At 35.9% G+C, this 71,871-nt stretch overlaps 5 protein-coding genes across 11 annotated transcripts; 1 reads left to right on the plus strand and 4 right to left on the minus strand.

Annotated features, from left to right (window-relative positions):
• Positions 1–22,968: 22,968 nt before the first annotated feature.
• LOC121981674 (membrane-anchored ubiquitin-fold protein 3-like) lies at positions 22,969–26,564 on the minus strand. 2 transcript variants are annotated; one of them, XM_042534316.1, is made up of 3 exons: positions 25,918–26,564; positions 24,573–24,743; positions 22,969–23,244 (listed from the first exon to the last, which is right to left on the minus strand). In XM_042534316.1, the coding sequence occupies exons 1-3, from the start codon at positions 26,045–26,047 to the stop codon at positions 23,204–23,206; spliced, it is 342 nt and encodes a 113-aa protein (XP_042390250.1). In that variant the 5' UTR covers positions 26,048–26,564; the 3' UTR covers positions 22,969–23,203. The 2 variants fall into 2 exon arrangements, with proteins under 2 accessions (XP_042390250.1, XP_042390249.1); XM_042534315.1 differs by having other exon boundaries at positions 22,969–23,259; positions 25,918–26,562.
• Positions 26,565–27,151: 587 nt separating this feature from the next.
• Positions 27,152–29,970, minus strand: LOC121981673 (photosynthetic NDH subunit of lumenal location 4, chloroplastic-like). Of its 5 annotated transcripts, none has more exons than XM_042534313.1 (6): positions 29,515–29,970; positions 29,067–29,159; positions 28,135–28,195; positions 27,977–28,045; positions 27,505–27,601; positions 27,152–27,422 (listed from the first exon to the last, which is right to left on the minus strand). In XM_042534313.1, exons 1-5 carry the CDS (start codon positions 29,932–29,934, stop codon positions 27,534–27,536), a joined length of 711 nt encoding a protein of 236 aa, XP_042390247.1. In that variant the 5' UTR covers positions 29,935–29,970; the 3' UTR covers positions 27,152–27,422; positions 27,505–27,533. The 5 variants fall into 5 exon arrangements, 2 of the variants coding, with proteins under 2 accessions (XP_042390247.1, XP_042390248.1); XM_042534314.1 differs by lacking the exon at positions 27,505–27,601 and adding an exon at positions 27,602–27,676 and having other exon boundaries at positions 27,152–27,454; XR_006111906.1 differs by lacking the exon at positions 27,152–27,422 and having other exon boundaries at positions 29,072–29,159.
• A 190-nt stretch (positions 29,971–30,160) lies between these two features.
• On the plus strand, positions 30,161–41,190 carry LOC121981675 (tRNA modification GTPase MnmE-like). Of its 2 annotated transcripts, none has more exons than XM_042534317.1 (11): positions 30,161–30,321; positions 30,404–30,684; positions 31,484–31,622; positions 36,955–37,076; positions 37,219–37,422; positions 37,686–37,745; positions 39,261–39,399; positions 39,539–39,657; positions 40,305–40,529; positions 40,610–40,814; positions 40,894–41,190. In XM_042534317.1, the coding sequence occupies exons 1-10, from the start codon at positions 30,180–30,182 to the stop codon at positions 40,802–40,804; spliced, it is 1,626 nt and encodes a 541-aa protein (XP_042390251.1). In that variant the 5' UTR covers positions 30,161–30,179; the 3' UTR covers positions 40,805–40,814; positions 40,894–41,190. The 2 variants fall into 2 exon arrangements, with proteins under 2 accessions (XP_042390251.1, XP_042390252.1); XM_042534318.1 differs by having other exon boundaries at positions 39,261–39,333.
• Positions 41,191–41,216: 26 nt separating this feature from the next.
• On the minus strand, positions 41,217–41,657 carry LOC121979990 (chaperone protein DnaJ 2-like). The gene has a single exon (XM_042531961.1). It carries the CDS (start codon positions 41,655–41,657, stop codon positions 41,217–41,219), a length of 441 nt encoding a protein of 146 aa, XP_042387895.1.
• A 3,879-nt stretch (positions 41,658–45,536) lies between these two features.
• Positions 45,537–46,858, minus strand: LOC121981676 (FCS-Like Zinc finger 6-like). The gene is made up of 2 exons (XM_042534319.1): positions 46,387–46,858; positions 45,537–45,897 (listed from the first exon to the last, which is right to left on the minus strand). Exons 1-2 carry the CDS (start codon positions 46,749–46,751, stop codon positions 45,816–45,818), a joined length of 447 nt encoding a protein of 148 aa, XP_042390253.1. The 5' UTR covers positions 46,752–46,858; the 3' UTR covers positions 45,537–45,815.
• Between the last annotated feature and the right edge of the window lie 25,013 nt (positions 46,859–71,871).

Below are 71,871 nucleotides of genomic sequence, written 5' to 3' on the forward strand. Positions count from 1 at the left end.
AAGCTTTGGTTTTATAGCCGGCGGGTTGAAAACCCCGCCTACCAGTCGACTGCTAAAACATGCAGTCGACTGCCCTCTGTGGAAATTCGACCAGTGTCAGCCCAACGACTCTCTACCAGTCGACTGCTACAGTGCATCAGTCGACTGCTACAGTGCCCCCGTTGACTGCTACAATGCCCCCACATATTTTCTCCCGAGTACAATCTCTCATGCGTCCTCGCCCGACCAACATAGACCTAGCCTTCTAGCCTCCTCCATCAGCCTTGTGTCCCTCAGATGCCTCCCCATCCTTCACGTCTTGCCTTCTGAAGCTTCCATCTGCCTTGTCATTATTGTCGGGTTTTCCTTTGCCAAGAGGTCGTGCCTCCGGGACTTCATCCATTGCCAAATCACACTTGGACTTACATTGCCAAGACTACATGCTTGGACTTACACTGCCAAGATTCATCCTTGGACTTTCCTCCTTTGCCAAGATCACACTTGGACTTTCCTTGTATCATCCACACTCACAATGCATATCAAATACAATAAAAAACTCAAACCTTTGCCCAAACATCAAAACCTAGGGTCACTAGATTGCTCCAACAATCTTCCCCTTTTTGATATTTGGCAAACCGTTTAAGTTAGGGAAATAATATATCAATACATATGCAAATCAACACATGCATAAATCATGGAACCTAATCCTAGGCTCCCCCTTCACCTAAGCCCCTTGCATTATTTATGGAAACTAAACTTAGGCTCTCCCTTCACCTAAGCTCCCTCTTGAGTTAGGATTTCTTGCAAAGGTATGTAGGTTTCCCACTTAAACCTAAATTTCTCCCCATTTACAGTACATCAAAAAAGAGCTCCAACAATATCCCAATTATCGGACTCTTTGACCTCTAATGACCATAGACATCATGTATTAATTTCCCATAAGATTACATACATGTTCACCTCTCTTTTAGTCATTTTCTAGTGCTGAAAAACAATTTTAGACTGTATCAGTCGACTGCAAGAAGTACCAGTCGACTGCCACCATGAAAATGAGCTTACAGAGACATTCTGTGCTCGTGAACAGTGTTACCAGTCGACTGGTAACTGTACCAGTCGACTGGTACACTATTCATGAAAAAATCAGTCTTTTCTGGCCAACTTCAGAATTGCGCCAGAAATTCCACAGACCTCCAAAAATCCCAAAATTTTGTGGAGAGGTCTATTATATCAATATCTACTTGGGAAAAATATATATAAAAATATATCTATCACCAATCCCAAGATTGACACAAAACATAAAACTAGCTAAAAAGTTCAATTGAACCTTGACCTAAAGTCCTAGTTTTGGCTTCCTCTTGATGTATTTGCCCATACTAAACCATAATGCATCACTAGCATTAGTTTATATGGCATCTATATATCAAAAACTAATTTTCATGCAATATGAACCCAATTTATATTTCTATGCATGAAACTCAACTCAATTGTGCCAACCCACTATGTTAGAGACTTAAGTCCGTCTCCTAACCACTTGGCACATTTGATAACCCATCTACCATGGGTCCCAAAGGCTCTTCCTAACCTTAGGAATCTTAACCTTAGTCACCTCCCTTGGTGACTCATCCACTATAGCTAGGTCACTTCGATGCACCTCGGGTGACACTTGGCCTACTAAACTCACCTTCTTAACCTTAGACACCTTGTCTTTGATTAATTTCTTCTTGTCCTTAATCTTGGACACCTCATCCTTGCTATAATTATATGCTACCCTAGCATATTCCTTCTTATTGGCCTTGGATGACTCTCCCTTGTCCTTGGCAACACCTCCCATACCAATGTCATGTGCTACCTTAACATTTGACGTCCTTTTGGTCTTGGAAAAGATTTTTATGTTTTAAAGGAGTAACTCCCCCTAAAAACATGGTTAAACTTCTATTATTGCACCAACAATGACTTGGGGTTCCTAAATAATTAGGAAAGCCAAAACTTGAAGTTTTGAGGTTAAAAATTCAATGATGAAACTAACCTCAACCGAAACTTCACTTTGGTTTTTCTTAACCAAATCATACTTGTTTTCATCATGAAAACTCATGTAGACATTATTTAGAGTATACTTTATCAAGGAAAAATAGTTTTCTATGAAAATACTTCATATTTTCAAAGATTGACACAAATTTGAAAACTCTTGAAAATTTCAATGTTTTCTCCTAGTTTGTGTCTAACTTTCCAATGATGATTACTATCAAAAGATAGTCTTCACCAAGGTTTTTCAAAAGTATTTTGAAATCATTTTTAAAACCAATATCCAACCACGTTCTTTGAGCTCAATGCACATGACTTGTACATTAGCTTTCCCAATGATTGGAAGACACATAACTATGTGTTTTGATGAACCTAAAACTCAACAAGATGCACTAGATCAACATCTTGAGTTTAGTTCACCATCTTAACATCTCACTTGTATCTAACGTGTATTAAAACACATACAAGTCACCTTATAGTTCTTTGTGAGATGTATATTTGGTCTTGCCCTAAACTAAGGGATCATGCATCTCTATCTAGGCATTGTAAAATCATGATCATCCATCTAGGATGCCACTTGATATAATCCCTCTTGTTGGGATATTTACCATTTATAATAGATGCCATTTGTCCTTAAATAACAAGGGAATTAAAGTAATGCATGATGTTACATGGCATACATCAAAATAAGCAATTTTCAAAATGAAAAGCAAGCTATAGCTACATGATGTATGTATGACATGACATGGTATTTTTATATTTTCATAATAAAATATGAATGCTAAATATAAATATGATGTCATGACATATGATAGGCAAACAAAACATGGCAAGTTAGCATAAATAAAATTTACCTAGATTACCTATCTAAGTATTCTTAACCCTAGCTAACTCAAAATTTAACCCTAAATTGCCCATGATTTTCCATGAAAATGCCAAAACCCAATTTTGACATTTATTTTTCCTTTCTAAATTTGTGCCATTTTAACTTAAACAAATTTCTCAAAGTATGGTACATTTTACTCTTTCCAAGAGTAAATGAAATCAAATTAAAACTTAGATTTGCCTTTTACCTTTTAAGAAAATATCAAAACCCCAACTTGGCATTTCTTATCCTTTTCTAAATGTGTCAATTTAAATTAAGTTCAAAACCTCAAAGTTTGACACATTTCACTCTTCCAAAGAGTGAACATCTTACATTATGACCTAGATTTTTCTTTAATTACTCTAAGAAGATACCAAAATCCTAATTTGGTATTTCTTATGTTTTTCCACATTGCGCCAATTTAATTCAAACATAATTCCTTAAGATTTGCCACATGTTACTCTTTTCCAAGAGTGACAATTTGGATTAAGGTTTACATTTCCCTTAATTCCATAAGAAAATGTCGAATTCTAAATTTGGCATCACTTTTGCTTCTCTCTAGTGTGTCAATTTAAATTAGATTTAACTCCTCAAATTTTGACACATTTTACTCTTTCAAAGAGTAACACTTATCATCCTTTTCATTTTCAAAGGTTAACAATCACTTTGAAAATGCTCTCAAGTGTCAACTTTCCCAAGGTTGGGTTAACTACCTTTCCAATTGGAGTTGACACTCTCTAAACCCATCTAGGGTGTAGAGAATATGTTCCTAGGAACCCAATACCTATTGGTGCTCCTTGGATGCTCTAGGTACTCACTAGGGATGACTTCCCTAGATACCTTCCTAACGACCTTTCTTGGCTTCTTAGAAGCCTTGGTCACTTCCACTAGGTCACTTCTAGGGTTAACTCCCTTTGTAACCTTATTTGTGACTTTATTAGGCCTTTTTGGAGCCTTAGTCACATTGGTCTTGCCAAAAATACTCTTAGGGATTCCTTCCCTAGTATCTTTAACTTGACCTCTAAACCTAGGGTTGGTCCCATAACTATATGGAACCCTATGAAAGGAAGTCACATCCTTCTTGGCTTTAGGTTTGTATCCCAAACCTCTATAGCCATTGGATGGCTCTTGTCTAGCTTTTCTTAGGTTATGCTCATTTTGACCCCTAAGAATATTTTCCATTCTTGTTAAGGTCCTTTCTAAATTATCAAGTCTTGTCCTCAAGACTTGATTTTCTCCCCATAAATCTCTAGATTTTGGTTTTTCATTGAATCCTTGAGCATTTCTATTTTTAGGCATATATCTAAAATCCTTGGTGTTATTGCCTAAGTTGTTATTTACCTTCCTAACCTTAGGTGTGGTAAATCTAGCATAAGGAGGAATATATTTATCCTTAAGGTTATCATGCCTCCTATTCTCATGATAAATAGCATTAAGATGATAAGAGTTATTTCTAGCATGCTTTTTATCATATGTCAACGGAATGGATTCATTAAATGATACCTTGGTTTTTACCTTGGAAGCTCCCTTCTTCTCCCACTTCTTCAAGTGCGCCAATTTCTTGAGCTCTCCTCTCCTTGGGCACTTTGTGTGGTAGTGACCCCACTCACCACATGTAAAGCACCTAATGTGCTTCTTCTCCTTCTTCTTCTTCTTCCTACAACTCACATTAGTTTCTAAATTAACTTTAGTGAGTTTAGAGTTTACCTCCTTTACCTTCTTGAGCGAAGGACACCTACTCTTGTAGTGCCCCATCTTACCACACTCAAAACATTTGATGTGGTCCTTTGTGCTCTTCTTGGTAGTTGAACTAGAGGGTTGAACTTCCAAGATCTCCTCTTCCTCGGATTTCTCTTCTTCCTCTTCACTTGAAGATGTGGACTCTTCCACTTCTTCATCTCTTGAGGATGTGGAAGATCTCTCCTCTTCCACCTCTTCCTTCTCTTTCTCTTCCTCCTCTTCCTTTTCCTCCTCGAATGTTGACCTCTTGTCAACATCGGATTGGTCCTTCTCTTCTTGGACCAATGAGCCATTTTTATTAGGCTCTTCCACTTCTTGGATTTTTATAGGGTCTTTATGATAGGCAATGATCTTTTTCCAAAGATCACTTGCATTTGTGATTTCACCTACACTCAACAAAATATTAGAAGGTAGTAAATTATTCAAAATTCTCGTTACCTCCTTGTCTGCCTCCGATTGCTCTCGTTGCTCTTCGGTCCAATGCCGAGGTCGGAGGCGTTTACCCTTCTTGTCCGTAGGAGCTTCAAATGGGTCACTCAAGACAACCCATTGGTTCCAATCCATTTGGAACCATGTCTCTAACCGCTTCCTCCAATAATTGAAGTCTTCTTTGTCGTACGGAGGTGGAATTCGGATATCCCATCCGAGTGGTCCTTCGGACTCCATCTTCTTCTTCCTCTAGCTTCTTGCTCTCTTGGCGGTTAGTCCGTAGAAGAGCGCCCTCGCTCTGATACCAATTGTTGGGACCTTGACGTCCGCTAGAGGGGGGTGAATAGCGGCTCACCCAAATCGTTCGCTTCCTACGTTGTTAGCTTGCGCAGCGGAATAATACAAAAATAAACAAGCTAAACAAAATACAAGACAAGAAAGAATGCAAACCAAGCTACACGATCATTTACGTGGTTCGGAGATAAAGCTCCTACTCCACGGCGTGTCCGTAAGGTGGACGATCCCTATCCGTCGGTGGATTACTCCCCGGAAGACCTCCGGCTAGCTCAAACTCCTTGTGGGTGGAGAAACCTCACCACAAACTCACCAAGACCTCTTGGACACAAGGAAAACTCTTGAGCACTTGTAGACTACTAATTAGACCTTAACCAAGTCTAATTTCGTCAACTCAAACCAAGCTCCCAAGCTTTGGTTTTATAGCCCGCGGATTGAAAACTCAAAACATGCAGTAAACTGCCCTCTGTGGAAATTCGACCGTTACACCCCAACGGCTCGATTTCACACATTCTGCCACGCCATCAATCGGGCTTGATCGCACTGATCGCTAAAACATGCATGATCGCCAAGATCGCTACGAACGCCACAAGATCGCCACAAGAACCCTAATTCTTATATTTTACTCCGAGTACAATCTCTCAAGACTGCGTCCTCGCCCGACCAACCTAGACCTAGCCTTCTAGCCTCCTCCATCACCTTTGTCCCTCGGATGCCTCCCCATCCTTCACGTCTTGCCTTCTGGAGCTTCCATCGACCTTGTCATTGTTGTCGGGTCTTCCTTTGCCAAGAGGTCGCGCCTCCGGGACTTCATCCATTGCCAAGTTACACTTGGACTTACGTTGCCAAGACTACATGCTTGGACTTTCACCGCCAAGACTCATCCTTGGACTTTCCTCCTTTGCCAAGATCACACTTGGACTTCCTTGTTGTACCTGTATCCTGCACACTCACAATGCATATCAAATACAACAATAAAACTAACTTAAACCTTTGCCCAAACATCAAAACCTAGGGTCACTAGATTGCTCCAACAGGGAGGAGGTCATGGGAGCTACGCCGGACACCTCTTTACTCTCTCCCGGTTATGTGCACCGATCAGCAGGAGGTCATCCACTTCAACTTCGCTTTCTTGTAGAATCACGACTATCTTGTTCTTGCAATTGCCAGGGGATGATATAATGGATGATCAATTAATGTCAAATAAAGCACGCATTTAATGGCGTTTAATTGGTTTTGAAGGACATCTATTGCAAATGCTCTTTTCGTGAAAACCTCGTCTTTTTTTTTCCTGAAACTTGTCTCTTCTTATCGCTTCAAATCTTTATGGTTCTTGATGGTTTCTTGAGATTATCCTGTCATTTTGCCTTTCTTTCTTTAATTTCAATGACAAAGAGAATAGCCAGTCTGATGACTTGATATCGTTCTTAGCATCTTTAGAATTGTGACATCGCTGCGTTTCCTCTATAAAGAAATGCCGTTTTGTTTTGTGTAGGATATTCTCGGACGTTGCTGGGGATGTAACTATTTATGTGGATGGCCAATCATTCCTATTGCACAAGGTATACATTCTTAAACTGGCTCTGCAGACATATCTTGATATTGTTTTTCATAACTTCCTTTTCAATTTTTGCATATTGTTGTCCTAAGTTCCCTCTGGTTTCACGAAGTGGAAAAATCTGGAAAATGGTAGTTGAATCCAGGGAGCCAGACCTTATTCCAGTGGTGTCTAACATAGAACCTGCAAATTTAGGAGAATTAACTTGATCATAATTGTGAAAAAACAAGTGCTCATACAGAGTACATTTTTTACGTACTTAGATAGGAAGAAATATATTCCAAAGAATACCCACAAGGCAAATGTAAGTAGCCAGCAAAAGATGATAGACCTGTCAGATTAGAAAGATAATGTTGGATTTTACATTAAAAATACGAATTGGATTTTGGAGATCTTTATGATCTCTGTTATTTTACAGTGAGATCTGAACTCTTAACTGACTTGACGACTAGTTAAATTTGCTTGCTTACAGAGAAAAAGTCCGGCTAAGTCTTAGTCTCAGAGGCCTCAAGACTGCAACAAGGAAGGAAATAAAACAATTAGATGTAAAATTAATGTGGTAAAACAATTAATAAAAGATGGTTAACGCAAGATTTACCAACAACTGCAAGAACAACTATAAGATTTGGCACAATGATGAAGATGGTCATCATTTTCCTGCAAAATGGACCATTGCCAATGTTATTAAAGACAACAGTTTGATGTTCATTTCCCTCTTTGTTTAGTGTTCAGTTCTTACAATATGCCAATTGCCCTATCGACCAGGTGCATGCTCTTCTCTGCCTTTTGCTGCATGTTTGCAGCTTCGTCATTAAGAATTTGCGACCTGGAATTCAAATAGCTGGATCCTTCAAGGCTGCCATATTGATATTGTGCTGCAACACTTTCCATGTCGCCTATAGCTTTTGTCACGTTGTTTATGGTTTGGGAATCCTCTTGTGATGTTTTTACGATGATGTTCTTGATGGATCGCACTCTTGAATGAAACTTAGAGCTTCCACCAAGCACAATACCAGATGCTACTCTGCATATTAACTTTTTTACAACATTTGTTTTTGGATAAACATTCTCATCTCATAATAACAGGCTTACATGGCGAGGCATGCCAAGATGATCCCAAGTACCATTGCCCAGACATGGTGTCTCTTAGAACAAGGGAGTTCTTTCTTTTGCTTCCTTTTGACTTACTGTCCTTTAGAACATGGTGTCTATTAGCATTGGAATACTTCTGTTAACTGCTGCTATAATTTACTGTCCTTTTGACTTTATTCCAGTGGTTTCTTGACAAAGCATCAATTTTTAGAAGAGCTGCTGAGGATGACTTTCTAATATATGGGATTATGAAGGTATTTGTTTATCTATAATGAAGGTTTTGGAAAGTCATTTTCCTATATATTTTTTTGAAGCGAGTCTTTAAAGACAATAGAGGACCACACTCGTCTTCTGTCCATGTGATGATGCCATTCATGCTCAACACTAAAGGCATTTTTTTTGGTGAAATAAGCATCACTGCAATCTTCCATCGCCTCTATTGTCGGGGGTTGTTAATTTTAATATAATTAACGTGATGTGTTTGTCTTAATTATTTGGGCTTAACTATATGGATCTTATCTTTCCATTGAACTATATGCAATATTTTATCACTAGGAATATTGAAATTAATTGATATTAGCTCTGAGTGTACAACCTACATTAACTTTTTTGGATTTTTCAGGTTAAATTATTTATATCCTATCAAAACAAATTATGAGGAGATAAATAAATAAATTTTACATTCCAACTTTTGCCAAAATCTATACTGACAATTTTATTTCCACAAATGGAATTAGGGCAGTATATTTCACTATATGCCCACATCAGGCTACATCAAAAGTTCATAAGTACTTGTTTGTGTTCTTGATTCAATGGGGGTTTCAATGCATTAGTGAATACAGTTTTTTTCCATTAGATATTGTCCTTTCTGATACTTTGGCTTTCATATGCCTTCTCTACACCTGTCAACATCCACACTTCCAATCAAAACTTGACACTCTTAATTTGATAGCATGTAAACGTTTACAAAAAGCATTAGATGTTTTGTTTCACAAGAGTGAAAACTAGTTGCTTCTACTTAATATGTACATGGTTTATGCATATGGCTTAGGTGAAAAGGAGAAAAGAACCCACACAAATTGGGACGAATTTAGCTCTGACATAGCATGTACAGTAGCTTAGGGATGACCTTAAGCAATTCACACAACATAAAACACATGAATTAAACAACCCATATTAATTGACCTACATCCCATTAAAGAAAATTTATATGTTGACTTAAGCAATCCTTATGCAACCATTAATGAGTGTAGCATTCTCTCATTTCATAAGCTTATATGGTTGCTTTATTTGCCTAAAATAAGTTACAAACTGGATGCTATGCTTTTGTTACAAACCAGATACTAGTTGGAGACTAAATGATTGCCTAAGAAGAAAGGAATTAGAGATTAGGAGCTGCAGTGAGTAGAGTGGCTGGATAAGCTATCTTAAATGGTAACCTTAGGATTAAAGTATTGATTACATTTTTTTAACCTGCTCAACTTCCTCTAAATATCTAACACATTGATACTCGAATTTAACCTAACCTATTAAGATAAATGGGTAATCAAACCTAAAGGGTACCCATTACCATATTTAGCTATACCAATAAATTTCAAGTTCAACTAGAAGTAAGAGTGAGTGTCAATATCTCTGTGGGCACCTCAAGAATAGGGAACTCTTTGTTTTTATGATTTAACCCCTCTTCATTATTTTACTCACCTCTTTTGTTTTCACCTATATTCATGTTTTTCATTAATCAGATAGAGACCCTTAACTACATTATTTAGGCTACAAGCTCGACCTCTACCATCAAGTATGACCCTACTTTATTAGATGCTATCATGTTTCTTTATTAGAGAAAGTTTTTTTTGTAAGTGTGATATGTTAGGATCTTTATGTTCTTGAATTTAGGATATGTTCTTTATGTTCCAGTTGATCTAGTTTGTTATCTTTCACCCAACTGTCAAATTCAAGAAATATGATCACTGAAAAAGAAAAAGAGGAGGATTAAACTATCTAGTCATGTAGGTAATAGAACAGTGGAAATACTTGTCAAGTATTTGGAGTTCTTCCTGATATCTACGCTGAGAAGTTTCAAAGGAACCCAATGCCAATTCCACTAGATCCCTATCCTTTATGCTATAACGCCTATTTACAGGTTCAAAAAAATCAGGAGCATAATATGCAGAAAGTTGAAGATATCATTATTGCCACACATTATATTGGAATCTTACTCGTATGAAGTTTTGAGAACTTGCAAGTTGCCAAGAGTGAAGTTCTCAATGGTATTTTTATGCTCTAAACATTCCACATTGGACCAAATCGGAAAATTTAGAGCATAATCCACCTGAACAAAACTCCAAATTTATGAATGTTCAGACATGATTTTTCTTTGCAAGTAATATCCATTTGCCTCTTGTAAACGCATCTGGTACTGTTCGTGATTTCGGTTGGTGGTTAATGCTTCTTTCAAAAACATTCTTGACCAGGAGGCTAATTTGTCTAAACCTTGCTCGTAGGGAAATATTTTGATTTGTGATGCCTTGTACAATTCTAATACAGTGTTCACATCCTTCAGATATCCTTGCAATGTATTGTTAAAATAGTGCTCAGACTTGAGTCATGATTTGCTGCAGTTCCACTTAATTAACACTTTCACTGCATATCGACCCACCTTGTGTTTGCCTGCTTCATTGATTGTGTGGTGATGGTGAATTTTATAGCTTTTGCTCCTTATTGTATTATGTCTATTAGCCATGTGTATACAAAGGGCACAGTTGCATTCTTGCTTATGAGATTTGGAAGATGGCATCAGAGGTAGTACAATAAATAGTATATCTCTTAATTTGCTTGTTAACTATGAACATTTTCTTTGTTCTTCTATGCTTCCTTCACTGTTATATTCGTTATCTTCCACAGCAGCCTTTAAAAACTTAGTATTCTATTTTATTTGATACATGCACACATTTGTTTTAGTTATTTGACATATGGTGAATTTATGTGTTTTTACAGTTTACAAATCTCAAGTATTGATGAAGTGCGGTTCGAGTGGGCTGAATGCATGCTAGATTACATTTGAGACAGTTGTACCTTGATGTGTTAACAGAATGTTATACTTTGATTTTGATATCTATTAGCTAGCTTTTGATGTAAAAAGAATGTTTGGGTATTTTATGGATATTGTTGTAAGAAGATTATTTATATAATTTGTGAATATTTGTGCATTTTATGGATATTATTGAATGAAGAATATTTGTACAATTTGTGAATATTTGTGTATTTTTTTTTGTTATTGTCGGTTTTAAAATCAAATCCGTGCTGTTAAAAAAAATACATATTACATCGGTTTTCCACCGATGTAAAACCGGTGTTATAAAGTAATATTACATCGGTCATTTACCGCTGCCAAAATCGGTGTTATTAACATACAATATTATATCGGTTTTACACCGTGTATGAAACGGTGTCGTTAAGTGATACTACACCGGTTAATAACCGATTCGAAAACCGGTGTCGTTAAGTGATACTACACCGGTTTTAACCCGATGTCTAAAATGGCAGACTTTTAACATCGGCTTCATAGACATCGGTCGAAAATCAAATAGACACCGGTGGAAAACCGATGTCTATGAGCGATTTTGTTGTAGTGAGGATTGACCGGATACTTGGCACAAGGAAATCCAGATGGGTCAAGGGTGACCGGACATCTGGTGGAAGGAAGTCCAAGTGGATCATGGAGGACCAGACACTTGACGTGAGACGGTAAATCTAAATGGGTCAAGGAGGACCACACTTGGTGATCAAAAGTCCAGATGGGTCAAAAGTTGACCGAACACTTAGCGGTCGTAAGTCCAATAGGGAGTTGGCATGGAAGTAGAAAGTTCGGACGTAGTAAACTTCCGAAGGCCATAACTTTTGACTCGGATATTGGAATGAGGTGATCTTGGATGTGAAACGAAGCTTGTTTCAAGCTCTACACATTTTTCTGCTTGCCAATCGATTGGCCAATCGATTGGAGGGGTCAATCGATCAGCCAATCGATTGGTTGACTCGATTTTATGCAGAAACCTTCTTGATCGATTGGATAATCGATCAAAACTTCCCCAATTGATTGATCAATCAATTAGGAGAGTTTTTGAGCGAATAGTGAGCTTGTGAATCGATCAGTTGATCGATTGAAACCTCCAATCGATCAGCCGATGGATTGGGGAGCAAGAAATCAAGCGATAGAGGCTGAATCGATCAAGCAATCGATTCAGGCATTTTCCAGAGAGTATAGAGATGGTCTGAATCGATCAGCCGATCGATTCAAAACCTCCTAAATCAATTGAGAGTTATTTAATCAATTGGGATCCGACCGTTGCGTAGGTTATAGCTGTTGGCAAGCGTCTTCTTCGGAGCTTCTTCTCTAGCGCAAGAAAGCAACAATTCACGAGCTTCTCCACACCTTCACAACCAGTTCTTGAAGACTCTTGGAAATAAGTGTAGTTACACTTCTAAGGTTCAAGAGGTAACAACAAGCAACAAGTAAACAAGAAAAAAAAGTTTTCATTTGTATCTTTTGTATTTTCTTTTTGTGGGGGTTATATATTGTTGTGTGAGTTTGTACGAGGCTTCTCCGCCTTCGGCTGTGACCGAGAAGGAGTGTTTTGATTAGTGGAGTGTGTGTCGCATGTGGATCCTTAGATTAGCCACCTCTTCTTGAGATGGATACCAAGTAAATCCCTTGTGTTAGCGTTATAAGTTTGTTTCTTGTTCATTCTGCTGCACATCATCACAAAGAAGCAAGCAACGAGACGCGACGAGCTATTCACCCCCCTCTAGCACCAAAACGACCCTAACAAGTGGTATTAGAGTGAGGTCGCTCTTTACCGGAATCATTGCCAGAAGGGGCAAAAAGGCTAGACGGTAAAGAAGTTGGAGCAAAATTCATCAAGTCAAAGAATTCAAAAAGCTCAACTTCAAGATGAAATTCCAAGATGGACTTGGATTCGCTACAAGGGTGTCTCCACCATTCATATTGACAAACTTCGATTCTTGGAAATCAAGAATAAAAAATTTCCTTATGATGGAGATAGAGCAATGATTTGCTCTAATGGAAGGTTTCCAAGCTCCAACAAATAGCAAAAGCAAAATTCTCAAGAAGAGCAAGTGGAGCCAAGAGCAAATCCAAAGGTGCGAGGTGAATGACAAGGTAACCAAATTATTGGTTAGTTTATTGCCAAACACAATTCTATGCAAAATTAGAGAATTTGAAAATGCAAAAGAATTATGGAACAAATTGGCCAAGCTTCATGAAAAACCCTCCACTACACCAAATCAAGATAAATCCAAAGAGAGTAACTCATTGGAGCAAGACCAAGAGGAGGAGGATTTCAAGGTTGAGAGATGCTCAACATCGGAAGAAAAAATCCTAGAAGCTTCATCCTTAAAGGAGTACAACCAAAAGAGTAAGGAGGGAGCATACTCCTTGTTTTATGTACAAGAGGACGAAGAAGAAGAAGCCTTCATCTCCGGATCAAGAAGGGATGAAGATGAAGAAGCTTCCACCTCTAAAAGTCAAGTCAAATCAATTGGAGGAGCATTATTGTTGGATCAAGAGGAAGCTTCTTCATCCGAATCAAAAGGAGAAGATGTCACCCCTACAAGCAAAGACATAACAATTTCAATTGTTAATAATAAAAATCATATCATTTACTTTGAGTGTAGGGAACATGGGCCAAGTGGCACAAAAGGGTAAGGAGAAGCACAAGGAAATCGTCCCCACAACAAAGAAGAGCAAGGAACACATTGTGTGTTTCTTATGCAACTAAAAAGGACATTATCAAAATTAATGTCCTAAGGGGAAGAAATCAGTCAAGCCTAAGGGAGGAAGCACAAGTCAAGGGGGAGCTTCTAAGGTAAAACCCAATGTATCATTTATTGAGCTTATCCCTCTAAATCATGGTAAAAAGCATGTTAGTTCTAACCTATATCATTTTAATGTTATTTACCATAAACATAGGAGGCATGATAGAATTAATGAAAATCATGTGACTCTTCATGCTAAGACTACCATACCTAGGGTTAGGAAGGCAGATAAAAATTTAGACAATAACTCTAAGGATTTTAGTTATAAGCCTAAAAATAAAAATGCTCAAGGATAAAATGAAAAATAAAAATCTAGGGATTTATGGAAAGAAAATCAAGCCTGAAGGTCAATGCTTGATAAAATGGAAAATACCCTTAAAAAGATGAAAAATATCCTAAAAGGGCAAAATGAACATAACATAGGTCTAGGAGTGCAAAAGTCATCCAATAGACATAGAGGTTTGGGATACAAACCTAAGGCTAAGAAGGATGTAACTTCTTACCATAGGATTCCATATAGCTATGGAACCAACTCTAGGTCTAAGTGTCAAGTCAAGGATATAAGAAAAGTTATCCCTAGGAGTATCTTTGCAACTACAAATGTGACTAAGACTTCTAAGAAGTCTAAGAAAGTCACTAAGAAGGTCACAAGGGAAGCAATTCCTAGAGTTGACCTAGAGGAGATGACCAAGACTTCTAAGAAATTCACTAAGAATGTCACAAGGGAAGCAATCCCTAGAGTTGACCTAGAGGAGATGACCAAGACTTCTAAGAAACCTAGGAAGGTCATTAGGAAGGTAACTAGGGAGGTTATCCCTAGTAAGTACTTAGAACATCCAAGGAGCACCAAAAGATTTTGGGTTCCTAAGAGCATTTTCTCTACCCCTTAGATGGGTTAGAAAGTGTCAATTCTAATTGGAAGGGTAGTTAACCCAACCTTGCTAAAGTTAACACCCGGAGAATATTTTCAAGGTTCTTGTTAACCTTTGAAAATGAAGTGGATTATCATTTACTCTTTGAAAGAGTAAAATGTGCCAAAACTTGAGGAATTGGAATTCAATTTAAATTGACACAATTGGGAAAAACATAAGAAATACCAAGTTGGGACTTGAGTATTTTTTTAGGAAGTTAATGGGCAATCTAGGCCTTAATTTAAAATGAGTACTCTTTGGAAGAGTAAAATGTGCCAAAAATTTGAGAAATATGCTTAATTTTAAATTAACACAATTAATCAAGAGGTAAAGAAATACCAAGTTGGATTTTGGCGTTTTCTTGATGAAAAAGGTGGGCAATCTAGGATTTAATTTTAAGTTAGCTAAGGATTAAGGATATTTAGATAGATAATCTAGGTATTTTATTTAAGCTAAATTATCATGCTTTGTTTGCCCATCATATACCATGATATCATATTTTGTATTCATGCTTTATTATGAAAAACATAAAAATACCATGTCATGTCATACATACATCATGCAGTTATAACAAATTTTCTTTTGAAAATTATTCATTTTGATGTATGCCATAACTCATCATGCATTATTTTTAATTCCTTCCAATTAAAGATAATGACATTTACTAACAAGTAACATCCTAGGTGGATGTTCATAATCCAAAATGCCTAGATAGATATGCATGATCCTTAGTTTAGGGCAAAACCAAACTTTACATCTCACAAAGAGCTATAAGATGACTTGTATGTGTTTTAGTACACATTAGATACAAGTGAGATGTTAGGATGATGAACAAAACTCAAGATGTTGATTTAGTGCATTCTTTTTGAGTTTTAGGTTTATTAAAACACATAATTATGTATTTTCCAACCATTGGGAAAGCTAATGTACAAGTCATGTGCATTGAGCTCAAAGAACACGATTGGATATTGGTTTTGAAAATGATTTTAAATATACTTTGAAAAACCTTAGTGAAGACTATCTTTTGATAGTAATCATCATTGAAAAGTTAGACACAAACCAGAAGAAAACATTGAAGTTTTTATAAGTTTTCAAGTTTGTGTTAATATTTGAAAATAGGAAGTATTTTCATAGAAAATTATTTTCTCATGATAGTATATACCCTAAGTAATGTCTACATGAATTTTTCATGATTTTTAGAATTTCTAGGGTATTTCTGAATTTCGCTGAAATTGGATTTCAGGAAATCAGAAATCCAATCGATCAACCGATCAATTGAGGATGCATTTTCTACGACCAAAACGTCGCGGAATCGATCAGCCGATCGATTGACCCAGGCTGGATCGATCAGCCGATTGACTCAAGGGCAATTTTCGCGAATAGAAGCTCGCAGAATCAATCAGTGAATCGATTGAAATGGTTTCAATCAATTGAGATCCAACTTCAATCGATTGAAAATGCTGATTTTGAGTGGGAAAGACTGATTTCAGTATTTTAAACCATTTTTAGTCTAGGTAACCATTCCTAACCCCTTGACACACATTTGTATATATTTAGGAGGATTTTTTATGATGAAAACAAGGATGGATTGGTTAAAGGAGACTAAGTGGACGTTTAGGTTGAGGTTTGGTTTCAATATTGAAGTTTTGAACTTCAAAACTTATAATTTTGGGTTTCCTAAAGGTTTGGGGATTCCAAGTCATTGTTAGTGCAATGACAGAAGTTTGGAGCATGTCTTAGGGGGAGTCACTCGCTAAGGACATGGAAATTATTTTCTGAAACCATGAAAGGTGGTATATCCTTCGTTTGAAAAAATGCTCTAGGATGAGCATTGGATACAATGAAGGGTATGAGACCTTCATTGTGTTTGTGAAGATATTTAATGCTCAAGGGTGAGCATTAGAGATAATGAAGGCTATGAGACCTTCATTGTGGTGTTGTGAATAACGAGTGAAATTGTGAACAACGATGAGTAACTCTTCAGGGGAAGAGTTTCTTTTTTTGATGTGTGCTAACAGGGGGAGAATGTAGGGTTTAAGTTAGACCTTCATTACCTAAACAGAGAGTTTGCCCTCTAGGAAAGGGGGAGAATGAAGGAAACCCTCATTCATGCCTTGGCATAAAAGGAAGTTGAGGCTACAGGATTAGCCTAACTTAAAGATATTGTCAAACATCAAAAAGAGAGAGATTGTTGGTGCAATATCCCTAGGTCAAGGTTGACTAAGCTTGAGTTGGCTCAAGCTTGAATCTTGATGTTTGAGTTTCGATGTTTGACAATACATGGAGATTGCAGATGCAATCGTCCGTTTAGGGAGATTGTTGATATAATTTCCCTTTGATCAAGGTTGACCAGTTAGATATGAAGAAGAGTCAAGTAGGTGGATACTTGACTGGGAAAGTCTTAATTGGAGGTTAGGCAGTTGAAAGTCCTGATGAGTGAATCCAGACAGTTGGAAAATCTTGGTGAGTGAAGCCAGGTGAAAGACCTAGTGAGTGAAGCTAGGCAGTTGGAAAATCCTAGTGAATGAAACTAGGTGAAAGTCCTGGTGAGTGAAGCCAGGCCGGTGAAAGTCTCGGTGAGTGAAGTCGGGCAGTGGGAAAATCTTGGTGAGCGAAGCCAGGTGAAAATCCTAGTGAGTGAAGCTAGGTAAAAGTCCTAGTGAGTGATGTCAGGCACGTGGAAATCCAGGTGGGTCAAGGTTGACCGGACACCTGGTATTGAGAAGTCCAAATAGGTCAAACGATTGATTGGATACTTGGCATAAGGAAATCCAGATGAGTCAAGGGTGACCAGACATCTGGTGGAAGGAAGTCCAAGTGGGTCATGGAGGACCAGACACTTGGCACGAGATAGTAAATCTAAGTCGGTCAAGGAGGATCACACTTGGTGATCAAAAGTCCAAATTGGTCAAAAGTTGACCGAACACTTAACGGTCGTAAGTCCAATAGGGAGTTGACATGGAATTAGAAAGTTCGGACGTAGTAAACTTCCGAAGGCCATTACTTTTGGCTCGGATATCAGAATGAGGTGATCTTGGATGCTAAGCGAAGCTCATTTCAAGTTTTACACATTTTTCTGCTTGCCAATCGATTGACCAATCGATTAGAGGGGTCAATCGATCAGCCAATCGATTGGTTGACGCGATTTTTTGCAGAAACCTTCTTGATCGATTGGGTAATCGATCAAAACTTCCCCCAATCGATTGAGAGAGCTTTTGAGCGAACAGTGAGCTTCTGAATCGATCAGTTGATCGATTGAAACCTCCAATCGATCAGCCAATCAATTGGGGAGCTAGAAATCGAGCGATAGAGGCTGAATCGATCTAGCGATCGATTCAGGCATTTTCCAGAGAGCACAGAGGCGCTCTGAATCGATCAGCCGATCAATTCAAAACCTCCCCAATCAATTGAGAGATATTCAAGATCCGACCATTGCGTAGGTTATAGTCGTTGGCGAGCGTCTTCTTCGGGAGCTTCTTCTCCAGCGCAAGAAAGCAACGATTTGCGAGCTTCTCCACACCTTCACAGCCAGTTCTTAAAGGTTCTTAGAAATAAGTGTAGTTACACTTCTAAGGTTCAAGAGATAACAACAAGCAACAAGTAAGTAAGAAAAAAGAGTTTTCATTTGTATCTTTTGTATTTTCTTCTTGTGAGTGTTGTGTGAGTTTGTACAAGGCTTCTCTGCCTCCGGTTGCGATCGAGAAGGAGTGTTTTGATTAGTGGAGCGTGTGTCGCAAGTGAATCCTTGGATTAGCCACTTCTTATTGAGATGGATACCAAGTAAATATCTTGTGTTAGCGTTGTAAGTTTGTTTCTTGTTCATTTCATTGCACATCATCACTAAGAAGCAAGCAACGAGATGCGCGACAAGCTATTCACCCCTCCCCTCTAGCACGAAAACGACCCTAACATCTATATCAATCATACAAAATTATAAACTTAGATAACCAAGAGATTGTCCTTTATATTGCATCCTCGAGATAAAATATTTCATCATTTGGTCGAATTAGGTCCACTTCTCCACAAAAACTTTATCATCCCAAACTTTCCAACAAGATCCACCAAGAAGAATGTGATACATTTTTAGTTTTGGATCTATGAATACAATTTGACCTTCTGCAACAACTCCATCAATGCACCAATGAAATAACTTATATTTAGTATTATCAATGATATCTCTATGACTCACATCCTTCACTTTTGAAGGTATAACAATACAAAATTTCTTAAAATGATTCCACAAGTTGTCGATACAAAAGAAAACAAAATGCAAGTTACAAAACCATGGGAAAGAACAAAGGGTAGCCCGGTGCACGAAGCTCCCGCCATGCGGGATTCCGGAGAAGGATTCATTGTACGCAGTCTTACCCTGCTTTTTGCAAGAGACTATTTTCAGGATTTGAACTCGTGACCTCTTGGTCACATGACAATAATTTTACCGTTGCGCCAAAGCTCCCATTCTTATTGGAAAGAATAAAGAATAACATAAAATTTTAGATATGATAGTATATATGCATCTGCAAGCTAAATTTGTTGTTTTTGTTGTAGCTGCATAACTTGGAAGCTAAGATTGTATAGTACTTGTTAAGCACCTTCTCTTGAAAATAGCAATCAACAAGGATCCTCATAATCTCCTTGTCCTGAAGATTATAATCGAGAAAAAAAAATTAATGAAGGTGAAAACCGTTATTTGGGTAATTATTAAGAAATTTATAAGGTTGGGAAAAAAATAGATGAGATTCTGAGAAGACCACAAACCTATTTTCCTGTTAGATCAAGTCTCAGAAGCTTTTCAAAAGCACAAGGTAGTCTTTGCTGCTCATAATGATGCAAAAGATAACTCTACAAATGTTCGTGCTCATTCGCTGTGCAGCAGCAAGCTACATTAGCTTTTGTGCATCTACAACCTCGTTTATTCTAGCGGCCACATCCTTGATATCATTAGTATTCAAGATACCATCCCCGGAAATCCACCATTGGCCTTTCTTTTCAGGATCTAACAACTTGCTCCACTTGAGCCCTCAGAGAAGTACATCGACCTCTCTTAGCTGTAGAATATTTAACCCAATGCCTCGGCAAATGTTATCCACAATAGTAGAAGGCAAAAGCAAAGATGCAGAAATAATCTACTCTAGGTATGACCATAGCCTAAACAAAGATTGTGTGAAGCAAACCTTCATGTATGAATGATATTCTACTTCTCTCGAATATGATAAATATTAATGAATGATCATTTATACCAAAAATTCACCCTGTTAAGAATTGAACTCATCAATGTGCTTTTATTCTAACACCCTGTTCCCATGTGGGTAGTTGAACTGGACTGATTTAAAATACAGTTGAATGTACACCATGTTGAATATAATTATCCTTATTAGATGAGCTTATTTGTAAGTTGTACACGTGAATTCGATCCGAACCCTTTAAAGTGATCTAACTTATGTCCAGTGGGTTTCGGGTAATTGGATGTGGATTTCATATGTGTAGAACTTTTAGTCCCTCATCTATTATCATCTATATGCTGATAATAGATGTTCAGTATATATGAACTTATAGTCCCACATCTATTATTATCGATGAACTGATAATAGATGTTCACTATATATGGGGTTGGTTCCTAAGGGCTTAGGAGGATCTTGATATAGCTTTTGATTCCCCATTGACCTAAAACTTTTCGGCGTTGTCATCCCCTAAGCCTCTCGGACGACCTACCTTTTTCTTTCCGCTGCTTCTTCTTCCACAGGATCTTCTGGACGACGCTAAAGGTCAAAGATAGGACTCTTCAATCAGGTTATTTGTCATTATGTTTATGTATTATTAGTTTCTTATACCATCTTCTCGACGAAACCAAGATCCATGCTTATATATTCTTATTTTTCTTATTTGAATTCTTATTTTAACTATTTAGAATTCATACTGCTTAGATTTTACAAGAACTTTCACACCAATCTTAAAATCCTTAAAAAAAAAAAAATACAACCACAACGTAAAAGTACAAAAGCTCACTCGCATCTTATAGACTCAAAAGAATTAGGCAGTCCCAACTATTTATGGTCTGCCACATGCTACATGAATCCACCATTGATCTCCATGTTTGCTATATCAATGGCAATATCCGTATCTTTCGAAACACCTCTGATTATAATTGCTTTGTTGTGATTTTTCTACCCACACAAGCTTCGACTCCAATTGAATGTCTATACATTTTTATTGTTAGAAACCTAGTTTAACACAACATGTGCAGAGCATGATTGCTTGTGCATTGACTACTTTGAAAAAGGACTTAAATTATAACTGGAAAATTTGACTTTTTTCTTACTTTAGACAAATACAAAGACATAACTTGACAAGTCTTGGCTCGGATAAAGGTTTGGATGTTTGATCATAGATCCATCACAAACTTTGCACAAAATATCATGAAATAAATTGAAGCTACAGGACAATACCTTCTGTAGCCATTTTCTAATCTGTGTATTATACGCAAGGACCTCTTTTGCTGTCATCTTGTTGTTCTTTATATTACAGGACCTCTTTTCCTGTCATCTTGTTGTTCTTTATATTACATATCTTCTCGAGCATGAATTCCATCTGCAAATAAAGGACAACAAAAGTAAGAGAGTGTACAGATAGGTATGTAGATGGTAAAAGGAGCACAACAAGAATTTACTCTATTAATACTTCACTTCCCCTCTTGACTGAGAATCTAAATGCAGTGAAATCCTTCATAGCGCAACGGGATCATCACCCCTGAGCTTCATTTCCCAATCTGCTCAATCATCACATCAGCATCTACCATCATGTAAATATGCAGAACCAACATAGAGTCTTGTTATGAAATTAATGAAAAGTGTTGAACATAAGTTAGGAAAGAACATATTATCAAGAATTTTATCAATGACGGACACATCCAACTCTATCAACAGCTTGCTCAGCACTGAAAGCAGGTCGAACTCTCTATGAAAATTATTGATAATGTATCATAAAAATTATTATTATATCGTGCAAGGTCAAGGTTAATAATGCGCTATAAAAAGTCAACTTTATAGTGTTTAGAGTAACTTATATTCTTCAATGATTATAAAACTAGATTTGTAGTATCAATTAGAATATAAGGGATACAGATTATTACTATCTATATAGTGATTCATGAAATGTAAGAACTAGAATTGATTTTAAAATTTTATATTTATTAAAGCGTGCAAAATTATATTATTATTTTTATCTAAATTTTCTTTTTAAATACTTCCATTAAAAATGTTTGTATATAAAAGCAAGGTTCTTGACTTGTGCTGCAATTCCCACCTCTAAAATAGTCAACCCAAATCCATTCTCATCTAAAGATGCTGCCATGCAATGCAATCTTACAGTCGCATGCATCATCACACACCTCACCCACCCCATTTCTTCGTCACGCGTGACGAACCCCACCCACCATGCCGATCGAAAACGTGCATGCGTGCCTTTCCTCTTAACGTTCTCCTTGGCCGCCAAGCTACTCCCCCTATAAATGAGCCCCCATGCACGACCAGAATCCCCTCATCATTGAGACAGGCCAAATCTTATTAGATTGCCTGTGCGTTCAATTGGATCTTTGTTTTTCGGATATAAATTTAGCATTTCTGTTTTGGTGATTGGGAGAGATGGCGTCGATGGGAGCAGACTTCGCGCAGGCGTACGTGATGAAGAAGGCGAGTATGGAGAGGATGAGAAGATTAATGGGGGGAGAAGAGAAGGAGATTCATGTTTCGGGGGAGAAGCAGACGGCATTGACGACGAAGAAGAGCAGCTACTTTGGAGCATTGAAGAAGAAGATACACCCGAATGGATCAGCAACAGCAAGCGAGAAGAAGATGGCAAATGGGGTTGCATGATATATAAGAAACAATATATGTATTGTGTATCGCATAATTGTTTATCGTTGTTCCAGTTGGTGCAGTTGTAGATTTCACATGAAAGTCCTTTTATATTAGGTTTATCTGCTTTATCCTTGTGAATGGTCAGGATTAAATTGCCACTAGATTGTGTAGCCGCCATTAAAGGGCTTTCACAAGATTTCACATGAAAGATCCTTTCCGCTTGTGCTATCCACTTCATCCGCCACTGAAGTTGTTTGATAGAAAAAAAATACTCACTTTTTGCTCTGATAATATATAGTTGTGAAATATGCAACATATAATTAAATTTTCAACCAAATCTTTTAGGGGTGGCAGATTAATCTATATACCATTTCTGGATGACAAACCAGGGAAGTAGTAACAAATAGAATTACATTCTGTTGCATTGAGGAACGAATTTGTAAATGAATCTCTATGGATTTGGTAAAGAAGCAACAAATAGCAGTTTTGACACCAAGTCGTAGAACCACAAATCTTGCATTTTGCATCTCAGTACGCATGCAGGAGACAGAGCTGGCTTGAAATTCACTTATCATGTAGCGGTTCCAGATCTTTAAAGATCAAAATGAACCGGCAATTTGTGTTGTCAGAGGATTGTGCAACCACACCTGTTTTGTTTTCGGGACTCTGCAAGTTGTTTCTCTGTCAAGCAGTCTCATATTAGCAAGGGGATTCAGGTATCTAAAAGTATGATCATGTCAGTAGAACAAGTTTACATTTAGAGAAGTTGGAAAATGATAAGGATAAGAGAAATAGACCGGTAGAAAAACGTGCACTTCAGAATCTAGCAATCATGAACAATACAAAAATATCATTACTGAAAAGAATATTACCGGCGCTATATTTATACAAAAATCAACCACGCCTTTGTTGCTCATAGTTGGAGCTCTAATTACATCCATTATGTTCTGCCGAAGGATGCCAATTTGAATGTTTATTAGTATATTGATTAGTTAATTGTTTGGTAGAATCTTTAATATATGCGAGCACCAACCTAAGAAGCAATAAACTAGCTTAACTTTTGGTGCAAGCAATTTCGCATTTTAGGAATCTGTGCCTTAGACTTAGTAGATTATATCGAACCTGAACTTTAGGAAAACAGGAAGAAAAAAAAGGGAAAAGAAAGCAAAACAAACTATTGCACCCTGTAAGTTCAGATTTCAACTTCTTATGACCAGACCATTCTTCAAATCTACAGCAAACTAGGTTTCACATAAGCCAATTTGAGTTAAATGAATTAAGTAGACCAAATTGATAAATTAATCTCCTTATATATGAAGACGTTGGAATGAGATCAAGCTAATTCGATAGCTATACCCTAGTCAATTGAAAAGCATTGAAATATTTTATACGAGGGTATATTGTTTTTCTTTGGTTTTGAATATTATATATAGCAGAATATCTGTAGTAAGCTTGTTACCAAAGAGCTGAATATCTATACCAAGATCGCCCCCAACAATCTAACTACTGGGTTCATGAGAATTGCAGTAACTCTGGTATGTTCACCCAAATTCATGCATAGCTATAATAGTATGGGCACCTATTGGTTGATGCTATATTGCAAGAAAACGTTCATGAAATCTGGATTTTTCCTAGCACAATGATCCATCTAGGGTAAAAGAATACCATGCAGCAATATCGAACATCACTATAGTTTTGTATAAATATATATATTAATGATTAACTGATTTCAACCCCAAACCATGCAACAAGCACGTTACACAAGGCTGAAAATAATACATCAGTAATACTGAGAAATAGCTTAATGCATGAAGGTAAAACAAAGAGAAAAACAATTAGCACTATTTCTGGCATATGTGAGAATGCAATACATGAGCAAAACATTAGAACGCTGTGCTTTATATTACCAAATAGATCGACCAAAGTGACAATAAGTCCCTACTTAATACAAAGTAGATGATAATTCATTACTAGCATAGAATACAAGGAAGTACCATCATTTTTGCCTGATACGGGAGGTCGAACTACAACATGCATAGTGATGAGACCACTAGGAAGCTCACCAACTGGTACCCTGGACTCAGCAATTGTCTGGTGGTTGTCCAATATTTTACCAGCATTTATGAGCTTGACATCATTTATTGTTCTTGGAGCAATGTCTTTGTCTGTAAAGAAAAATATGAAATATTGGATAAAAAGCTTTAGTGAGGAAGGGAAACATTTCCTGTACTGACAAATGTGATAGCAACAGATCATCCAACAGACAAGCTTGAGTATCTTAATGATTAATTATGTAATTATAGTTAATTAGAAGATATTCATACTGTATCATTATATATAATAATAATAATAATTAGTTCATCTAAAACACATGTTAGAACCGAGTGTCCGAGCAACACATAAATAATGATAGGTTTAACTGCACTAACCAAATTACTTTAGGCTTCTCCAACACCATTTGTCCAACTTGTTGGCAATTCCAAATGTAAGGTTATAATTTCACTGAATGATGACAATAGAAATATAAATGCATTGTAAGAGTTCTTGATCTGGATTATTCAGGTCGATAAAAAAAATATGAGTAGGAATATCTAATACTAGGAAGGAAATTTGTTCTCTAATTCTTTCATGATTTTATCCTTATCCTTTCTGTTTCAATTGATGATACTTTTTTCTCAATTGTTAATATTCATGCATCGTACCTATACAAAGTAGGAGATTTAATTATTTTGATAATTTGTGTTATAATATGGCATATTTCATGGATAAGAGTGATGGGTTATAAGGTGGCAATATGAAAAAAATAAAATAAATAATGCAGTAAAGATGAGAATGCCAAGATATGTGGAGCTTGAGCTGGAATTCTAACTAAATTACTGTGCAGTATTATTACAATGGAAAATTTTAAATGTAACGCATTAAGACGGCTAAGAGAATGTATATAGCAACGCTAGTAGCAATTTAGGACAGGACAAACTAAAATTTATGTTGATTCTCCATTCAGCATCTGTAAAGTCAGCTTTAAATCGAATCAAATCAATCAAGAACAGTCTCAAGTGGGAATTATCAGAAACATGGGTCGTAAGATATGATTCAGGGAACTGTTGTTTAAATATTTAGTGAAACATGACGATGAACAAATTTTCTCAGTTAGTTCCAAGGTATAGAAAAATTCACAAAGCACCTAGAAGCAATTGGCTAAACAAGGAAAATTCTACACATGATCCGATGAAAGACAAGACACCTATAATTTTCATGAAGTTTACTTAAACCCAGCTAAGGGGAGAAAAACGCAAGGGGAACAAGTATAAACATATGATAATTTTATCAAAATCTTAACTTGGGGCCATCGGGAGATTACGAATTCTTTCAGAGATTGCACAGTAGTGGATGGTTTATACTTGATTGGCCCTATGTCGGTGCCATCAAATAGCCTAAACTTGATCTCAATCAAATCCTCTTCAGCCATGCCAAACAACCTCCGTTACAAAGGGAATCTTCAATTCAATATCTCATGGTTTCCTCCGGTACGAATTCAATCTCCCAGGAGGAAACAAGCACGTCGAATAATGAAACAGCAATGAAGCAATCGATCCAGACAGCCAAGAAATAACCCAATCTCTTTGCAAATCCGAAAGCGCTCTTTTCTAGCAGAAATTAAACGTCGCAGTAGGCAAGCCCTTTCTGGCGACAAATTTCCAATCACAGAAAGAAGAGCGGGGAAGGATTCTGAGTCGGCGACCACCTGGATCGAAAACCCCCTGCCGCTGCAGCGGGGGGACTCAGCGCATACAGATTGGAACTCGATCGGCTCGCGCAAGCCAACGAAGAGATCAGCAAGCAACCGGGGAAGCCTCCACCGTTGACGCAGGCCGCAGGCGGAGGAGGAAGTACCAAAGGGGCGACTTTTGACGGGACGCTTCGCCTTTCCTTCTCGTTTCAAGCCGTGTTAGCACTGCGATATTAACGTCGACAACTTGTTTCATTTCTTACGCAATAAATTTCGCAAATTTCAATTTTTTTTATATATAATTTTTTTTATCTTTAGAAAATTCATGAGATTATCAACCACAAATTCTACCGATTGTGCTCGAACTTCTAAACTAAGGCCCAATCAAAGTGCGTCCAAGAGAAGTAAAATAAAACAAAGATTTTGAAATTAACTTAATTGCTCGTGTTCCTCGCCTAATCATAAATTATCTTCTTTTCTTTCCTACTCTTTTGGTAATGAGTTCGAGATTAACTTATTCTAATAAATATAATGTTGGTTAGACAGGAATCCAAGAACACCATCGTCTAATAATTAAGAAAAAAATTACCTGTGGATGTTGAAAGAATAACAATCACAGTGAATAAACTAGTTTGTAAACCAAGCATTGAATTGTGCAGTTCTTTGTTATCACGATGATTACTAGAACAAAGAAGCCGCTACTAGAGAATGAGCCAAACTGATAGATACAACCAAAGTGATGAAACAACAAATAAACCAAACAAGGTTTTGGCTTAAAACTCGTTTGCTTATTTCTGGTGCAACCTCCACCAAAAACAATTTCGACATCCAACACCAACAAAATTCGTTTTGTCTCCATGGAATCCTGATAACTTATAAAAATGCAACTTTTACAAAAGTCGAATATGTTGTCTTATATACATAAACAAGGGATTGCTGGAAATGACTCAGTTTATCTGATGCTTAAACCATTCTTTTGTACAAAAAGGCTGAACTCCATGCTGATAAATTTTCTTCATTCGGGTGGAAGATCGTCTGCACCAAGAACAGGTTAGCTGGCTCCTGAGGTATTGCGATACCATACGTGAAAGAACATTGCTTTTTCGCCGTATTCCTGCTTAGTATCAGATTGAAGGATAGAAGTTACTGCAAAAAGGAAAGCACAGCATCAAACTGTTGATAGTAAGTTTATTTACCAGGGGCTGAGTATTTGGTGTGACGCTGTTTACTTGTATATTCCAACAAAAAAAATATCATATAAAAGAGTTGCATTTGCTGGAATATTGCAGTCACCTGAAAAACACCGTAACACATCCACCGTGAATCTTCAGTAGTACTATGAAATATGAAAGATACATCTCCAAAGTCCTATACCAATATCAATTATATAATAATTATCGTAATTACAGTTCAACAATGAGAAAAAGATAGTTCAGTGTAGTAACTGCAATAACAAGGATATCGTCTTGACACTGGAGTGAAAATGTCTTAAACTGTTGGTTACAAAAACTAATTTCCAACATGCCAAGTCATATTGCCTGACACATAAGAAATCATCTCGCCCATATATACAGAGAGAAAATATAATATATGTCTGATATTTGCTGAACTGGTATGTCTCACCCTACAGTCAAGATATAAAACAGTATCTGAACTGTCATTTTTTACCTTGAAAACATCCTGCTGGTTCTGGCCCATATGCTAACAATGGAGGTATGAGAAGTTTACGCTTTCCCCCTGTAACAGTTTGAAAATAGATAAACATATTTTATGAGAAAAAGGTCGGATGAAAATCTAGATAAACAAATTGCTAGCCAATTTCTCACCAACATGCATTGGAGGTACTCCACCACCACCTAGGATTCCCTGATCGAGCCCTGGAAGGACCTTTAAGTAGTACAGAGAAATGAGCAAGCATGAAAGCAAGCATCTGAGTCAAGGTTCCATAGGTCACTCAAAATGAAAAGAGTATGACTTATTTAAATCAGACTCTAAATAAACATGAGAACTAAAGATACAGTGACAGTAACTCTCACTTCACCATATGTATGCCACCGTAAGTTTTTGCCTTGCCACTTGAAAATACTAAATGTTGTAGACACATTTTTGTATTGTTTAACCTGACAACTTTACACATTCCAGTATAGGTTGCAAGATGATCATGAACCACAGGCAAAAATTCTGGTATATGTATATTTGACAGCATCTTCATGAGTAAGATTCTTATGTAGAACTTGTTGGCAATAATATTTATCTCCCATGGTTGCAGTGCTTTGTACATCTCGTGAATTATTGGAAAGGAATGGTGACTGAAACAATGAACAATCTAGACACTGAATTAACCAAGGAAAATCCCCAAAACATAACACAATTTTATTTTGAATTAGAGCAAATGTTTAGTTTCTAACGAGTGCAATCCATCCCCTCGCAAAAAGTTCAATGATTTGGTTGATCATGGAACTATTTGGATGGATTTCATGGACCTTCACGTCGATCCAGTGCAGCATATTAGAGATAGATCACTCTGTACAATCTCATAATGCTTCTTGACCATTACAAATTAAACGAATATCACTCTGCGTTTAATTTGTAAGCCTGTGGATGTGTTACTCTTCCATATGAAACTGCATGTTATTTCCAATTGCCAATTCAGTAAAACTTTAGTATCTTCCAAGACAAACAGCTATAAATAGGGAGTACAAGATAAACAGCTATGAATATTAGCTCAAGTAAAACATCAGGTAGTTGATGAACCTACCTTACCTGCTCCAATACGCATTGTCAGAGGTCTTCCGCGCTTATAACTGCTATCGAACACTGTGCCATCTGCAAACCGTGCAGTGTAGTGAACCTGTCAAAAAACAAGAGAATCAACCTCGGAATAGCTGAGCCAAAAAAGATAACTAAACTTAAATTATCATGATTATGGATAACTAATTCATTATCGTTTGAATGCAATAAAAGAAATCGTCTGTGTCTTGTTTATCAGATGGTTGAAAATGTAATATGAGAAATCCCATTTTATCAATTATAAAGTTCTAAAATACCAGGGGTATATTGACATAGTCGTGCCTGAAGATTCTTAAGATCGAATCGTACACACCTACAGTGAAGGTATGAGACAAAAATGCGCTTTCGTATGTGCTAATTAAATAAGAACCAAATTAAAGCATAAAACTCATACAAGTTCAGATTTTTAAGCTCACATTGATGAGTTCGCTCCGAGGGGCCACAGCGCCAGTACCAACGGCGACATCGCAGTAGCCAAGCCCCGACCTCGCGAAGTTCATGTCGCAAAGGGGCTCGCCCACGGTGGCGAAGTACTGTATCCTGGTCGCGTTAGCATCGTCGGCGAAAGAAGACATCAGCAAGAGACACATTCCTGCTCCAACCAGCCTCCTACTAGTCGAAGGAACCGATTCCGCATACGAACAGGAAGAAGAGAGGGAGGGGGCGGAGGCTGCGGCGGCCTCCACGCGGGAGTCGCCGATGGGGAGAGGAGATGGCGGAGGGACGGAGATGGGACCTCTCTCGGAGAGGAAAGGCGTGACCTTGTGGCATCTGGGAGGGAGGGAAAGGAAGCGAGGAGTAGAAGGCGTAACAGATAGCGTGGATATGGTGAACATGGCTCCTCTGCCCCCGCCGCTCTATTGCTAACTGAAGTGGCATGTGGCTTTGAAGCTTGAGGAATATGTCACGCGATCTTCATGTGATCCTAATTGGGTTTGATCCAATTTGACTTGGTAAATGGATCGAGCCGAAATCCTACAAAAAAAGGCCCACAAAAAAGGCCCAAGTTGAGTCCTCCAACACAACGCCTCTACGGCGCGCTCGAATTATCCATCCGCTTCGGCGGATCCAAATCGAACCAATGGCTCTCGCGCTCTTCCGCTGCCTCGCCCCTTTCAGGCGACCCAGTGCCATTCCGCTACTCCTAAACCCTAATCCTTTCTCCTTCCCCAAAACGCTGTTTCTCCATTCTAAAACCCTTGTTTCTCGCCTCTCCACTGAAGGTTTCGCTCTCATCCGAATCTTTTTTACCTCCGCCGCCGCTTAAAAATCTTACCTTTTTTTTTTTTGGTTCGGCCTTGTTAGATACACACCAAATTGTCACCAAGGACGAGCGTCTTCGGACGGAGGATGGGACCGCCTCGGGGTGGGGGACCATCGTGGCAATCGTCACCTCCATGGGCGGTGGTCCGGCCGCCGTCGGCATCGTCCGATTGTCGGGTCCAAGAGCGGTTGATGTAGCAGGCAGGGTTTTTCATCCCGCCAGGGGGCGTAAGGCGGGGGGTTCTCCTTTTTTATGGAAGCCCAGAAGCCACTTTGTTGAGTATGGATTCGCCTTGGACCGTAAAGGCAATGTCATTGATGAGGTATATGGAAGGAATAATAGAGTGTACAACTGGTGTTACTACCAGTCTGCTTCTTTTCCATTTATTATTGCAATATATCTCCTGTTTATCTCTTCGTGTTGTTTTCAGCTTTTAGAATGTATTTGTATCAATTAGGATTTATTGGATCTTTGTGGTATTGCTTATTCATTTTGAATACCTTCCGTTGATTAAGCACATTAACGGAGTAAACTTCCTTGTGGCATCCTGTCAACTCATTCATTCTTACAGGGATAACAAACACAAAACAAAATGGTTCTCTTTCCTATTGTGATTCTCAAGCGTGTATTTCAAAGGCAAAACACGATCATCCTACATATATGAGACCACAGACTGATTTTGCAATCTATAACGATGATGATATTGTAATAAGTAGCACACGTGGAATTTTATGGTAACCCTTTCTGATAATTGTTTAAATTTCTTAAAGGACAAAAATGATCAAATTGGAAGGGTAGTTTGAATTTGTGCCGTTTCATATTTTTCTCAGAAAGTCATGGCAAAATGCTGTCAATAAGACCAATTCACAAATCTATAGCAATAATATGTATACAAGCTCATGCAATATGATAGTTGTTAATTCTATATGATTTCTTTATTTTTTATTTTTCATGTGATATTTAATTTAGGTAGAATAATCAGACACTCGAATCTAGAATCTCTATGTTGTTTCTTGCAACTAAGGACTTGCCCTACTAGTCTAACATTAATCAATGATGTGTTTTCAATACATACTTTTTTTTTTGACGACTCTTCATTTAACCTGGAGCCATTTTCCTAGGTCCTAGCAGTCCCTATGTTGGCACCGCGTTCATATACTAGAGAAGATGTGGTTGAGCTCCAGTGCCATGGGAGTGATGTATGCTTGAATAGAGTATTAAAAGCATGCCTAGAGGCTGGAGCAAAGCTCGCAGAACCAGGTTAGCTTTTTTGTTATATATATATACACACACACACACACACTTTTTTAAGGCCATAGATTTTAGCATGAGAGCTTCATTTTAGCTTTTAATAATGCATTGTGAAGGAAACTATTTTTATTGTCTTGCTTTTTGATTTGAAGAGTACCTTTTTTAATGTCCAAGTATCAGGGGATCTGATAATAAGTGTCTATTGTTTATATCAAGTGATAATTTTGTTCTTGTCAAATTGATTCACTTGATTATTATATGTAAATATTGTAAGTATCCCAGGTTGATTTTGATGTGGTCAACCAAGTCAAGTTAGGTCCTGTTGTGTTTTGATTGTAAGTGTGCAGGAACTTAGGAACACAAGAAGTCGAGCGGAAGACGCAGTTGACGAGAAGGATGACACGGGAAGCGAGTCGACGAACTTGGTGCATCCGAGAGACGAGAAGCTGCGGAAGAGTACACCGGTGGAGCGAGAAGGGCGCGTGTGATGTTTTCGAGGGACAAGAAGCCGGAGCGGAAGGTTGGTCGAGGAGAAGGTTGGAGTTGGGTTCGGGTGAGTTTAACTCTAGATAGTCGGACGATCACCTAAGCGATCGGAGCAAAAGCTGGACAAGTCAACACAAAGTTGACTTGTCTCGGCGTTTGGACATGGTCTAGGCGCCCAGACTCCAGACTCCAGGTGCTCGGACATGGTCCGGGCTCTTGGACCACCCTGGCATAGTAGTGGCGCCTCGTCAAAGAGAGGTTGCTACGGATAATGTTCGGGTCCATGTTAGTAACACTCCAAGCTTCCAGACTGGTCCAAGCATCCGGGCAAGGATGAAGTTTTATCATCGGACCGTTGCGTAACCTTGTGAGCAAATAAAATGCATTGTTAGGGGCGTCCAAATCGGGTCCAGGCGCACAGAGATGCCACGTCAGCAAAACGGTTATTTTCGACTAGTGGGCTATAAATAGAGACCTTGCTCTAGGAGTGGAAGACAACACACTTACTTTAACTTCTGTAATCTTCTTTTTTAATTGTTCATGCTTTCCGCCTCCAAGAAAGGAGACTTTTAGTGAGCTCAATTCTTCCTTGGATTAGCAACCACCTAGGTTGCAAATCAAGTAAATTCCTTGTGTCCCGTACTCCCTTTTTATGCTTTTATTCTTGTTTAATTAACGTGTGTTCATTGCTAAGCTGAAAAGTAATAGAAGTTTTAAATTCTAACTTGCAAGCAATTCACCCCCCTCTTGCTTACCAAACTGGGACTAACAATTGGTATCAGAGTCCGGGACTAACCGCCCATTGAAGTATCAAGAAGATGACCAGAGCAAGTATTCGTTCACCGAAGTTCGAGGGAGACTATGCTATATTGAAGAAAAAGATGGAGGTATTTTTTAGAATGGATTTTGAGATTTTACTGACTATAACATATGGTTTTGTAGAACCCATAGATCAGCATAGAGAGGAGAAGGAAAGTTAAACGTATCAGAAGCTATACTTCGGCCAAAGAACTTTGGGAGAAGTTTCTGGAGCTTCATAAAGGCACATCAGAAGCAAAACTAGCAAGACGGGACATCCTTCGAAGTCAGTTGACAAACCTCCGAATAAAAAAAAGAGACACGGTAGCTCAACTACATGCGAAGATTAAGTAGCTAATCACCAAACTTATCAATCTTGACGAATCGGTAACAAATCGAGACTCAGGTCGTTATGCACTTAATGATTTTCTTAGAACTCCAGAGTGGATTTCAATAGTAGATGTATACTATATCTCAAAGGATCTAAAGGTAAGTACTTTAGAAGACTTATTTTCTACATTAGAATTACACGAGTCTAGATGTGCAGGTACTAGAAAAGAAAAAGAGCCCGTCAGAACTTGATATTTGCATTGAAAGCCAACAAGAAGGACGAACCAGAGTCAGATTCTTCACTCAACGAAGATGAAGCTTTTTTCATGGTAAGCAAATTTTCAAAGTTTTTTTAAATATAGCAAACTTAATAAGTCGTAGGCCAAGAAGTTCTCTCCGAGAAAGAGGAAAGGCAAATGCTACAACTGTTAAGAAGAAGGGCATATCAAAATGATTACTCGAAGTTGAAAAGAATGGAGAAAAGTAAATGACCAAACAAATTGAAGCACAAGAACCTCATAGCAACGTAGGACGAGTCGTTATCCGAGTCCGAATTGGAAGAATATGCCAGACTGACATTATTGGCAAATCACCAAAGGACGACGAAAGCACTTCGGAGATGAACATCGATGAAGGGGAGAGACTTGTCAGAAGAAAGTAGTAATGAAGGGGGAGGGTCGAATAACAAGACCGACTCGGTAAGTGAGGTACACTCTCTACCTTCCTATAACTGGTATAAATTTATCAAACTGCTTTCTGGAAGTTCATGTAAATTAGAAACAAAAAATGAACAATTAAGAAAAGAAGATTTAGAAATAAGAGTTACCTTAGTAAAATCATGCCTATTAGAAGATTTTGATAAATTGAAAGTTGAAAATGAAAAGTTGAAGGATTAAATAGAAAAAAATTGAAAAAAGATCACTCATGCACAAATGTTTAAAATTTTAGAAATTCTCAAAGGCTTAACTGGTATTTTAGATATCACAAAGGCCAAATTAGAAAAGTGACACGAAAATATATTCCTAAAAAATATCTTGTTAATTCAGTAGGTAGAAATCTATATTGGGTCAAAAATCGTATCTAGATTAATCTTTTTATATTAATTGATTTGCTAGATTAGAATTTACTTATATAGAAAAATATTTTTTCGTGTAAACTTTCTATTAGAATTTTTTGTTCAAAATTTTTGTAATGATATATTCAGCTAGAATAAAATTTTTCGAATTTTTTTTACCATTAATGATTTTTTTTACCGAAAAACTAATTTTTAATATTAAAAATTCTTGAAATTTTAATTTTTCTACAAATCTATATTCAATTTTACATACTTAAAAAAATTGGCTTAACTGGTATTTTAGATATCACAAAGGCCAAATTAGAAAAGTGACACGAAAATATATTCCTAAAAAATATCTTGTTAATCCAGTAGGTAGAAATCTATATTGGGTCAAAAATCGTATCTAGATTAATCTTTTTATATTAATTGATTTGCTAGATTAGAATTTACTTATATAGAAAAATATTTTTTCGTGTAAACTTTCTATTAGAATTTTTTGTTCAAAATTTTTGTAATGATATATTCAGCTAGAATAAAATTATTCGAATTTTTTTTACCATTAATGATTTTTTTTACCGAAAAACTAATTTTTAATATTAAAAATTCTTGAAATTTTAATTTTTCTGCAAATCTATATTCAATTTTACATACTTAAAAAAATTAGTAAGATTTTTTTGAGATCCAAATCTATTTTTAATATTTATTCTAGAAAAATACATGTTTCTATGTAAAATAAATTTACATTCTTTTTGAAAAATTTTATCCTAATTTGAATGTGTTTGGTTAACGTTGATAAAAAATTTCAGAATTTTGTTAAAATTTTAAAATAATTTTTATCTTTTTTTTTTTTTTTTTTTTTTTTTGCAAAATCTGGTCTTTAATTCTTAGAAATCCAAATTTTTAAAAAAGAATTCTTGAAATTTTTTTTTATATTGATCACTGTTTCAATCATCCTTAGTAAAATTTTCAGATTTTCTCTCTATTTACCCCTATTTTTTGATGTGATCAAAGAAAGAAAAATTTTGGGGGTTAAAGGGGAGATAATTGCAAAATTCATGTTTTAATTGCATTATTCATGTTTTAAATTATCAATTCATTTTTCAAATAAATTCTATGTTTATTTTACCTTAACTTTAACTTGGGTTGATGCACATTAAAAAAGGGGAGATTGTAAGTACCTTTAGTTGGTTTTGATATGGTCAATCAAGTCAAGTTAGGTCTTGTTGTATTTTGATCCTGGTGTCTAAGCGTGTAGGAACTTAGGAACACAAGAAGTTGAGCGGAAGACCCAACGGACGAGAAGGACGGCATGAGAAGCGAGTCGACAGACTTGGTGCATCTGAGGGATGAGAAGTTGCGGAAGGGTACACCTGTGGAGTGAGAAGGGCGCGCGCGGCACTTCCGAGGGACGAGAAGCCGGAGCGGAAAATTGCTCGAGGAAAAGGCCGGAGTTGGGTTCGGGTGAGCTCAATTCTGAAAGGCCGAACAATCACCCAAGCGAATGGAGCAGAAACCGGGCAAGTCAACATGAAATTCACTTGTCCAGGTGCTTCGACCATGTCCAAGCGTCAGACTCCAGGCACCCGAATAGCCTAGATCGCCCTGGCACAACAAGGGCGTCTCGTCAAACAGACGTTGCTGCGGATGATGTTCGGGTCCACGTCAGCAGTACTCTAGGCGTTCGGACCGGCCTAGGCGCTCAGGCAAGGATGAAGTTTTATCATCGGACCGTTGTGTAGCCGTTGTGAGCAGATAAAGTGCACGGGGGCGCTCGAACCGAGTCCCTGGACCAGGTCCAGGCGTCCAAAGATGCCACGTCAGCAAAATGACTATTTTTGATTAGTGAGTTATAAATGGAGCCCTAATCCTAGGAGTTAAAGACAACACACTTGTTTTAACTTCTGTAATCTTCGTTTTTAATTGTTCATGCTTTCAATGCTAAGGGGCTTCTTCACCTCCAAGAAAAGAGACTTTTAATGAGCACAATTCTTTCTTGAATTAGCAACCACCCAGGTTGCAAATCAAGTAAATTCCTTATGTCCCTTACTTCCTTTTTATGCTTTTATTACTTGTTTAATTAACGTGTGTTCATTGCTAAGCTGAAAAGTAATAGAAGCTTTAAAGTTTTAACTTGCAGGCGATTCACCCCCTTCTTGCCGGCCAAACCGGACCAACAAATATTGTCTATGTTTTGCATGAAATTACTTATTGCAATTTTAACTCAAAAGCACAATCTGTTATCTTTTGTCTTTCTTGCTGCTTAATTTCTTAGCAAAGCTCCACCAGTAACACCCAAGACTTTGATTTTATTCTTAAATGTGGCTCTAGAAGCAATATCTTCTCTCACAAACATCAAAACCATGACAATTCCAAATTATTAGTATTCAGTCTAACCAAATTTGCAATATCTTATACTTTCATAGATTAAGTTGAAATGTCTTTGATCATGGTACTCTTGTCCTTCCACTTTTTAAAAATTATATCCTGATTCAGTGGCATTTTCTAATGTATACGATTGATCATGGTATTTAGGAATTTTGAAAAACAGGCTCTTGTGTTGGGAAGATGGAGATCTATGTTCAGTGGAATTTGTTGATAGTTCATTGTGCTTTTTTTTCAACAAACTTATTTGTTGTCTAGCTGATCAATGTTTACAATATGTTTACACAGGGGAATTTACCCTTCGAGCTTTTCTTAATGGACGCTTGGACCTGTCTCAGGCAGAAAATGTCGGAAGACTGATAGCAGCCAAGTCTGTGGCTGCTGCAGAATCTGCCTTGGCAAATATACAGGTATATTTATTCTTATAATCTATATTAATTCATAATATATGTAAAGTAGTGATATCTGTTGGATATGATCTGGAAATACTATAATGTTCAAAGTTGCATCCTATCATCAATCTAAGAAATAAAATCAATTCACTGTTTACAGGGAGGCTTTTCCTCACTTGTTAAATCTTTGAGAAAGCAATGCATTCAACTGCTTACAGAAATTGAGGCTCGCTTAGATTTTGATGATGAATTGCCCCTTCTGGAACCTAGGGTTCTGACAAATCAGATAGATGATATGTGGAATATTCTCCAAGAAGCAATTGATACTGCTAACTATGACAAACTTTTACAGACTGGTCTCCAGGTGTGTTTCTTTTGATGGAACCATTATGCAACTTTTTTTCTTAAAAAAAAAACTTACGGTATTAGCAGAACTTTATTTCATGGTGTCTTCTTGAGACTTTCTTTGAGATATTGCTTATAATGTTTTGTTTTTGTAGATTGTCTTGGTTGCTTTCTCCTGCTATTACCGTTATAATTTGATTGTAATTTAGTTTTTGTCAAATTCTTCTTGGATTTATTATACATCAGGTGCTTAGTGGGTTCTTATTACATGGTGCTTTACAGGTTGCAATTATTGGTAGGCCAAATGTTGGAAAATCAAGCTTGCTCAATGCTTGGAGCAAAGTAAGTTACTTGAATCAGAGATGATATATTTTGTTTCTGTGCATTTTATCAAATATACAATGTTTTATGGTATCTTGTTACTCAGTGAATCTTTTTGTTAAAATTGCACATGTTGAGTTTCAGAAGATATATTTTCAGAACAATGTCAAGCCTAAAACCCCATCTTATTGCTGAAAGTGTTGTATTTCTTATGACTTAGTTTTTATGAAGGCTGAATGCAATTTCAATGTAGAATGTTTATTAAAAAAATGTGTATAATGAAGTGAAGTTTTTTGGATTCTATGAGGAAAAAATAATGTAAAAGTTCTGCTTTCTGATTAGAAATGCAATTGGCTAAGGATCATAATCACTACCCACCCTAATAAGGTAGGATAATTTATCTTTTAGGGACAAACATTAGATGTGATGAATGGGCATCTGGATCATATTTACCATCCACACCTTGCACCTCTGGCTATTGTTGTTTTTCTCTCATCACCACCTATGTTGGTTGACTAATGTGTATTAAATTAGGAGGGGTAGGATTTCTGCCAGTGTTCAAATTGCCATTCCCCATATTACACCCTTGCTTAGATGTGAGTATTGCTTTGCCTCCATGTAAGAGTTAATTGATTATGAAGATCTGAAACCATTGGGTTAGAAAAATTGAGTGATATTGGAAAAGGTATCTATTCTGATTAAATAGGCAGTGACAATAACGTTGTGGTACAGAGAATTTTTTCAAGAACTTGAATGCTCTAGAATGATTTTCCAGGACAATCTTAGATGATGCAATTTTGGTTGTGCAGGAATCTTAGAACTCAATGATTAAGCTCTAAATTATATACAATATGCTGGATGGTTGCTCTACTTATTTTTCCAATTGACTGTATGCTTAGTTAATTTGGTAGCTATTAAACAAGAACTCAACGATGCATGATCTTTTATCATAATAGTAGGTATTATAAAGGATTATAAAGAATTAACAAGATATATAAAGTTATGAAAATAAAACATGAAAACAAAAAATACAAGAGAAAAGTCCGAGGGTGTGAGAGCTGCTGCACAAGACTCACTTTAGTGATAGTATCATGAGAACTATTGACTCCTGGTAAGATACTTTCTTTTTTTAAAAATAAAAAATAAAAAAGAGGAAGAACGAGTGACAAATCAAGAAATTGTCATACCATGACACATTTGTTTTCTTCAGTTTTCCTTTAGTTTTGCTTTGAAATGTATTTATTTTTTATGTATTCTTTTATAATAATGGGTCTCTTTTGTCTTTAATTTTTGAATATTCTATAATAGTTTGCAGTGTGATAGAGCTATAGTTAGAATCATAAGAACTATATAGTTCTGGTAAAATTTCCAAAAAAAAAGGAAGTACAAGTGACAAATCAAGAAGTTATCATACCATGACACATTTGTTTTTATTGAATTTTCTTTTAGTTTTGAATTGAAATATATATCTTTATTCTTTTGATATAATGAGTCTCATTTGTCTTTAATTTCTGAATATTCTGTAATAGTTTGCAGAGTGAAAGAGCTATAGTTACGGATATTGCTGGAACCACAAGGGATGTCATAGAAGCTAATGTCACTGTTCATGGTATTCCCATCACTCTTCTTGACACTGCTGGAATTCGAGAAACTAATGATGTTGTTGAAAAAATTGGTAGGTTACCTTTTTCTTTTCCCTCTGAAGGATTACACTAGAAGTGACTTGGGATGCCTTTAATATCAGATTATACTTTGCTGTTAAAATAAATAGTGTCTAAAGAGGTTTACCTTTTTCTACTTGCAAATGCATGAAGGTGTACAAAGATCAGAATCTGCTGCCATGACTGCAGACGTGATAATTATGGTAACAAATGCTATTGATGGATTCACAGAGGACGACAGGAAACTTATTGATCATATTCAAAAAAATCAGGTTTTTATATCCTTCATTTCAAAATCCTTAAGTTGTAGCTACATGAGCATTCTTGAGTGGAGGTGGCAATCACAGGAAATTACTTTAAGCTTTTGATGCAAGTAAACACATCTCCGCGAAAATAAGGCAACAACACAGTTACCCTGTATTCTGATTTGGGGAGGTTGCAGTCTACTTACCGCACTCCATTGATTCTATTGATTTGTTTACGGTTTTGTTAGCCATATACCTTGGGTTAAATAATGGGAAAAAAATACTACCTTTTGTCTTTAGGGATACGATTTTTCTTCTTCTGGAAGGAAATGAAAACAATTCCATGGGAATTAAGGAGCTATTTGAATATTTACATGTTCTTCGTCGATACATTTATTAAATCAAATTCATGCATCTCATGAACTAGCGATTTACTAGAGGATGCATAATTGCACATTTGGCTAACTTGTGACAAAACTGAGGATGCAGTAGCTTTGTCAAATTATGGTATTCTTTAATGGAGACATTGTAACAACGATGATGATCATGTTTGCTAGAATCTATTCTTGTTTTCTTCATTTTTCTCGGACTCGTTGATTATATCCCTTTTCAAGTTTTTTCCTCCGACTGATTGAGAATCTAGAAAATAACTGTTATTCTCTTCTTCCGAACAGAAGTCAGCAGGTTCCGCAACACCTGTGATTCTAGTGGTCAATAAGATAGATTGTGTACCATGCACCTCAATGCGACAATTTGAAATGGCTACTAGCTCCTTCATGAAACTTGTTCCGACGTGCGCCATCAATGGAAAAGGCATTTCAGAATTGGAGAGGGCTGTGTTAGAGGTCAGGGGCCTCGACTCAAGTCCACCAGGAGGGTTTAGATGGACTGTTAACCAGGTTAATTCTTTACACTAATTCACTGTTCGACTTTTCCTTCAATAGCTGGCTATTTGAGGTTAATTCTTTTGTTTAATTAGAGGCAATTTGAGCAACTACTACGAGCACAAGAATCTCTTTCTAGACTGAAGTCATCGATTGACGACGAGTTGCCTATGGATTTTTGGACTATTGACTTGAGGGAAGCAGCATTGGCCCTAGGGGAGATAAGCGGGGAAGACATCTCTGAAGAAGTCTTATCCAACATATTTAGCAAATTTTGCATCGGAAAATGATTTTTTACTGGTGAGCATCTCTTCGATGCATTTTTTCCCATCGATCTGATATTTAACAACTTAAAAAATTTTATTTTGCATCCATTCAGCCACAGCAGATACTGAAATAAGTCAGCCCAAAGAGCTACAAAGAACAATCAGTTGACTTTGGCGTTCAGCAGACAGACTTCCAACATCTTTGGAAGGCTGATCAACTGGAGATCTCGATGGGTCATCATCGATGTCATCACGAGCCATCTTGTCGTCCACTTCATACAGATTTTGTAACCATCTTGCACCCGTACGTTGACATGGTGTTTTGTTATGAAATTGATGTGGGTCTATAATTGCACCCCCATTAAAATCTTTATTAATAGTTGAAAAAGCAAATTAATTAATTCAGCAAACGTAATCCTAGCGATCCGGGGCCTAACTAATTCTCTGCCGCCCTTCCCCTGCGCCGCACAGTCGACCGCTGCCAAAGCTTGTGGAGTTGCGCCTCCCACACCTCCCTGGAGAACTGCCGGCAGCTGCCATCGTTGCCTCCGGCAATACCCCTCAGCTCCATGTCGTGCTTCCTACGCAGAGCCGGGTCGGACAGCGCGACGTAAGCCTGGTGCAGCTCGATGAACCTCCTCGTGCACTCTTCTTTGTTGCCGGAACCAGCGGAGCAGAGGTCAGGATGGCACCGGAGGGCCAAGCGCCGGTAGGCCCTCTTGATCTCCTCGGGCCCGGCTAGGGAACCGGAGGTGTCGAGCGAGAGCACCTCGTAGAAGTTGGGGGGTTTGGATCTGGCCAAAGCCGTGCAGGAGATGATCAGTGGCGGCGGTGCGTGACGAAGGGAGCCTGAGGTGAAACTTGGAAGCGAATACATGGCCCGTATAACTAAGCAGTGAGCTCAGCTGAGTCGAGGTGTGGTGGAGGATGCGAAGATATATAAATCATAGATGAAGCTAATAAATGACAAAATGCAGCATGTAAAACGCGGTTAAAGGAAGCAAACATCGAGGTTGGCACTTGGTACAGTTGTAGAGGTCGACGCTGGTGGATCCGGACTTACCAAGCGTCGATTACCAACGGATGCATTTACACTCATCTCATCTTCTTGCTCTCCCTCTCCTTGTTTTTTGGCTGAACCATCTAAGAGGCTAGCACATTTTTTATTTGGTTTTCTTCATTTAGTTTGTTTGTGTAGATACACATAGAAAAATGTCTACTTTGACATTTTCGAGATCCGACGAACCGAGGACGAACAGGATATGCGAAGGGTTTCGCATCAATAGTAAAAATCTCTCAATCATGTAGTTCTAGTGTAGATCTAGATATAAGAAACTCGTACTCGTAAAATTTTATTTTATTTTACTTCGCACGGATCCGGTGGCATGGGAATCGGGGTTTCCGCAACACGAAAAAATGATTTTTGCGGTCCGAAAATCCCAACAGTGGTATTCAATCCATATAAAATCAATTACATGAACAAGACATGGGGTATTAGATCATGGGATTGAAATTTACTCGGCCCATCCAAATATATCTTCTTTCATATTTTGATCATTGTACTAATGATTAGTAGTCATCCGTGATTTACCTCCTCCGTATTGACTTAGGGACAATTTAACAGGAACACTAGGTTGAGCGAATTATTTTTTTTGTCACATTAAATTAAATGAACAATAATTAGTAGTCATCCGTGATTTATCTTCTTCGTATTGGTTCTGGGACAGATTGGAAGGTGCACTGAGGGCGAACATAATTGACTTTTGCCAACTTAAATTAAATGAACCTCCCTCATGCGTCAATCACTAGTAGTCATCCGTGATTTACCTTATGCGTATTAACTTTGGGATGAGTTGACGAGGTATAGGGATGAGCGCAGTTATTTTTTGCCAATTTAAATATATATATATATGTATGGGTCAAAATTAACTAGATCTCATCGATTATAATTGATATCATAAATTAATTAATTTAAAAATATAAATAAAATTAAAATGTATATGAATAGCATTTTTCTTAAAATCAGTTCAATGTAGATGATAAATCTGTTTAAAAAAAATACTTCTTCATCTTATTCTAAAAGAATTATTTTATTAGTTTCATAATTAAAAATATTATTATTGATGTATAAAAGGGAAAGAGTTAAAATAAGATGGATTAACATGACAATTAAATAAATATATTAGGTTGAATACATAGTAAACTCAACCAATGAATTATTTTTTCAAAATTTATAATAATAATTTTTTTCTCAAAATTCAAAACAATAAATTTTTAAGCTAAAAATCTAAAGTTGAAAATTCCTAAACATTATCTTCAAATATTATTGTAACTCAAATAATTATAATTAAATATTTAACTAAATTTTAGAGTTGTTAAATTTTACCTGTGGTATAATTTCAAAATCTACAAAAATAAGAACTAATAAATAATACTAGCTCGACATATGAGTCAAAAATCGAACTAAATTAAATGGGTAAAATTTTCATTCAAAAACGCTTGCAAATCGAGTTTCAAGATTCTCAAAATGACAGTTAAAATCTAGTAGGCATAATTTCTAACAATTGATCGTAAAAACTCAAACCAAGGATCTATAATCGAGTTGAAAACTCTTTAAAAAAAAATGAAGCAAAATCGATTTAGATTAAAATAAGGTCGTTACATGGTGATTTTGCTAAAATTGATGTTGAAAACTCGAAGGGAGATGATGGTAATGACTAGATATGATTGGAAAATTTCCATGGATTCAAATACATACATCCCATGATCCAAATTCTAAAAATCCGCTGACGAAATGACAAAAATCGAAGGAGAACGACTCAAGTATGACTTGCACGAATTAGAGTTTGTTTTTTTACCATTTCTTACCAAATATTCTAATTCAAGCCTTTTTTATTAGGTTTTTTTTTGTAATTGGTTTGAAAGTAGAAGGGAGGAGGGAGTTCATGAAAATAATTAATGAATTTGTGGGATTGAAAAAATAATAATAGAAGACATACAAAAATTAGGTGGGACAGCAGCCCACTTTAGCCCAAGAGTAGCTCCACCTTTATTTATATATATATATATATATATCATGAAAAATGTTCATGTACCATATTCTTGAACACAGTTCATATTTATCAATAAAATTTCAATCAACGTGCTAGAAAAAATAAAGAAATATTTAAAATACTAAAAAAAAATATATAGTATCAAACTCAATAACTAACTAAACAAGTTTAAAATATAAAAATTTCAAACAATTAAATAAATTTCAATTAAGAACTCGATAACATCTAAACTAACAAAGTTTAAGTCAAACTTAAATTAAATTTATAAAAAATAAATCAAGTTAAGTTTAAATAATTATTTCAATTGCTGGACTCCTATAAACTTAATTTGACTTGATTTTATCAAACAAACTCTAAAAATATAAAACTTGATTCGATTTGGCTCATTCCTCTCCTCTCCTTGATCCAAAAGACTCTTTTAAAGTATTAAATTTTAAGGAAAAAAATTGAAAAAAAAACAGGAATGAATTTGGATATGAACAAAGGCGTTATAGGAAATTAGATCGCTTTTTCTATTTATTTTTTGAAATTAAAATGTTGGATATAATTTGGACACAGCAGATCCGATTCCATGACGTTGAGACAGAATCAGAAACAGGTGAAATCATAATAAATGGTACGTCACCCTTTTTTTTTTATTTATTTATTTTTTAGTCAATGAGCCCCGTCACGGCTGCTGGAAAACAAATAAACTAGAAAAGGAAAAAAATCACAAGAATTTTATTTGATAAAATTTTGATATTGATATAGAAAATTATTTATTAATTTTTTTAGTTTCTTTTCATAAAATAATTTAAACTGTGGAACCTATATTTGCAGGTTTTGTCTAACCCTATTCATACCGTGTCGGGCCCAGCATATTGGTCATGTCAGATGCACGGTCTAAGTTGTGTCCGGCTGAGTCTGCAGGTCAAATCTTACCATCCAGTCGGCTAATCAGTTTACTGCCACAAATTCTACGCCAGTTAACACTTTAAAAAGTAATAAAGTCCGGTGATCACATAAAGTGGCTCAAACCTTCGCTTTAATAAATATAGAAATAAGATATATATTATTATCATTTATATATATATACAAATCTTATAATCCGATTAGCCCTTATTAAAAATTAAATCTTAATTATTTATATTTATCGTGCCTTTCGAAATAGTGTAAATTACCGATTTAAAATTTGGATGGACTGAGGCACTGAGGCGATCACTCCCTTATAATATAAATTATACCATTGCACCTAGTTTTGCAGGTCAACATGGGGCCCATGGCCACGAGAGCTGATGACGCAGACGCTACCACCGTTCCATTCCCGTTCTCCACTTAAATACCTCACTGTGCGCCTTAATTTAATCTTTCTGACCAAGTGAACTATCAAGATTATCTTTTTGATTATCATGATAATTTGCTTAGAGTACGTAGTCGAAACACGCCCTTTCATTTTCACCAATTAAAAGAGATTCTAATTTTTTTTTTCCTAATACCATTGGTTATGTTTTTGTCTCAGGAAGATATGGTAGAGCAAATAGATCTACAAACGTTTAAACACTACAATTACTTTGTATTAAAACTAAACTCGATTAATCTAATTGTTGAATCTATTATCAAGTTGTCATCATGTATGCATGCTTCCGACAGCCACACTGCACATCTAACAACCCCCAATTGATTTTCGGAGAAATTAACATGGCCACCTAAAATAAACCTTGTGATTGAAATCCAAAGGCGTCTCCTATCATTCGAAAAAGAGAACCATCTTTCAGGGAAAATGGAGGAAGATAACTGATACTTGCTTTCTTTTGAGCACCAAAAAAAAATTGAAAAAGAACAGCAGCATCGAGTCTAAGATTTCTCTTCTTTTGCGCTGATGAATCTGTTATTGATGCTGCCGGAAAATACAGAACCACAGGGCATCCATTTGGTTGCTTTGTAGCATTTGAATCTTCAGTACTCCAGATAAAGATGAAGAAAGCTCGAACACCAGATACTCTTCATGGTTCCTGTGCTGCTGAAGGCACATCCAAGCTCATGTGCTCCTGACGGCATTCCAGGCTGCAAAAAGCAATCTCACCCCTGCAAAAATCAAGAGCAGATTGAGTCTGTCAATCACAAACCTGGTGGGAGAACAGAGAAGAAGATCTTAATTGGACTGGAGAGATTCATTCATGTGTATTGTTTATCATAGAGAAGAAGAGATATTGCTCGTATCACTTCAATTGATAGCAGAAGTTGATGAGATCCGAAAGGTCGATTTAACTAACTGTAACATCGATCGATTGTAAAGTTGGACGAACATGGACAGATCACCTGCCAGATTTTCTCCTATGAATCACTAAACAAAAGTCTCGAGGTGATGAAACAAATTGGAAGCTGAAACCGTTCGTGAACTCTATAGTTACGGTAATTTCCTCAATAAGGGGCGGAACAAGACAGAGTGAAGTGTGAGTAACTGGGTAAACCCTAAAAAATCAATCTTTGGTCCAGAAATGATCACATGGGATGAGAGAGCAAACGAAAAAGCCGGGACCTTTCTCGGTGCGAAAGCGAAAGGAGAGGAAGTACCTGTACATGAACGCATCCCGGCCGGGTCCGAGGCGTCGATTGCAGAGACCACATGCCCTCAAGAAGGCCGCGGTCCCAGGGTGGTCACCGGACAACTCCACAGGATTGCTCCTCTGCACGCCGCCGCGGGGGGAAAGCATGGACCCCACGAACCGAGCCGCGCGCCAGTCCGCCCCAGAGACGTTGACCGCTCGACGCGCCACCTCCGCCGAGCCCCACCGCGGATCCAGAGGCTGGCACCCGATCGATTCGCCCTGATCCAGCGGCTGAGGGGCCTCGACGTCAAAGGAGACTCCGCCATCCGGAAACTCCAGCGAGCTCGTCGTCCGCCGCATCGGAGGCCTCGACCGCTTCCCGAGCAGCATCGTCGTATCTGGAACCGTACCAAGAGAGGCAGCGAAGACCTCGGAGATCGCCGAGCGAGCTATAGAGCAGTTCGGATCGCTGAACTGGCTATAGAGAGAGAGAGAGTAGGAGAGAAGAGTGGAGTTAAAAAGAGTGGTAAATAGATCTCGACCGTTCGATTTTGATCTGTTCGTGCGAGTTTCCAACCCATTTTTTTTTAAAAAAAATATTATCTGTGTCCATTTTTAAAAATATTTATTAATTTTAGGAGTTGGAAAAGAAAAACTGTAAGCAACTTACAATTTTAATATTTTACTTAACTTAATTTATTTAAAAAATCCTGGTATATCTTGTCTATTTTCTATATTAGATTCCAGAAAAATCATAAAATTTCTAAATCATGGAGAGCCAAAGTAAATTATAGTATTGATATAAAATCCCTCTACAAAATTAATTATGGCATAGACAGATCCAGTTCTTTGATTGCTACTCTAAATTATTTTTATCGGAAGGTACCATAAAATGAATTGTCAAAGTTCATTATGGCAGCAGAATTATTGTTATGGAAATAAAATATGTTTGGAGATTTAATCGAAATTTTTTGTTTTTGTATTTTTAGGAAAATAATAATAAAAGATTCTTTTCACTCGAAGGTTGATTGATTGCAACTATTTGTAATTTTGCTATATTTTATTCCACATTATTTATGGCACAAGTCACAGTTTTGTCCAACGCCCCGCCCAACAGATCAATGATTTAAAAGTGTCTTTTCGTAGGAGGCCAATCCCACCGATCCACCGTTGGATCGCAAAATTCAATTTGAAAGTGATATTTTAGAGCAATTAGATTCTATTGGCGCCTTTTTTTATCTTTTTTTTTCAAGCTAACTTTCGGATCTCTTCCAATGAATTAGCTCAAAATTATTAGTTCGATAAAAAAAAAGCGCCAAAAATTAAGTAGCACCACCAACTTGGATCTATAAATGGGTACTGCAACATACGACATGATTCATGATGATATAAAAACACATACAGATACATGGAAGATCTCGATCCTCAAATTTCATAAACAAGATCAGACATTTCACAAAATATATATATATTTAATCATCTAAAATTTTTTATCTTGAATATTATGAAAGAAATACGAATATTAAAAAAAAAAAATTTATTAACTTAAATTCATTATAACTCAACTTCTAAATTTTAAAATTTTAAATCTTAAATATATATAATATATCCGATGAATATATAAAATTTTTATATTAAATACTATAATACAAGATAAAGTCTAAATCATAGAGAAAATTTTATTGACTCAAATTTATTATAATTCAATTTTAAAATTTTAAATTTTAAATACATATAATATAACTTAAAATAAAATAAAAAATAATACTGAGTGCAGACGCTTAGATCATATCATGCACGGGTGCCTAGAATAATTTCAAACTTTTCAAATCAAATCCGGATGCTTCCACAACGAAGCTCCTCAGCCTATCAAATTTATATGTATAAAAAAGGATATTGCAATTGTTTTGTGTGCCGTGGCAGTCATTTGTCTTGTTTTCGTATGACTATGTGTGAACAATTAGATGACACGTGGGGGGATATGTTTGGACCTCCAATAATTGTCCGTAACAAGTGGAGATGGAGGGTATCGGAGCGTTGCGAGAGAGAGGGGACAAAGACGCAGAGAAGGATTGGAGTCAGTTTTCTCACTTGGACAAATTAACGGGACTGCAATAAGTGAGTGTATGAACGTAGCGCGTCTATGTATGCTACAGTGATTTATTTTTTTTATATATTTTTTAAATCAGTATTTTCTTAAAAATAAACACTCTCCCACTTAATTCTTTGATATATGGAGGAAGACACTCAGAGCCAACGCACAACCTTATTGCATCACTTATAAACTAGTAATGAAGATCGTAGAATTTATTTAAAAATAAATCCCACTCCCACTTAATTATTTAAAGTGAGGAATTTTGACTATGTTAGCCTACTTAACATGCATACTAACAAGCACACATAGCACAGCATAAAAAACAATAAATAGAAAAATTAATTTTCAACTATTATGGTTTTTATCTATTGCTGTCCTTCGTGTGTCGCCAACCCTAGTTGTTGCCATCTTTGGCCACCGCCACCGGATCTAGTTGTTGCATCAATCTTGCTCCTTGTTCCGCTGCGCCTCTGATCCTCAAAATGTTCCACGCCTTGCAAGATTCGATCCGCGACATAAATAGAATTTTACATTTTTCGATCCTATATTTCTCGAAGGAATGTACATGTAAACTAGATCGAACATAAAATAAAATTTATATCCATCGATCCTATATTCCATAAAAGGAATGTACATGTAACTAGATCAAAAAATAAAATCCTAATAAAACTAAATACAGCTCCTGCTATATTTTATAATACAATCATGCACACACAATAAAATGCCCTTGACATGTCTAAGGATCCAATCACACACATAATAACTATAAGCCATAATAGTTGGATCCTGCATCCACAAAGTTAGCACATCCTACTATTAACCCGCCTAAATTATGTATGACATGTGCATAATTAAACTAATACCAAATACACAGAGGCAAAACCCTAGCTCTGATACCAATTGTTGGTTGTTACTCGGAAAACCTAATGGTTCCACTGTACAAAAATTTTGTATAAAGGTCTGAACCTTTTCCTAGCTATCATGCGTTCTTTTAAATTAAACTTGGATAGCCTGCGGAACTTAACACGTTTGATCCAAAGTTTAATTTATTTGTTCTTTTAGGTTTAGACTTGGATCTCCTGCGGAACTTAACACGTTCGATCCAAATCACCTAGGTTATTAATTTCATTAAATATTAATTTCTAAAATTGACTTTCAGGACTGCATGGCGAGGCACATGACCTTCTTGGATATGGGAACAACCACCACCGCCTAGACAAAGCCTTTTAAGGAAAGCTAATATTTAATTTCCTTAAATAACTTTAGGTCAACCAAAAGGAACAATCAAATCACAAGGAAAAGAAAAACAAAATAACACAACATCGAAAACAAATTCGAAATACTAGAATCGCATGCCTCTTGTATTTGGTATTTTTACAAAGAAATAAAACTAGTATGATGCGGAAATTAAATACTAGTATACCTTTTCTTTTGCAAACAAAAACCTCTAAGTCTTCTACCATATTTCTCTTCTAATCCCGGACGTTGTGTGGACAACGATCTTCCAAGACGAGAACCACCAATGACACCTTCTTCTTCTTTGCAAGGTTCGGCCACCACATGACTCCAAGAAAGGATGAGGTTCGGCCACCACCACCAAGCTCCAAGGGATGCAAAAGAGAAACCTCCTTTCTCTCCTTTTCTCCAAGCTAAATCCGGCCACCACAAGGACTCCAAGAGAACAAGATGGTTCGGCCACAAGAAGGAGAAGAGAGAAGAGGAAGAGGCCGGCCACCAAGGAAGAGAGGGAGGAAAAGAATAATAGAGTCGTTCACAATGAAGCCCCCTCTACCCCCTCTTTTATAATCCTTGGTCTTAGCAAATAAGGAAATTTAAATAAAAATTTCCTTAATTCCTTTGCCATGAAAAAGAAAAATTATTTTAATTAAAACAATTTTCTTTTTTCAATTGCTGGCCGGCCACCACTTCCCCCAAAACAAGGAGAATTTTAATTAAAACAAAAATTAAAACTTCCTAATTTGTTTCTAGAAATTTATAAAAATTTCTCCAATAATTTTCATCCGGTTAATAAAAAGGAAATTTTATAAATTAAAATCTTTCTTTTAAACATGTGGATAAAAATAAAGTTATCTCTAAAAATTAAAATCTCTTTTAATCTACAAATAAGGAAAGATATCAAATCTTTTCTTAATCTCTTGTAGAAACTTATAAAAGAGAATATTTAATTTTTAAACTCTCTTTTAAAACATGAACATGGTTAAAAAGGAAAGTTTTCTTAAAATTTAAAATCCACCTTTTAATCGACAAATAAGGAAAGATTTCAAATTTTAAACTCTCTTTTAAACATGTAGATGATTTACAAATAAAGAAAGTTTTTACCAAAAATTAAAACCATCCTTTTAATCTACAAATAAGGAAAGAGATTAATCTCATCTCTTAATCTTTTGTAGAAAGCTATAAAAGGAAATTTTTAATTTTTAAACTCTCTTTTAAAACCATGATATCCACATAAGAAATAATTTTAATAAAAATCCTTTTTAATATTCTAGTGGCCACCACCTAAGCATGGGACCCAAGCTTGGCGGCCACCAACTAACTCATCCACTTGGTCTTAGCCGGCCCTAGCTTGGGTTCCAAGCTGGCTTGGTCGACCCATTGGATGGGTAAGAAGGTGGGTATGTGGTGGGTATAAATCTCTATATACAAGAGGCTACGATAGGACCGAGAGGAGGATTTTGGTCTCCGATGAAATTAAGCATCCCATGTTGCCGAATACACAACTTAATTTCATCAATAATATTCATTCCACTAAAGAACTATTATTGAACTACGCACCAATCCCAAATTACATTTTGGGCTCCTTATTATGAGTGTATTAGTCTCCCGTGTTTAAGATAACAAATGTCCACTAATTAAGTAAGTTCCGACAACTCACTTAATTAATATCTAGCCAAGAGTAGTACCACTCAACTTCATCATCATGTGACTAAGTCCACCGCAGGGTTTAACATGACAATCCTTATGAGCTCCTCTTGAGGACATTCTCAACCTAGATTACTAGGACACAGTTTCCTTCTATAATCAACAACACACACTATAAGTGATATCATTTCCCAACTTATCGGGCTTATTGATTTATCGAACTAAATCTCACCCATTGATAAATTAAAGAAATAAATATCAAATATATGTGCTTGTTATTATATTAGGATTAAGAGCACACACTTCCATAATAACTGAGGTCTTTCATCCTTTATAAAGTCAGTATAAAAAGAAACGACCTCTAATGGTCCTACTCAATACACTCTAAGTGTACTAGTGTAATTATATAGTTAAGATAAACTAATACCTAATTACACTACGACCTTCCAATGGTTTGTTCCTTTCCATCTTGGTCGTGAGCTACTATTTATAATTTATAAGGTACTGATAACATGATCCTCTGTGTGTGACACCACACACCATGTTATCTACAATATAAATTAATTGAACAACTACATTTATCATAAATGTAGCACTACAACAAATATCACTTTCCGCAGCGCATCATCAATGGCATGCGATTAAAGCACGCCGTTAATAATAGTTTTTACGGCGCGCTAAAATATGTGTGCTGCGGATAGTATAATGTTTATACAAACCACAGCGTACAAAAAAAATATGCTGTCAATAAACTTTTCTACGGCATGCAGAATGCGCTATTAAAACTTAATAATAATGGCGTACAAAATGCGCTGTTAATACTTATTAATATTATTAACGACGACGTGTAAAAAAAGCACGTTATTAATACCACATGTTTCAATGTTAATATCTAATCTCACCGTGGCTTTTTGCACTCACCGACAAACCCTTAATCCCCAAATCTCATCGCCATCTCCCTCTCCCTCTTTTGCTTCTTGTCAATCCACTGCCCCCTCCCTCTCCCTCCTCCGCTTCACCAGCCTCCGCTCCTCCTCATCCTCTTCTCTCCTCCTCATCAAGCCTCTGTTCATTTTCTCTGCAAGATCCTCGCCTCTCCAGCCCTTTCTTCATCGATCGCGCCCTCGACGACACTGGCGTCCGCGTATCCTCGCAGGATGTGGAGGTCGTGCTTAAGATCTCTTCCTCCCAGTCGGGTGCCGCCTTCGCCCTATCTCGACCATCCAAAAGTTGGCGTTTGAGAGAGGAGGAAGGGGAAAGAGATTCATCCTTGCGGCGTGAGGATGTAGTACCTTCTGTCGCATCCTTCCTGTTCGATCTGGCTTAGATCGCCGACGCATCTCACAATTTCGTTCACTAGATGGCGGTTCGGCCTTCCGGCGCTGTCGAATCTCTTTTTTACGCACATATGGTAATGGTTTCTTCCCTTCGATTCAGATTCATCGCTCTTCCAATGCGATAAGAGTCGAACCCTTTTTTTCAACTTTAGTTGTTGATTTATCGAGGTTTTCCTATTGTTATCAATCGTCGATCTTTGGGAAACTTCTAGATTTTATTAGGTTGGGGAAACATTTATGGATCAGTATTACAATTACCTCTGCAATTCTCCGGAGTTAGTTCATCGGTTTTACTCGGAAAGGAGCAGACTTGGTCATCCTAATGGCCATGGCAACGTTACCTGCCCATCGATTAAATTTCAGGTTTATATGAGACAAACTCTTGATCATCTTGTTGGCTTGTGCGGTGATCTTTCTTTTACACCGAAGCTTCCCAAAATAAAGATTCACCTTGTATGGATGAAATGAGTGATAAAATGAACAGAGATAGTGGTTCTTTGAACAACCGAGAAAGCTCAGCTTGGAAGGAAGAAGAACCAGATAATGTGATTGATGTAATTGCCGATAGCTTTCCACCTCCGCTGGTTAAATCAGAGACTAAAACTGATCACTAGCAGAATCTCAAAAAGTCTTATGCTTCAGTAGTAAGTGTTGATCTTGAATAGATGCATGTAATTTGTTAGTTCTACTCATGTTCATTAAAACTGTAAAAGAGCAGAATGACTTGATGTATACAGGTCAAAGTTATGAAGGATATTACTTCAAAATCTTCTCCAGCATGGTGTCCTGCTTCACATCATCCAGCTTCTTGTGGCCCTATTTCTGGATCGATTGGTTTTGAAAGCGAAAAAATCTAGAAGGCACAGTATACTAACTTCACATCAAGATTTTTACAACGCTATGCAGTTTGATTGCATAAACATTTAAACTTATTCTGCTACTTACAGATGATGCCTATTCATTATATTTGAATTATTTACTATTTGATGCAACACCTGCTCAAGTTGAAGAAGAGTTCAAGAGGTTTGGTCTTATAAAGCCTGGTGCAATGCAAGTCAAACGCTATAAGGTTGCTTTTATCCTCTCTCTTTTTTCCATTCACTGGTTTGTAAATTGCTTCTTCATTGCTTTCATTTGAGTAATCCTCACAATTTTATGGTTATGCATTTTCATCAAAATGACAGTTACAAAATTCTTGCTTTGGTTTCGTGGAGTTTAAGTTCTCGGATGTTGTTCAGCGGGCAATAGAGGTAAACTTCACATACCTCATTTCAATTACATTGATGGATTAATATGAATCAAAGGCTATTCAATTGGGTTTACTCCTTTTAAAATGATGATCAGGGATATCAATTTGTTGCACAATTGACTGGTACACTTAAATTTTTTGTTCTGATGTGTTTAGTTGGTTAGATGGATCTATTTGTGGTTGTGACCTAAGATGTGTTTTGTTCCTAAAGTGGTCATAAGTTAAAGGGAAAGAAAAGAGAAGTAAAAAAAAAACTAAGAAGATTATTAGATACGCTTCCGATAACTATTAAATCCTAAATCTTTATATGAATAAAATACTCACCAAATTATTATATATTCTTTAAAGATTATGGAATTATTTTCATTTATATTGTTTTGATTTAAGCATTTGTCTCTAGATACTAAAGTGGATTCTGAACTAGCAGCAAACATTCAGGTTATGCCTCGTGACCCATCATACAATTTTTTTTTGTTATCTTCCTTTGGTAGTAGAAACTTGTGTTATTAAATTTTGCAAGGTTTTGATAACTTAGAAGAGGAGCTCAAGACATTAGTAGATATGAGCTTTGAGGAGGTATTTTCCAATTGTGATAATTCTGTAGTCAAAGCCTTCTTAGAAAATTAACTCTTACCATTGTAGTGTTGCTATTTGTTTGGTTGTAGAAAGTGTGTTACTTCTGAAATTTATGTTGCCATTGCTCCACTATTATTCTTTTCAAAAACATTAATGAATTTTTTAATCGGTTGCAACTGCGCTTGAACTTTTTAATCTGTTGATGAAATTTGATTTTCATTATAGGCAAGGTCAATGATTTTGACAGATACATAGACCATGGATCACCTATGGACCAAATTGAAGTGCTGGACTTACAAGAATTGGAAGTCAGTGAAATGATGTCAACAGATCCAAACACAAAAGTGCATCACGTTATTCTTAGTGGATCATGTTGGAAAGTTTGGGTTGATAAAGTTTTGGTAGAAAAGGTGGACCTAATTCGACCAAATGATGAAATGCAGTTTCTTGATGATGCAATAGGAAGCACGGTTGCATGGTTATCGAAATTTATAGTATTGTGGGATTGATACATAATATACTAACTTGTGTAGATTGTAAGTTTAATTGTTGTTATGTAATAACTAGTTTGATAGAGATTTCGTATCTTGTTTAAGATCTTTAAATTTTTTTGGTATAATGAAAAACTATGATTTTTGTTAATTTTGTGGATTTATTTACACTAAATTTGTTATAAAATTTTGGTTTATTATTTTCATCAAATTAATATTTTTTTTAATATAGTTAAGACTATCAACAGCGTACATTTATAAGCTGTAGATTATTATCCTTAGCGCATAAACATGCTTTCCGCGGCGTGCTTTGCGCGCTGCGGATAATATTATTCGTAGCGCGCAAAGCACGCCGCAGAAAGTATTATCTACAGCGTGCTTTGCGCACTGCGGATAATGTTATTCGCAGCGCGCAAAGCACGCTGTCAATAATTTAGGACTTTTAACAGCTTTTAATTGTGCAGCACGCAATGCGCGCTGCGGAAAGTGAATTTGCGCGCTGCGAAAAGTTATTTTTGTTGTAGTGTAGACATTTGACCAATGTGATTCTTATTTCTAGATAAATGTTTATACCAAAAGCTAGACTTTTATTATACATCCTAACACTTGCCGCAATCTGGAAACCAATTATTAAAATAAATATTTAATTGACGAACTGCTAAATCTTAGTTTAACTCAAATATAAATCAATTCTTAGATTTAAATTTAAATTAAAGATTAAAATTAATCATATCACAAAATTTATAAGGTTCCTTGATTGAAAATCTAGAAAAGGGTAAGATGGACCTAGGTTTAAAATAAAAAAGTAGTTAACTCATTTCAATTAAGTTAACTAAAATTCAACTAAAATTAATTCAATTAACCGAAGCCATATTAATTAATTCAAAATTATTAATTAATTTTAAAAATATAATTAATTTCAAATTCTTAATCAATTTCAAAAGAATAATTAATCCTAATAATTTCATAAATATAATTAATTTAATTATTTTTCAAAACATAAATCTTAAAATTCAAACTTAGTTATACTTCAAATTAAAATTTAAACTTAAAAAAAATCAAATTTAATCTATTTTGATTAAATTATTCTTTTTAGACTTAAATATCTTTCAGAATTCTCCATCTCATACAAACTCATAAGATTCACATGTTTGATAACCTAGAAGGGTGAGATGAAAAATCAGGTAAATACATAATTACTGTTATCTTATTTTATTTACTTGGACTATAAGACCCTAAAAATTAAATAATTTTCATAATTTTTTTAGCATTATTCAAGGGGAGTGAAAAGACTTAAGTTCAGTAAATATATTTTTTTGTTACTTTTTTTTTTAAATCAAAATTAAATATATCTTTAAAGTATTTTTTTCCCCAAAATTTCAAAGCAAAGTTCTTTTAAAAGGTTCAGTTTTTCTTGGTTAACTATTTTTTTTTAAAAAAAATTAACTATTTTTAAAAAGAAACTTTAAACATTTTATTTGAAAAAGAAATTAGTTTAAATATTTCTATCTAGAAAAATAAGTTTTTGAAAACACACCTTTGACTAAGTTTTTATAAACTTAACTAAGTTTTTTTAATCTTTTCAAAAAGCTAAGTACTTAACTAAGTATTTGATAAAGTATATTTTTGAAATCATTTTCTTAGCTAAGTATTTTTACAAGGATTTTTTTTAAAAAAAACTAAACTAAGAAATTTTTAAAACTTAATTTTATCCAAATTTTCCAAAAAAGCTAAGTATTTAGTTTCATTTTAAAAGAAAATCTTTCTAAGCTACTATTTAGTTACATTTTTAAAGAAATTATTTCTAAGTTAAGTATTTAGTTACATTTTTAAAGAAATTAAGAGTTAATATTTTTTTTACCTTTCTCTCTAACTTAGTATCTTTTTTATTATGTCAAAGGGGGAGAGAAAGTTAAATGTTAGAAAGATAAAGTTAAGTTAAACATATAACTTTTGATTAAGGGGGAGTATAAGGGAGATTTTTTTTCAAAATTATTTTGCTTATGCATAAGTTCTTTTAATTGTTTCACTTATGCTCGTGCTTAAGTTCTTTACATTGTTGTTATATTTTACTTAACTTTGAACCAGGTTGCTATAATAAAAAAGGGGGAGATTGTTGGTGCAGGGAGCACTAGACGATCAAACCTAAGTTTTGATTACGGCAAAGGGTCCAAAGTTAATGTTACTTGTTGTCTAACAATGTTGAATGAGCTTGCAAGAAAGTTCTAAGTGTTTTTAGGTAAAAGTCCTAGTGGATTATAGGCAGGTAAAAAATCCTATGGGGAGGCAACCCTAGGTGGTGGAAAGTTTTAACTGTGGTTAGGCAAGGCGAAGTCTTGGCGGGTCATGCACTTTGGGTAAAATCCTAGAGTCGGGGACTCTAGGTGAAAATCCTGGTGGTCGTGGACCAGGTGGAAGTTTGGATGGATCATGGAGCAGACGTTTAGTATGAAGACCTAAAATCTTGGATCCTGAGCAAAAGTCTAGACAGTCTAGAGGACCAATTGACAAAAGATAAACTCTCCTGAGAGGAGTAGGTGAGGACACGTTTCCCCAAAGATGGAACAGTAAGTATCAGTTTAACCTAGAGTTTCAGCAAAATTTAAAGTCAGAACTAGACAGTTAGATGCTATCAAATTCATATTATATATTGTTTATTATCTTGACTAACTTTGTTTTATAGAAAAAAAAAGAGGCTGAAAAAGTTGGTCCGAGCGTCCGGAGCTGGTCCGGGCACTCGAACCAAGATCGCCCCGGGCGGGCGGGGGGCTCCCAGGTGGTCCAGGCGCCCGGACTCGATCTAGGCATCCGGACCTAAAAAATCATCCATAAGCCTACATGGAGCTCGTCGATTGGCCGGGACACGTGGTCTAGGCACCCAGAGGGGTTCTCAGGCCCGGAACAACCTATATAAGTAGCATTCGACCAGGGGCTAAAAGATAACATTCAGTATGACTTCTGCACTTGCACACTACTTCGATAAAACCTCTCAATGCCCGAAAGCTACTCCGACGATGACTACGCTGAATATCTATTTCTCCAAGTCGTCTGTATTATTTTATTTAATAGTTACTTGTACTAGAATTATAAATCTCTTTATAACTTTTGATTGATTAGTGGATTACCCATCGAAAGCACTCTCACATGCGGGCTTTGGAGTAGGAGTCGCCACAACCTCCGAACCAAGTAACTCTTAGTGTTCGCGATTGCTTTCTTTCTGTCTTATCTTTCTTATTCCACTGTATTTTACTCGAAACATTTTCAAATGAACGTGAAGTCCACGAGTGCTATTCTCTCCCCCCCAACGATCCTATAATTAGCTACCAGAAGATAGTAGCATTCACTTGGTTACTCCAGTTAAGCAAAATCATCCAGCTAATTATTTATTAAGAAGGATTGCTTAATTTAATCAATGTGTTGTGATATTTTTTCCCAGACTTATATTCATGCACTGTTATAAGCATCTAAAGTTCAGACAAGACCCTATGTATCTCACACCATTCTAAGTATTTGAATATACAAGCAAAGTAATCCTAATGTGCTTGTGAGACACTGGCTGCCTAAAACTATAGGTGCATGCTTTCTAGGGGGAAAACCTAGGTGAAGTTCATAAAAGTTTAAAAAACATAGCTTTAATAAAAAATAAGTTTTATAAAACATATGTTTTGAAACATAAAAAATTGATATTGAAAATAGAACAAGTTCTAGTCTATCATGTACATTCCTAATTTTCTTTATAAAATACTAAACTTGGATTCTAACAGTGGTTTAGTGAATATGTCAGCTAGATTTGACTTAGACTCAATATAATTGAGCTCAATGTCTCCTTTGGCGATGTGGTCTCTAATAAAGTGATGCTTAATTTTAATATATTTTATTCTTGAATAATACACTAGAATTTTTGGTTAGGTTAATTGAACTTATATTATCAATACAAATTTTTACATTTTTATGTTCTAATTTAAAGTTTTTTATTGTGTGTATCATTCATAATAATTATATTATACACTCACCCATTGCTATACATTCTACTTCAGTAGTAGATAAAGCAACACAATATTATTTTCTACTAAACTGGATGACAAGTGATGGTTCAAATAGTTGACATCCTTGACTTGTACTTTTTCTATCTAGTTTGTAATCATTATAATCTGAGTTAGAAAATCCTTATAAGTTGAAAATTTATTGTTCTATGTTACCACATTCCTATATTAAATGTGCCTTTTAGATATCTAAAGATCCTTTTAACATTGGTTAAGTGAGATTCTTTAGTACAAATTTGGTATCTAGCACACATACTAACTGCAAATAGAATATCAGATTGGCTTACAGTTATGTATAACAAATTACTTATGACACTTCTATAATATTTTAGATTTACTAGTTTTCTATTTGGATCACTATCTAAGTTTATATTGGTTGTCATTGGTATTTTTATTTTTTTAGTATTTTATATTCCAATTATTTAAGCAATTCTTTTAATTTGTGTATTTTTTTATAAACATAATTTTCTTCATTTGTTTGTTTAATTTGTTAACTTAAGAAGAATGTTAATTTACCTACTAGGCTCATTTTAAATTCTTGTTCCATTAACGTGATAAATTCCTGTAAAAATTCTAAATTTGTTGATCCAAAAATTATATCATCTACTTATACTTGGGCTATAAAAATGTCTTGCTTAAGGGTTTTTCACAAAAAAGAGTTGGATCAACTCTACCTTGGTTGAATCTTTTAGAAATTAGATAAGAGGTTAATCTTTCATACCAGACCATAGGTGCTTGTTTAAGACCATATAATTTATTTTAATTTATTAATTTTCTTTGGTTGGCGGGGGCGCTGGGGGCGAGCGTATTCGCCTTTTGCCACAATTATTTAAGACCATATAATGCTTTCTTTAATTTAAATATATGGTTAGGGTGATCTAAACTCTCAAACCCAGGTAGTTATCCTACATAGACTTTTCCCTTGATTAAATAGTTCAAGAAAGCATATTTACTATCCATTTGGTGAAGACGAGTCCCAGTGGGATTATAGGTGTTGGATCTAATTTATAAATGTATTTTATTTTATTATGTGGTAAATCTATTTTGTAGGAAATTTTATTATTTGGACTAACACGATTTTGCAGGAGTTAAATATAAAAAAATAAAGTCTCGGATGAACAGTGCCAGCGGTGCCTCGACTGACTGAAGGTGGCTCAATTGAGGCACTGGAGGCGCCTCAGATGGATGGAGGCGCCTCAGAATGGATAAGCATCAAGGATATAACTTCAATGCTGGAGACGCCTCGAGTTGATGGAGGCACCTCAGGTTAGAGCATTAGAGTCACCCTCAACCGAATAGAGGCACATCTAAGTGGATAAAAGGCAACAATCACGGAGGGGATCAACTTTAATGGAGGCACCCCGAAGACATTGGAGGTGCCTCCAATGCCCTTTAAAGGGAGGATTCAACCAATGCATTCCACACAACTTTTACGAGCTTCTTCGATCATTCTGTTGCACCATCCTCCTGCTATCACTCTACTACAACTCTACTACGGCTAACTACTACAGTCAGAGTGATACCAACCTCGAACTACCATCTACAATCTACAAATGTTTTGGTAACAATTTAAAGTTATTTTTTTTACATTAGAAAGTTTAGTTTGTTACACTTTCCTAATTTTGTAACTCAGATTCATTTGTTTAGTGGATTGACCATCAGATACATCCCAAAGGGGTGTGGGCCTTGGAGTAGGAGTCATCGAAGGTTCCAAACTCATTCATGTTCTAATTTCTTAGTTCTTTTTCTTATTCTTTTTTCCTTCCGCTACACGCTAATTTCCAAAACTGAAAAAGAAAGTTTTTAAAAACATGATTAACCCCTCCTCTCATGTTCTATATGATCATACAATTGGTATCAGAGTGAGGATGCTCTAAATTGGTGCAACCACCTTTTCGACCATTTCTTTTTCGTTGTTTTTATTTTTTTTATTCTCAATCAGAATTGGTCAAATAACCTCTTCTAATTTTTTCCATTTTTTGAAGTTAGTGCAACACCACTCGAGTTAATTTCATTTATGCATTACTATACTTCCACATTACTAATCCAAGACCTAGTCTTGAGACTTTGCCTTTCTATTATTCCTTTTATTTTTTTTGCAAAATTCTCTCATCTAAATGCCCCAACGTGAAGGATATAGCACTGCTTGACCTCTGGGGACGACATTGTTGGTTGGTCCTAGGAAGATCGTACCGGTTCCACTGTACAAAAATTTTGTACAAGTGTCGAACCTTTCCTAAACAACCCATTGTGTTCTTTAAAAATTAAATTAGGAATCGCAAACAGAACTTAACATTATTGATTCCAAATTTAACTTATCTGTTCTTAATGGTTTAGATTTGGATCGCAAACGATGCTTAACATTATTGATCCAAATCCACCTATCTTATAAATTCAATTAAATATTAATTTTTAAAATTGGCTTCCTGAACTGCATGGCGAGGCACTAGTCCTTCTTGGGTATGAGATCATCCATCACCGCCTAGGCAAAGCCTTTTAAAGAAATCTAGTATTTAATTTCCTTATATTACTCTAGGTTTAACCAAAAGGAACAATCGAATCACAAATTCGAAAAACAAATAAAAACACAAACTCGAATCACAAATTCGAAACTCTAGAATCATATGCCTCTTGTGTTTGGAATTCATACAAAGAAAAACTAGCATGATGCGGAAAATAATTACTAGTTATACCTTTCTTTGTATGCAACGACCGCTTGATCTTCTACCGTATTCCTCTTCTTATCTCGGACGTTGTGTGGGCAACGATCTACCGAGATGAGAATCACCCAAGCCCTTCTTCTTCCTCATAGAGTTTCGGCCACCAAGACTCCTCCAAGGATGTAGAGGTTCGGTCACCACCACCAAGCTCCAAGGGATGCAAGAAACAAAGCCTCCTATCTCTCCTTCTTCTCCTAGCTAAAACCGGCCACCAACAAGAGCTCCAAGTGTAACACCCCACCCTCCTCACTACTGGTCTGTGAGGGCGGGGCGCTACTGGACTACTAATTTTTCTTAACTATTCTTGTTCACATGTTGATAGTAATTCCTAAAACTCTCGGAGAACTCAAAACATACAATTAACTAGCAGCGGAAGACTAAATGACTCATCTAATACATTCTACTCAACTCTTTGATAATAAATTCTTATGTTAAATCCCAAGGCTTCTATAGTCCAGGCATCACACATCCATCAGCACCTTCTGGTAGCCTTCCTTTGCTATAGCTTTTCCTTTCCTTTATCTTGCTTCTTGGACTCACAACTGAACAAGAAGGGCTTCTAGGACCTTGGTCGGCCATCGGAGACGATGCCCTAACTCCCTTTTGTTTTCTGCCCGAGCTCCGCCATCGTACGCAGAAGAGAAGGAGAGAATGGTTTAGGTCACCGGAAAAATAGAGCATCAACTTATCCCTTTTTATAACTTAATATTTATGTTAACTCCTTAAATAAATTTTTTTATCTTTTCTAAACAGATCCGTCTGTTTGGATTCTTGGTCCGCTGGATTCGCCGAAACCTCTGACCGGGTCAGAGGTCGCGGGTTCGATTCCTCAGCAGCCCCTTTTATTCCCATTTATTTTCTGTTTCCTATTAACTATTACTTAAATAAATTTCATTCCCCTTTTTAATCGGCAACGCTCGCTGGGACACCTGGTCAGCCGCATTTTGCTAAATCTTGACCGGGTCAGAGGTCGCGGGTTCGATTCCTCAGCCGCCCTTTTTTATTTCAATTTATTTCCTATTCCTCAACTACTGCTTAAACAGAATTTTGTTCCTTCTTTAATCAACAACGCCCGCTGGGACACTTGGTCAGCCGGATTTGCTTAAGAGTTGGCTTGGCCGGAGGTCTCTGGTTCGAATCTCGGCTTGGATATTATTTTTGTCGAAACTTCTTTCGTTTAGTAAAAATAACAAATGACCTCCAAAAATTGCATAAAAATACTCTAAAAATTTCTAAAAATCTCTAGAATTTTTCTAAAACATTTCTAAATATTTTTACGTACTATTAGGGCTCAAAATGAGGAATTTTGGGTCGTTATAATTCCCCATATCTTATAAAAAGTTCGTCCTCAAACTTAGAATAATTCTGGATATCTCTGTCTTATACTGTCCTCACGCTCCCACGTAGTCTCCTCACGTTTCTGATGCCAAATGACCTTTACTAGTGGTACTTCTTTGTTCCTTAATCTCTTAACTTCTCTGTCCATTATCACCTATATCGCATTGTACCCATTAGCTAGTGGTCCTTGGAAGACTTGTTATAAAGTCCCTGGAGACCATAGGTGCATTAGTCACACCAAATGACATGACTATGAATTCGTAGTGTCTATATCTGGCCCTGGGAACTGTTCTGGGTGTATTACTTCCTTTCACTTTCAACTGATGGTTCCCAGAACGTAGGTCTATTTTAGAGAACACTGTTGCTCCCTTTTAATAGATCATATATTCTGGGAAGAGGGTACTTGTCCTTAACCGTTACTTTGCCCAGCACTCTAAAATCTATGCACATCCGCATAAACCTGTCTTTCTTCTTAACATCTAATTATGTAGAGAGAGAAAATCTAAAATTGTCTCGATACTCTCTAGACATATTAAAAAAAACATAGAAAGACAATCAAGAACTTTTATCTAGCTTAAGCACATATAAACAAATTCTTCTAAAAATTTCTCTTTACTGTAGAGAATAATAAAAGCATACTAAAAAAATTAAATACTTTCTTACTTGAAGACGGCAAGGTTGGTGCTAATGTGATGCTGGAGAATAGAAACTGCTCTGATACCAACTTGTAACACCCCACCCTCCTCACTACTGGTCTGTGAGGGCGGGGCGTTACTGGACTACTAACTTTACTTAACTATCCTTGTTCACATGTTGATAGTAATTCCTAAAACTCTCGGAGAACTCAAAACATACAATTAACTAGCAGTGGAAGACTAAATGACTCATCTAATACATTCTACTCAACTCTTTGATAATAAATTCTTATGTTAAATCCCAAGGCTTCTATAGTCCAGGCATCACACATCCATCAACACCTCCTTGTCGCATTCCTTTGTTATAGCTTTTCCTTTCCTTTATCTTGCTTCTTGGACTCACAACCGAACAAGAAGGGCTTCTAGGACCTTGGCCGGCTGGCGGAGACGATGCCCTAACTCCCTTTTGTTTTCTGCCCGAGCTCCGCCATCGTACGCAGAAGAGAAGGAGAGAATGGTTTAGGTCACCGGAAAAATAGAGCATCAACTTATCCCTTTTTATAACTTAATATTTCTGTTAACTCCTTAAATAAATTTTTCTATCTTTTCTAAACAGATTCATCCATTTGGATTCTTGGTCCGCTGGATTTGCCGAAACCTCTGACCGGGTCAGAGGTCGCGGGTTCGATTCCTCAGCTGCCCCTTTTATTCCCATTTATTTTCTGTTTCCTATTAACTATTACTTAAATAAATTTCATTCCCCTTTTTAATTGGCAACGCTCGCTGGGCCACCTAGTCAGCCGCGTTTTGTTAAATCTTGACCGGGTCAGAGGTCGCGGGTTCGATTCCTCAGCCGCCCCTTTTTATTTCAATTTATTTCCTATTCCTCAACTACTGCTTAAACAGAATTTTGTTCCTTCTTTAATTAGCAACGCCCGCTGGGACACTTGGTCAGCCGGATTCGCTTAAGAGTTGGCTCGGCCGTAGGTCTCCGGTTCGAATCTTGGCTTGGATATTATTTTTGTCGAAACTTCTTTCGTTTAGTAAAAATACCAAACGACCTCCAAAAATTACATAAAAATACTCTAAAAATCTCTAGAATTTTTCTAAAGCATTTCTAAATATTTTTACGTACTATTAGGACACGAAATGAGGAATTTTGGGTCGTTACACCAAGAGAGGGATGAAACCGGCCACTAAAGAAGAAGAGAAAAGGAGAAGAAGAAGCTCTAGGGCCAACCACCACCAAGGAAGAGAGGGAGGAAAATAGAATAGAGATAGCACCCATGAAGGCATCCCTACAAGTTTTATAATCCTTGGTCTTGGCAAATAAGAAAAATCTAAATAAAACCTTCCTTATTTTCTTTGCCATGAAAAGGAAAATTTAATTGATTAAAACCAATTTTCTTTTCTTAATTATAATGGTCGGCCACCTCATAGCTCCAAACAAGGAAAGTTTTAATAACACAAGAATTAAAACTTCCTAATTTGTTTCCGGAAATTTTAAATAAAAATTTCTCTATTAATTTTTCCCTTCATGGTTGGTTATAAAAGGAAATTTTATAAATTAAAATCTTTCTTTTAAACATGTGGATGATTTCCAAAAAGGAAAGTTATCTTTAAAATTAAAATCTCCTTTCAATCTACAAATAAGGAAATATATTAAATCTTTTCTTAATCCTTTGTAGAAACTTATAAAAGGAAAAATTTATAATTTTAAAAATCTATTTTAAATCATGAACATGGTTACAAAAATGGAAAGTTTTCTCAAAATTAAAATCTTCCTTTCAATCTACAAATAAGGAAAGATATCATATCTTTTCTTAATCTTTTGTAGAAAGCTATAAAAAGGAAAGATTTAAATTTTAAACTCTCTTTTAAAACCATGGAATCCACATAAGAAAAATTTTAAAATTTAAAACCCTTTTAATTTGATTAGGGCTGACCACTTATGCTTGGGCTCTAAGCATTGGTCGGCCTACTTGGCTCATCCTATTGGTCTTGGCTTGGCCCTAGCTTGGGCTCCAAGCTAGCTTGGCCAACCCCATTAGGATAGGTAAGAAGGTGAGTATAGGTGGGTATAATTCTCTATATACAAGAGGCTACGATAGGGACTGAGAGGAGGAATTGGTTTTGGTCTTCCAATGAAATTAAACTTCCCGTGTTCGCCCTGAACACCCAACTTAATTTCATTAATAATAATTCATTCCACTAAAGAATTATTATTGAACTACCGCACCAATCCCAAATTACATTTTGGGCTCCTTCTTATCATGAGTGTGTTAATCTCCTTGTGTTTAAGATGTCGGATGTCCACTAATTAATTGAGTTACCGACAACTCACTTTAATTAATATCTTAGTCCAAGAGTAGTACCACTTAACCTTATTGTCGTGTCGGACTAAGTCCACCTGTAGAGTTTAACATGACAATCCTTATGAGCTCCTCTTGGAGGCATTATCAACCTAGATTACTAGGACACAGTTTCCTTCTATAATCAACAACACACACTATAAGTAATATCATTTCCCAACTTATCGGGCCTATTGATTTATCGAGCTAAATCTTACCCTTTGATAAGTTAAAGAAATAAATACTAAATATATGTGCTTGTTATTATATTAGGATTAAGAGCACACACTTCCATAATAACTAAGGTCTTGTTCTTTTATTAAGTCAATATAAAACGAACTTACCTTAAATGGTCATGCTCAATACACTCAGAGTGCACTAGTGTAATTTATCAGTCAAGATAAACTAATACCAAATTACACTACGACTATTCCAATAGTTTGTTTCTTTCCATTTCAGTCGTGAGCTACTATTTATAATTTATAAGGAATTGATAACATGATCTTCTGTGGGTGACATTACACACCATGTTATCTACAATATAAATTAATCGAACAACTACACTTAACTTATAAATGTAGAGATTTGACCAATATGATTCTTATTTCTAAGTAAATGTTTATACAAAAGCTAGGCTTTTAGTATACATTCCAACAAACTTCCCATATTATAAGAGGAGGATGGAGGTCTACTTGTATACCGATATCGATCAGTGGTTTAGCATACGACGAGGGTACAAGCCTCCAAAGGATGATGCAATCGATATGCCACTAGACCCAGAAAATTGGAATCCGAAAATGAAGAAGAATGCTTAAACCGACTCAAAGGCATTGGACACTCTCTAATGTGGGATGACAAAAGAGGAACTCTACAGGGTCGAATCGTTTAAAAACTCGAAGGAGATCTAGGACAAGCTAGTTGAGCTACATAAAGGCACAAATGATGCTAAGGTAACAAAGTGTGATTTATTATTAAACAATTTACTTAACATAAAAATGCAGGATGGAGAAATAGTAAGTCAATTGTGTTGGACGTTGTAGACGTTATAGACTTTGTAACGTTAGGAAGTGAAGGAGGTGATCAGTTCACCACCCTTCAATTAATCTCAATGAATTGTCATTAGAGCATCGGTTACAAACTGATGAATGCTTCCTATATATATATATATTCCTTGCGTCCAAGAATAACATGGTGAGAGATCAAAAGCGATGCTGAAGCAAGGTGTGACACATCCGAGAAGGTTCCGAGGTGGTGATCTAGTTGGCGACAGTGAGCTTCACAGCTACAGGCATCTTCTCCAGTGTCTTCTCTGAGTCTCTTCTCCAAGGAGCACTATAAGTTGATTTTATTTCATACAAAATTGTTTATTACAAGCAACAAATTACACATAAGGATAAAGAACATTCTCAACGAACTCCACTTGATCGGCCACCAATTGAAAAATAGGGGCATTATAAGGTATGCCTTAAACTCATTTCCTTGAAATGCACTAAGAACATCTATAGTAGATGCTTATAAAGTTTTGTGGAACCTTTTTAAATTAAAATTAGATAAACTTTTATGTGAATTAGAACTGCATGAATAGACTAACTCTAATGCCCAAACCAAACCTGAGCCTGACATTGAGTCTAATTCAAAATCAGATGAAGAAGAACAACTAGTGAACCTGGTAAGAAAGATGTTCACTAGAAAGAAGAAAAACTTTACCAAGAATGATCTGCAGAAGATGATCAAGTGTACAACCAACAACACAAAGGCAAACATCACCTGCTTCGGTTGCAACAAAAAGGGTCACTTCAAGCATGAGTGTCCAAATCTAAAGGAAGATAAGTCCAAAAAGGCAAGAAGGAAGAAGACTCTCAAATTCACTTGGGAAGAATTTTCTTCAGAAGAATTAGATGCTAAAGAACTAAAGCATACAAGCCACTTCACGCTAATAGCAACCAGACCCAAGTCAGAAAATGATTCAGGCCAAGAAGATGAGTCTGAATACAAATCAAGCCATGAATCAATATCCACTTCCGAAGGTTCCAATGATGTATAACTTAATTTCACTGCAAAGTTATTTAAAGTAATTACATGTTCAACTAAAAAATTAACTAAATCTGAAGAACAAGTTAAATTGCTCCTTCAGAAAAATTAAGACCTTAAGGAATAACTTAACTTATACTCCTCATTTGAACAGATTCAACATGAAAACTTAATTCAAGTTGTGAAAATTGAGGAAGAAAATTCCATATTGAAATGTGAAATTAAAAAATTTAGAGGACTTATAGAAAAATTCACTATAAGATCCAAGATCTAGATATGATACTAGGATCCCAAAGAGCTGTATACACTAAGTCTGGACTTGGATACAATTCTAGCTCAACTAATAAAATATTTATTTAACTTGTTAATCAAAACAAGAAACAAACCAAAACATAAGTTTCGAAAGCTTACCTAACCAAGCAAGTAGGACAAAATCAATACTATGCACCTAAAAGTGAATTTCATTACTTAAATACAAAACAAAGATTCTATGATTCAGGTGAAGGTACCAAATTAGTTGGAACCTCAAGAATATAACTTACCCACTTGGATAATTAAGGCTAGATAGGAAAAATATAATTTGACTCTTTTCCAACATAGTACCAGGGTGGAGCGTGAAGATAGTTCGTTAGGAAAGCTTGGTCTAAGAAGTCAAGTAGGGTAAGACATACCTTACTTGGTCTACTTAGCTAAGTGGAACTAACCGAAGCTATCTCACCACATCCTAGACTAGTTAGACTAAGATTTTTCAATAGGAAGATTAAATGTATAATTTATTAAAAAGGCTTTGTTTGGAAGTGGTCGTTACTCTAATACCCAAGAAGACCCTTGTACCTCGCTAGAGCTTTGAAACCAATTTTTAAAATGTATATTTAACTAACTGATGGTTAAACTTGAATCTAATACAAAGTCAAACAATCTGCAAAATTCAAACTGAGTGAAGCAAAATTGACTAAATATCTCATAAAACTATAGGATTACCTTGGTTGAAAACTTAAACTAGGTAAGATGAATAATTAAAACCTTACTCAATTAAACTTAAATTAAAACCTTAATTAAAAATTTAATTAAACTCAATTAAATTTAAATAAAAAATTTCTAAACTCAATTAAATTAAAATTTTAATTAAATTTAAATTAAATATAAAAAAATTAAACTTAATTAAATTTAATTAAAACCTTAATTAAACTTAAATTAAAATTTTAATAAAAAATTTAATTAAACTCTATTAAAACCTTAATTAAACATAAATTAAAATTTTAATTAAACTCAATTAAATTAAAACCCTAATTATACTTAAATTAAAATTTTAATAAAAATTTAATTAAACTCAATTAAATTAAAACCTCAATTAAACTTAAATTAAAATTTTAATTAAACTTTAATTGAACTTAATTAAGACTTAAATTAAAAACTTAATTAATGATTAAGTAATAACATCTCCTACTTTTTGTAGGAATCTATGTGGATATTTGATAGTGAATGCTCCAGACATGTAACTTGAGATCGCACCAAATTCACTAAACTAAAACTCAAGAGCCTAGAAATAGTTTCCTTTGAAAACAACGACAAATTTAAAGTAATTAGAATAAGTAATATTGAACTCAAATATCTGATTTCTTTATTTGAAAAGTATTATTTGTCAAAAAAATTTAAATTTAACCTATTTAATATTAGTTAGTTGTGTGATTCTGGCTATAAGATTAAGTTTCTATCATTTGAATGTTTGATTAAGCACACAAACAACCCTAATACAAAACTTAAGGGTTTTAGGCAAAGTAATAACTATGTAATTAACCTAACTAATTAATTTCTCACTTAAGTGTCACTTTACACAAAAGTGAAAACTAGGCTGTGACACAGAAGATTATCCCACACTCACTTTAGAAATATCATCAAATTAAATGGCTTAATTATAGGATTACCAAAATTACCTAACATGGAACCAACAATTTATAATACTTGTCAATAAGGAAAATAAACTAAATCAACTTACAAACCAATTAATCAAACTTAAATCAACTCAATACTTGAACTATTAGACCTAGACTTATTTGATTCCCATGGAATTCAATCAACAAAGTGAAGTTTATACTGCTTAGTAGTAATTGATGATTATTTAAGATTCACTTGGATAAAATTCTTAAGAAATAAAGATAAAACATTTGAAATCTTTAGTAATTTTTGTAAACAAATAAAAAATGAAAAAGATTTAAAAATTAAAAGAATAAGGAGTGATAATGGTGATGAGTTTAAAAACCATAGGTTTTATAATTTCTGCTTAGAAAATGGTTATTATCATGAATTTTCATATCCTAAAACATCTCAACAAAATAAAATAGTGGAAAAAATAGAATCCTATAAGAAGTCACTAGAACAATGTTTAATGAATATCAACTACTCAAGTACTTTTGAGCTGAAGTCATTAGTACAACTTGCTACATCCAAAATAGAACAATAAAAAATAAAAAATATAATAAACCCTCTTATGAAATTTATTATAATAAAAATACCTGATATTAAATATTTTAAAGTATTTGGATGTTTAGTATATATATTAAATATAAGAGAACATTTATGAAAATTTACTTCGAAAGTTGGAAATGAAATTATCACTTAATAATAGAGCTTACAGAGTTTATAATAAAAGTACACTAAATATTGAGAAAACAATAATTATAAAATTTGATGAAAACTCCAACTCTAAAGATCCTAACTAAAATCAGACTCAATATCAACCAATAGACTTTATTAGGTTTAGCATTGATTAAGAGGGAGCTAGTGAAAACCTAAACCAAATAAAAGATCAAGAAGATGAACAAGATCAACCACAAGAGAATCAACAAGAACAAACTGATTCAAGAACAATAAGAGTTAGTTCTGTAATGCCATAAATTTCCTCTATGCCAAAAGAGCAAAAATAAATATGAGACAATAAAAGAAATACAAATAGATTTATAAATAGCCTTGGGCTAGAATTAAACCCAAGACCTTTTATTTAAGATTAGTTGAAGTTGCCATTAGGGTGGTGGTAAAGCATCACATTGGGAATAGGAAACAATTGATTATAAGTAGATTTTGTATGAAAAGATGCTTCAACTTTCACCTAGTATAAAAAGGAAAAGAAGAGATGAAAATCTAGCTTTTCATCTTCCTCTTCTCCTCTCTAGCCGAAATCTCTCCTTCCTCCTTTCAAGTTTCGGCCAAGAAACCTAGGGCTTCAAGTCTTTAAGCTTTTCAAGGGAAGAATCTAAGGGGAGGGTCTCTCCCAAGGAAGTAGAATCTGCAGGAAGGTGTCTTGGAAATTAGGGAGGGCAAGAGAAGATTGTCTTCTCTACATCTTATACTAGTAAGATTTAGCGAAAGGATGTAAGTACTTCTCACCTGTGGTATAAGTTACTTCGTCGATGCATGTTGTAGTATGTATCTATGTAAGTTAAAAGAAGATTCATGCCATGATATGTTTTATGTATGTTAAAGGAGATAGATGTTATGATTGTAAGATGCCCTTTAAAGGTTGGGATTAAGAGCACATTTAGAGTATTTGATTTGCTTCCCATTAAGTTTTGGGACTAAGAAGCATAATCAATTGTCCTAAGGTGCTTCCCTATAAGTGTGAGGGATTAAGTGCACACAAGGTGTTTGTTGAAATGACAAGTTAGTGCAAGTATAAGAAAGAAATATTAAAAAGAAAGTATTTTACTTTAAGATGACATGTACTGGAAACAAGGTCCATGAGTGAGCTCCTAGATCGCCCCTAG

Source organism: Zingiber officinale, chromosome 5A (genome assembly GCF_018446385.1).
Source record: "Zingiber officinale cultivar Zhangliang chromosome 5A, Zo_v1.1, whole genome shotgun sequence".
In the NCBI taxonomy this organism is placed as follows: domain Eukaryota; kingdom Viridiplantae; phylum Streptophyta; class Magnoliopsida; order Zingiberales; family Zingiberaceae; genus Zingiber; species Zingiber officinale.

What these genes read in the sequence shown, in the direction of transcription:
- LOC121981676 (XM_042534319.1), bottom strand. Translation starts at nt 46,751, where the DNA reads ATGCTGCTCGGGAAGCGGTCGAGGCCTCCGATGCGGCGGACGACGAGC. An exon ending in CGGGATGCGTTCATGTACAG is followed by an intron (nt 45,898 to 46,386) that starts GTACTTCCTCTC and finishes TGATTTTTGCAG; the next exon opens with GGGTGAGATTGCTTTTTGCA.
- LOC121981675 (XM_042534317.1), top strand. Translation starts at nt 30,180, where the DNA reads ATGGCTCTCGCGCTCTTCCGCTGCCTCGCCCCTTTCAGGCGACCCAGT. An exon ending in AAGGCAATGTCATTGATGAG is followed by an intron (nt 30,685 to 31,483) that starts GTATATGGAAGG and finishes CCATTTTCCTAG; the next exon opens with GTCCTAGCAGTCCCTATGTT. An exon ending in AGCAAAGCTCGCAGAACCAG is followed by an intron (nt 31,623 to 36,954) that starts GTTAGCTTTTTT and finishes ATGTTTACACAG; the next exon opens with GGGAATTTACCCTTCGAGCT.
- LOC121979990 (XM_042531961.1), bottom strand. Translation starts at nt 41,657, where the DNA reads ATGTATTCGCTTCCAAGTTTCACCTCAGGCTCCCTTCGTCACGCACCG.
- LOC121981674 (XM_042534315.1), bottom strand. Translation starts at nt 26,047, where the DNA reads ATGGCTGAAGAGGATTTGATTGAGATCAAGTTTAGGCTATTTGATGGC. An exon ending in AATCTCCCGATGGCCCCAAG is followed by an intron (nt 24,744 to 25,917) that starts TTAAGATTTTGA and finishes TTTTCTTTACAG; the next exon opens with ACAAAGACATTGCTCCAAGA. An exon ending in CGTATCAGGCAAAAATGATG is followed by an intron (nt 23,260 to 24,572) that starts GTACTTCCTTGT and finishes ACTGCTTGACAG; the next exon opens with AGAAACAACTTGCAGAGTCC.
- LOC121981673 (XM_042534313.1), bottom strand. Translation starts at nt 29,934, where the DNA reads ATGTTCACCATATCCACGCTATCTGTTACGCCTTCTACTCCTCGCTTC. An exon ending in AGTACCTCCAATGCATGTTG is followed by an intron (nt 28,046 to 28,134) that starts GTGAGAAATTGG and finishes AAACTGTTACAG; the next exon opens with GGGGAAAGCGTAAACTTCTC. An exon ending in ACCAGCAGGATGTTTTCAAG is followed by an intron (nt 27,602 to 27,976) that starts GTAAAAAATGAC and finishes GGTGTTTTTCAG; the next exon opens with GTGACTGCAATATTCCAGCA.